Genomic DNA, 70497 nt, shown 5'->3' on the forward strand with positions numbered 1-70497 from the left:
AACTTATGTTTAGTTACTTCTCACAACTTCACAAGGATATTTCCTTGCAATAAGCGCTGCGCAGAGCACACTGCAGAAAACATCCAACAGGTACTCATTCCACAAAATCTAGAACATTACCTAAACAAAGAACATGTGTATCTATATATATATATATAACAGCATAAGTATTTTCGTGCCAATTTTTTTTAGACCACTCAAATAATCAATTTAACACAGAAAGAAAAAAAAATGACAAAAGATTTGATCAACTGCCAAAATAAAATTAAAAAATGAGCCCCGGATAAATGCAACAACAACCCCTTTCCTTTCGTAATAAAGGAAAATCCGTTAAAAAAAAATTTGTCAAAAAAAAGACAAACCCTAGAACCTCTATTCTCTTGGTAATTAGAAACCCACAGAATCCTAACAACATGCATACATTTATCTACAAGAAAGAGACCTAATTTTCATGTGCTTCATTTCGATTCATGAGACTTAATTTTTCAGCAAAACCAAAACCCTAGAAATCAACAAAAATAAAATGAAAACTAAAATAATATCTCAACGGTGGATTAGATCTACAGCATAAGAAACAGAGACAGATCTTAAGGAAATAATGGAGAGCACAAACCTCCTGATCGGCGAGCCATGGCAGAAAATTAGGGCTTTGAGTCGACGAAAATGAGAAAGATTTAACAATTAGACGAGGAGTCTGGAAGCTATCTATGTTTGTTTAAGCCCTGAAACGCCAGTTTTATAGGCAAAAGAACGTGAATCCGGTGCGCCAAGAATTTGTAAGCTCGGAAACGTGGCAGCTTTTTATTGGATAGAATTGCAGGTCTTGCTTCGTTATATGACTTTCACACCGCTAACTTGTATTGACCGGTTAGGAGATCCGGGCCGTGATAGTGAGATAAGGTCAAAAACCAAAAAAGATCGGAATTATCTAAGGAGGGACTAAAAATTTTAGGGGCATATTGGTAAGTTCATAGCAACGCATGGCATTTTTCTCTCCTGGTTCATGCTATATGCGTGTGCCGCAAGAAGAGCCAGATTTTTTTATAAAAAAATTAAATAAGAAATCAGAGAAATATGAATTAGAAACTGTCAACGTGGTTCCATGTAGGCCAGTAAAATGCCCAAACTGGTTTAAGTTTCTGGAATACGGGTCGGTCCGGTCCCAAATCACGGGCAGACTGGGCTTCAGATTTTTTAGTTCATCCCAGCCCAAGTTTGGCCTGACCTCCTTCTCGCCTCCACTCGACTCTCTGGCCAACTATTCAAATAAATTAGTCCTCTAAGAACAGTGGTAGATCCATGAATTTTTCTTTGGATGGTCACATGCAAGGGCAGATCTAGTACTAGGCTGGAGTGGGCTCCAGCCTAGAGGAAGATTTTTAAATATTAAATATAGTTAAGTTTATTCCTACTCCAATAATAGCTTTATTTAAAATAAGCTCATTCTTGAAGCATATAAGAAATAATAAACATCAATCCAAACCTATATAATTTTGATTAGAAGTAGAACTCACGCTAAGGCTCTACCAACTTGACCTATTCTAATCGTATTGATATTGGGCTACACCCACAACAAGCAAATATCAAAAAAATTCTTTTAGCCACCCAAAACGCCATATTTGAACCTTGAGAGCCTAGAGGAAATAGCTCTCTTCCTCTAAAAAATTGTACTAACATATCTTCAGTGGGTTCTTCAATCTTGGTAAGTTTTTCTCTTTTTTATATATATTTAATTTCCAATTTTAATTGTTGTTGTTAAGTTTTTATGATTTAGGGTTTGGGTGAATTTTTTTGGAAGATCGTTGATATATGTTTTATTTTTGCAACTTGAATTATTAATTAGCATATATGATTTTTGGTGTATGGTATTTCTTGTTAGGATATCATGTCACATGATGATAATAAACCAGCAAAGAAAGGAAAAACTATTTATTAATTCTTCAAAAAAAGTGGTAACGATAGTAAGGATACACCTTCTGCATCTAATGTTGATACTTCAATTCCTAAAAAACTTTCTGAACTTGCATCTAATGTTGATATCGTAATGTGACTTTGTTTGATTTATAAAATTTTATTTACATTTTTGTTTCATGAGAAAAAAAGTTTATAATATATCTACTCTCAAAAAAAAATTATTTAGCCTAGCCCTATAAAAATTCCTAGATACGCCATTGTTCACATGTAAAAGAACTCAAATTTATTTTTGACAAAACGTATCCTTAAAATTAAATGGTATTCTTATCATCTATTATTCATGGAAGAAACAACATTGTAAGCTATAATTGTCCACGAAACTTTTTATATTTTGAAAACGACACTCTGCAAAACCCTAATAACTTTTTTCATGTTATCCCAAATTAGCATAACGTCAACCCTTTTCCTTAGATCTTGCTATTGAAATGATTAAGTCTTTATATAAAATAGACATTAAGCTTCTACAAATCCTGCTTTCAAATGACATTTATACCTGCAAATTCCTTGAGTTGCTTGTAAGCACACACAAACAAAAATAGAGTTACCACAAAATAACCACATGAAACAAAAATAAAAATCTAATAGATTATTTAAACAAAAATCAAGATGTGGGCCAACTAGAAGGAAATGCATTCCCCCTAATGGACTATATCCAATTTTTCCATGGACATGTTCGTGTGTGTTGTGTGGTTTCGGGGTTTTCCTTGAGGATTTGTCTATTATAAGTTAAGTGGAAAAATAATTGTCAATGCTATAAATTTCATAATCAATATCAAAGATTTTAATCCATAACAAATGAAAGAACAAAATTTGTAAAATCAACTCGATATATCTTCGTTCGAGTATATTCTCTTAATGTGTTACTCAAATATTTACCAAAACGTAAAAATTATAAGCTTTAAATTCATATAAAGATTATCAAAATTCATTTAGAACCGAATGAGATATGAGCATTTAAAGTTATGAACAATTTAAAAAATATCTTATGATATTTTCAAGGTCTTGAGTCATCACCATGAAAATTCAAAAAAAAAATTTGTCTAAAGCATTGTTTTTGCACGTCAGACAATTAATCTTCTTATTTGTAGTGGATTCCATACAAAGCATCGTATATTCATGTTCATCTCATTAATGCTTATGTGTGCTAGTCTCATATTGATGTCAATCATGTTTATGCTACTAATTTGGTTGGTGATACCCAAAGGGATTCGAAATGTAGCTCTTTTTTCCATCCCCTCATTGGTTGAAGATTTGGTTTTGTATGATTCTAGCGATCTTTGCCGTCCATGTTATTCAAGTGGCAATTTGGTGTGTGAAAAAAGTTTAAGGGCTGCAAGACCAAGTACCTACACCACGAGAACATCAATGTAGGTAAGCCTAGTCAATAGGGAAGGGATGGGCTAGTCCGACCCAAATTTAATGGGCCTGTGTCAAGCTAGGTTGGGCTTCAAGGATGAGAGAGAAAATAACTAGTTGGGTCGGGCTAGACTTTTTCAGAAAATTCAAAGCCAGACCAAGACCATGGGTTGAGCCTAAGAAAGCCTATCGAGTCAAGGCGGGCCAAAATGGGCCTACTTTATTTTATCTTTTTTTTTTTTTTTATTATGAGTTTCTTTTGTCAATTCTTTTTCTTTCTTTCTATGTTTTGATTGTGTTTCTATGTTTCCCTTTTTTGCGTAGTTCTTTTTTTACATTTGTCTTATATGTTTATAACTTCCAATAGTTTTCTTTGTTTATAACTTCATAGTTTTTTTCCCAATAAATATGAAGATATAATTATACAACCGCCATATTAACAAAATCATGTTTTATCCCCTACATTTTTTTATAGTTCTTAACAATGATAATAGATAATGATTTTCTTCCATCTTTTCATTTAACTTGGATTATTTATTTATTTATTTATTTATATGTTTATGGGCTCGCGGGCCGAGTTTTTATGGTCAAGGTCAGGCCAAGCTTTCTTGGGCTCAAATGGGCTAGGCTTATGGGTTGAGTCGGGTTTTAGATACCCAAGCAAAGCTCAGCCTACTTAACAATAGGTCGGGCCATGCATTTTCTCGATGGGCCAAGCGGGCCCTTTTCAACCCATAGGCTCGCGAGCCTAATGAATGACCCCTGAATATAGGTGCCAATGAAGATGGCAATGAAGGTGCCAATGAAAGATGGCCAATGAAGGTGCCAATGAAAGTGGCCATGAAGGTGCTAATGGCACCCAATGAAAGTGCCAATGAAGGTGGCTCAAAGGAGAATCAACCTTTGGATGTATAAGAGGAAAATATAACTAGTTTCTGATGATGGTTACTCCTTTGACTTGTAATTCATGTAGTGCAGAATTTGATATATAATTCACCGAGTGACTAATTCACTACAAAATTAAAGTTCTCTGTTCTATTTCCTATTGTTTCATGTTCGGAGAAAGTAAACTTAATGCATATTGCAACTTAATTATAATCACATGCATAATCCTTTCATGCTTCTATGCATCTATTTATCAAACAACAATTAAGCGAGATGATTGATACATTTAGTAAAGATGTTTTGTCTTATGTTGACTGTAGCCATCTCTGAGATTTTGAGGGCCCTGTGCTAAACTTAAATTGTAGCATCACATAATCTAATACAAAAATACTTATAGCCAAAAGTCATCATCAATAAACATGTAATGACAAAAACATACCTTACTATCCAAAAATCATTCACATTGTATTTGATTATCTTTATTTGAAGAATTAAAATTATTACAGGAGTTTTTCCCTAAAAGAAAAGAAAAAACATAACCAATATTGTAGAATGACTTCAATAATCCTCCACACATACTTTTCTAATAATATGAAGCACGCTAAAGTATATATACCATTTCTATAATATTAATATATATAATATAAAGATTTTTTTTCCAGGGGCCTTGTGCGGTGGCACCACTTGCACTACCTCAGGGCGGCCCTTAGTTAATTGTTAAAGGATAAATAACCTCCACCAAAGTTAAACTCCACACTATTTGTAGCAACAACCCGACCGGACAGCGAATTTGGGGAGAAATCGCGGTTGATTACCATATAGTGACAGAGAGAAACTTACCAGAGAGAGAAAAGTGGTGGTTGCGGTGGAATGGCTACTGTGCATTTTGCTGCAAAGAGTGTGAGAGACGGAGAGATACAGAGTGAGAGAGAGTGTGGGAAAGAGGAGATATGAGAGAAAAGGTCGAAGGAGGAGAGAGAGGAAAGGAAAAAAATAAAAAGAAAAAAGGAAAAAAGGGTTGTGTGTTAGGGTTATGGGCCCTGTTTTATTTTCTATTTTTATTATGACGTAAATGTTAACAATAGTCTAAAATATAGATAATATCGAGAGATATCGAGAATATTATCGTTTTTTCGGGTCATGGATATTTTGAAACGTTATCCATATGCATATATTGTATAAATATCGAGAATATTGATGATAATATTGAAAAATATCGATGTCAATAATTTTGCTCACACTTTAGTAATATTTTATCAAAATATCGTTATAATATTGCTATAACATCGAAAATATCGAAAATATCGATGTAATATAAAAAAGGAAAAAAAACACAAAGACGAAAAGGGGATTCGAACCCCTTTTTATCTCATTCCTCTTTGGGATGGAATCGAGCGGGCTCATGGAAAGAATCCGAGACCCAATCTTCAAATGATTTTGCTTATGGACAACATCAACCAATCTCGGATCCATATGAGTTGCATGTTAACAATTACATGCAAAACTATTTTGGGAATTTATCATTTAATGACTACCCTTCACAATACACTTACTCTACACATAGAGATGATGAAGATAGTGAAAAATTTGAACCTCATTGGAACTCTATGTGGTACTAAATCACTCATATATCTTACCATGCAATGTATAAAGTGTAAAATATTGTAGTAAGTCATTATATATAAATGATTATGGTGTGTTTAATCTTCTTTCATTAATTACTACATATTTTCTACACTCACACAATGTTTGTCAGCTCGCTATATTTTAGACCTTGATGTTAACTAAGGTTAACAATAAGACATTTGTCATCCTTTAAGGATGGTTGTGAGCATACATCCTTTGATTAATGTGGTGAAGTAAAAATGCTCTAAAGTAGAGCTTAATTAAAATTAAGGAGCCATAATCAAGTTAAATCATTCATGATATTGATTTTGGTCAGGTCATTTAGTGTTTCTACCCCTAAATTCTCTAAACTCACACTTGTTTAATTTATCGATAATCATTAATTATGGAAGGCAATTAGTTAGTATAGCTTTGTAATGTGAAAATTGATTCATTATTGTAAAATAAAGAAGTTTGAAAATCATATTCATACTTAATTAAAGAAACTCATTATGATATATCTAGCTTTCATAATTGATATTTTAAATATGCAAGTCACATTGTATATATTGTGTTAGTATTAGTTTTCGCAATGTAAGAATTTCATAAGGCAACAATCATAAGAATAACAAGATACAGCCACTACACCAAAAATACCAGTCTACGTAAAATATCCACAAAATCAGGTCAAGATAGTCTATGTCCACTCAAGTACAAAAGATTGAAAGGTAACTCGACCATGAAACTTGAAATTGCTTCCTATGCAATTTTGCACGAAGCATCTTGTGTATAAATGGATCAAATTCATCTCTGAGTATAAAATAAAGGTAGTTAGAATCCTCCATGTAAAGCGGAATTAGAAAAATGAAAGGTAGGGATGGGAAAAGTCTGATTTGGTCCACTTTACTGCAAAACTTAAAAATCAAATTGTGAGAACCTGTTTTAAAAAAAAACTATATAAATTATTATTTTAAAGAAATATTCATATTACATATTAATTATTTATTTATACGAAGTTTTCTTATTTAATATTTATTGTGAAGACTTATATGTTATTAAATCTTAAGCTTAGTATGAGATTATTCCTTTAGTTGAAAGATGACACCATTCTTGTTTTCCACGTGTCGAGACTTGGAATTGGTTTTAATCAAATCATCATTGGCCATGTCATCTTGCATGCTAGTTAACAAGTGGTGTTGTGATATCATTGGCCAAAGGGGGATGAGTCACATTATTCCCTTAGTTTTCTATCTATCTTTTGGTAGGTTTAAAATATTATATATATAAATATTATTTGGTTGCATCCATAGCCTCTCCTATAAGTATCATCCTTCCTTACTTCAATCATTCATTCCAATTCCTTAAAAGAAAAATTAGGTATTAGAACATAATTATCTTTACTAATTAGTATTTGAGACAAACAATATTTCTGTTTTGGTTTTAATACCTAGGAATTGAATTTTGTTTTGGATTTGGCCAAAGTGGAGGCCCAAATTCGTTGACCCACCTTACATTAATCACTAAAGGGACAATTATACCCTTCTTATTTAAAAGCCTGACCTAAATTCGTTGCTCTCTCTTTCTCTCTCTCTCTCTCTCTCCGCAGCAACGACGACCACATCGCCATGATCTACGATCATTGATCCAAGATCAAGAGATCGATATGCAATGGAATTCTCAAGTTGCTTGACTCGCGACTCATCCCTTTGGTATTCACCAACGACTCCAAGGTCTTCTAGCTCAAGATGAAGGGCATTGTGATTGCTATCTTGCTGAGTTCAAGATCGATTGACTTGCGACTCATCCCTTCGAATAACCAAAGATTAGAACATCCAAGGTTCCAATCTCCAATTTTCGTGTAATGTTTTTTTGTTAATTGCTCAGATCTTGTGATATTATTTTCATATCATACTTCACATCAATGTCAAGCCCTGATAATCTTATGACTTGTGTTTTTCTCTCTCTTTGTGAAACTTATGAAATTTGTTATTTTAAGAAATATTGAACTGATATGGATTCACATTTAACTACTAATGTTACTTTTGTATAATTTTTTATTTCTACATAATTTCAGTCTTGTTTATGGTTGGTGTTTTCTATCCCTTCCACATGTTCACCTCACACCTTTTAATGAGATTATCCTTTTCTTTGGCCAGTAATGGCTAGTCATTGCTCTGATAAGTAGGGCTCTTAAAGTGTATCTTTGGGTACAGTTATATAAGTCTGCTTTAATCTTTGTTATATTTTGATAATCCTTTTATTCAGGATAAGGACAACTTTTGTTATCTGGGCTAACTATGGTTCCATTTTATTTGGATGATCAACTATACTTATAATTTTCCTCCTGTAATGGATGACCTTTTGAGGGTTTACAAGCGGATTATTGATGGTTTGGATGGTGATTCTTCTCATGCTCCACCGAGGCATGGGTGGCAAAGTCTCCACAAGGCTTGCTGGTGGCAGCTTTATAGACAGGAAGACCTTGATTGGAAAACAAGGAGGAACTGTTAAATCTATTCAAGAATCATCTAACTGCATAGTTAGAGTTCTTGGAGCATAGGTCATCTTCACTGTATTTTGAATCTCTTATATTTTCCAGTTTTCCAAAATGCTTGTAGACATACAGATAAAAGAGCATCTTATTGTGAGTTTTGCAGAAGTCATCATTAGAGTACATAATTGCCTATCTTGTTAGATATGGTTTCCAATATTATAACATGCAAGGTTTTGTGTCTCTTCAGTGTAATCAAATAAACGTGGTTATGGATATGAGATTAGATATTTAGTAGCTGTATTTAAGTTTTGGAGCACCAATATTAGCTATTGAGCATTTGCATGGCAACATTCATTGTGGTATTTATGGGATACTACCTATTGCATGATACATGGTTTACATACAGTAAAAGTTGAAGTGTTTTCTTTTTGGTAAAATGTTTACCTTCTTTTAGTCTTGCATTCCTATCTTTGGCTGGACATATTGTTTTGTGCATGTTTAGTTACCTCGATTTGATTGCCTGACCGTTTGTTGAAATGATTGACTGCAGAAGACCTACCGATTTTTGCTCTTCAAGATGACTGAGTTGTTGAAGTAGTGGGTGACGCAGTTGGTGTACACAAGGCAATTGAACTGATTGCATCTCATCTTAGGAAGTTTCTAGTTGACCGCAGTATAATTCCAATATTTGAAATGCATGTAAGTCTGCCTTTTTCTCTTAAAGCAAATTTGTTAGAACTGCAGGTGTGGGAGCATATATTTCGTCTCCAATCAAGGCACGCCACGTGGAAAAGAAGATTATCTCTTAAATTAATTAATTGAACCAGTTTATCTGGCCAATTAATTAATTGGGATAAATATCTTAATTAATGGAATATTATCTTTATTTAATAAGATAATACCATTATCTAATAAAGAGAAAATAATATCATTAATTCAGATATTATCTTCATAAAAAGAGATAATATCATTTAATTCAGATATTATCTTCAATAAAGAGAAGATAATATCATTAAATCATATATTATCTAAGTTCGACTCGATCCCTTGAATTTTGGTAGAGAATAAACTCAGCATATTCTCTACAAAGCCCTAGCCCCGAGGCTCCTATAAATAGACGACCTCATTCATCATTCAAGGTACATCTAAACCTACTCCTAAACTCGAGAAAAATTCTCTCTCCTTCTCCACTCTCCATATTTTCTCCACACGGCTCTTGCCACCCGGTTCACACCATGCATAAACTCCGTACCGTTTGCTTAGCTATTGTTTTCCTAAAAACACTCGAACTAACTTAGGCATCGGAGGGCCTTTGGCCAACATGTGGTCTATTTACTCCAGACAGGAATCGAGGAAGAGAGAGAAGGAAGATCGAAGGTTAAAGGATCTAGGAGCGAATATTATCCCGCGAGATTATTTGCACAAACAGCAGGTACAAGTTTGTATTTCATGTTGTTTCTTTAGCATAGTGATTTATCTTGATTTAGAATGTAGGCAATGTTTGTATTCCAGACTAATTTCTCATAATTCACAATTCAAGCTATTTCCAATTACAAAAATACCAAAATTTGAAATCTATCCACAATTATCAAAACATAATTTGCTATCTTTTACCTTTCTCTTTTGAGCTTGACCATTTGTTTTTTTTATTATTTATAATCTTGTCAAATACCAAGTGTTACTGATTGTAATGTAATAAGAAACAAAAACTAAAAGATTTTAGTTTCTAAAGAGGCTACCCAGATGAGGATATAGTTTTGCACAAACTGCATTGCAGTTTTGGAAACTACATTTCAGTTTTCATTTAATTACAATTTGATTTTTGCTCTTTCCTTGGCCTTCAACCTGACCAATTTGAAGAGTAGAGGCTACCCATATGAAGGAATGGGGTGGGCAAGAAAAGAGTAGAACTACCCAAGAGTAAGGGAACTCAAAATTTGACTTTTGGAAAATGGAAACAACATTGCAGTTTTCATTTAATTACAATTTGATTTTTGTTCATTCCTTGGCCTTCAACCTCACCAATTTGAAGAGTAGAGGCTACCCACATGAGGAATGAGGGTAGGCAAGAAAATAGTAGAACTACCCAAGAGCAAGGGAACTCAAAATTGGACTTTTGGAAACTGGAAAATGCATTGCATTTGTAGTTTTCATTTCAATTACAATTTGATTTTTGTTCTTTTCCTTGGCCTTCAACCTCACCAATTTGAAGAGTAGAGGCTACCCAGATGAGGAATTGGGTGGGCAAGAGAATAGTAGAACTACCCAAGAGCAAGGGAACTCAAAATTGGTCTTTTGGAAACTGGAAACTACATTGTAGTTTTAGAAACATTGCAATTTTCATTTAGTTACAATTTGATTTTTGTTCTTTCCCTTAGCCTTCAACCTCATCAATTTGAAGAGTAGAGGCTACCTAGATGAGGAATTGGGGTGGGTAAGAGAAGAGTAGAACTACCCAAGAGCAAGGGAAACTCAAAATTGGACTTTTGGAAACTGGAAACTGCATTGTAGTTTTCATTTAATTACAATTGTTGTTTTTAGTTTTTTTGTTTTATTTTTGTTTTTAACATAATTGATATCTACATTGTATTTTTGTTTCTGTTTCTGTTTATGTTTTTATTTGCAGTTTTTGTGTGAATAAGTGTTGAAATTATTTTATTTATTTTTTATTTTAAAAAAAAACCGTTGATTGTTTATATACAATACTGTATAACTGAATAAATATTACAAAATAAGTTTGGTGTAGTGGTTTGTGAGTGAGCCTTCCTCCTTTGAGGGTCAAGGTTTGAGTCCATTCAATGACACAAAATCTTTTTTTTTAAAGGTGAATAAAGGGCAACAAAGTTGGTCCCCATGAGCGGTGGTGGCGGTGGTGGCGATGGTGGCCGGCGATGGTGGCCGGTGGCGGGATGGCGGTTGTGGTTGGCTAGATATGGACATATGTGGCATAGTATGCTTATCTTAGAAGGAGTGGCATTGTGTGTAATTTTGATATTTTTTAATGATATTTTTATAAAATTAAGGTACTACATTTGGTCTTTGGCCTTATGCTAATAATAGATGAAATTGCATTATTATCTTCCAAATTAGTAAACTATATTGTGTTTTAAAATAGCTCCCTTCTTTATTTCTACCATGAAATAGTGTTTAAGAGAGAGAGAGAGAGAGAGAGAGAGAGAGAGAGAGAGAGAGAAACAAAATGAAGAACTTGTATGTGTGTCTTGCAATATTTCATACTTATCATGGTGAGTTGGTTATGCAATATGTTCTAAACGTTCTTATTTTATGATAAAAGTGAAAATCATGGATTTATTCTATTTACAAATATTTCTTTATTTTCAAGTCAAATATGTCTAATTTGTACAATATTTCACACAATATATATCATTTGGAGTTTTTGTGAAGTACGTATTATTCATAGAACATGAAGAACCCTTAGTGACGGGGTATCCGAAGGATAAATGTACTAGATGGGGGACATAAGGGTAGTGAGGCCGATAGGGGTCATATGCTAGGGTATAATTTGTGAAGGATAACCAAGAATATGAAGTAATGATGTGATATGATTTGGATTGTGCATCTTTTTATTATATTTTCTAGTGTGTGTAAAATGACATTGCTTGATAGGCATATTACATAATCTACTCACTAAGTAGTGATTTGCTCATCCTTCACCTATTATGTTTTTAGATCAATTAGTGGGCAAGACAAAAATGAAACTAGAGAAGTTGGATTAGTTTAGAGTGATAAAGTTTTATTTATATATTGTACACTTGTAAGGTTATTATTATCATTATTATAAAAGGAAAATGTATTTTATCCAAATTTTCAGCCTTTTATTTTATTTTATTCAATTCACACATCCCTGATTCGGGAATATTCTTTATTGTCGGATCGGATCGTGACATGAACCGAATAAAGTAACTGGTCTGGTTTACGGAACCAACTTTTTTTTGTTGGTCTTTTTCCATCATCGAGCTTAAGCCTGCTCTGATCGGTTCTATGTGGGGCATGCCACCACCAAGCCTCGAATTTGGTTTAATGTGAATAGATGGATGTGTTGCGCTTCTAACTTCTGACCAAACCGGCCAAGCAAGGAACCTCATGGCCTATTTTTCACTTTCTCGGGTTCGAGAATGGTTAGGTTTCTTACGGATTTCCTAAATGCGCGTATAAACGTAAAGACAAGAATTGAAATGCGATAAAATAAATCAAAGCCTAAAATCCAATTCCCATTATATAAATATCCATTTAACGGAACTCAAGAGAGAACAACAAAAGGGACAATGATGTTGAAGAGCATTGAAATGCTGGCAATTGGATAGAGTAGTTGTTGATTGACCATGAGGGGAGATATTAAATCTCTTGATTTCTTTCCTTGTGAATGTGCACATAATCTTTCAAAAATCTGATTAAGAATGTGATGCCATCCATATAATATAAGATTTCATATTATTCAATATATATATACAAATATATATATTTTTTAATATATTCATATAACTTATAAGATAAGTTGGGCAAAACCTAGCCTGCGTGCATGCCATTCACTTAGCTATATATATACTTGCATTTATATGAAAGAGCCCACTTATCTATATGATCAAAAACAACTTGCCCATTTTGCCAGGGGAGACCAGCAAAAAGACCCAGCCACAGCTTTTATTCATCCAAGTACATATATATATATATAAAATAAAACAAAGACTTTTCAGGCAATTAAATATCCCAGCCGCATCTGCTCATCGGCCGCATATTCTACAATTCATTTATATATATATATATATAATATATAAAAGCAAAGGAACCTAAATGAACTTCAGCCGTATTTTTACAAGAGAACCCAAAGATTCTTGCCCAAGAAATCCTGAACCAACATTCAAATATATGCCCCAGATGTTTCGGTCGGACCTGGCCAGCTTCTCAACCGGATTTTGGGCAACAAGGCTCCAACAATTTCGGCCGCTAATAAAAGGCCCGGCCGTAGACCCTTCCGCCAAGTTCATAAGGCCGAGATTAAAACAATCCCGAGCATATAAGCTCTGCAATTCCAGCCGCCACTCCAGCTACCTTCGAATTGCCCAGCTACATCTCGCAAGACCCAGTTTTTTCCCGGCCGTGCCCAACCGTTTTGCAAGCCTAGCTCCGCCAACGAACCCCGGCCGCACCTCTGTCGGATGTGGCAGATAATTCCATTAACGAACTCAAAGAGAACAACAAAAGGACAATGGTTGAAGGCGTTCATTTTGCAAGACCATTTAGTGTGATGGACCTTTTTTATTGCAAGGGAGATGAGGAAAGCTAAGAGATATGTGGAATCTAGATGGGCATAAGAAAAAATGAGTTATATATATATATTAATTATATGGTAACATTTTTTAGCACTAAACTCACACACTACACGGATGTTAGGACTCGAAGGAGGACACTTGTGAAGCATTTGCTCCAAACCAACTATACTAAGTAGATCCTTTGCAGTTGGCTAGATTTTAAGTAGTCAAAACTGATAACCAAATCGGTTCAAGTTCAAATTGTTTTTGTTTTCCAGTTTTTTTCCAGAACGGTTCGGATATGGTTTAGAGCATTCCATAATGAACTTCCTAAACCACCTCCTTAGACAAATTTTAGGGAAGGGATTGGAAAAGTACAACTTCCAACCATGCTCCCTATCTACCTCCTAAAATAGGGAGACTTCTAGAAACTCCTAAATATGAGGAGAGAGAAAGAACTTCTAGTGGCTCCCTATAATTTTAGTGTTGCTTTCTTTTGTGAGTATTTTAAACATTTAATTAATGCTAACTTTTATATATTATTTTTTTAATAGAGATGGACCAATTAAAAAAGAGTTATAACATTTATGACTCCCTAAATTACTAGAGTATGATTGGAGGGATCCTGCGCCTCTACATTTACATATGTGCATTTACCCACATTTCACAACATCTAGGCCATTCCAATAATCTAACGACTTAAGATTTGATACTTCATTTTTAAAAAATTTACACTTTTCCATTTAATTAACTTTAACTTACCAGTGTTAAGTATAAATATAATTTAAAAAATTTAAAAAGAAAAAAAATTGTTGCCCTAGCCACTCACTCACAGCAACATCATCCCTCCTCACAACTAGCTTCCTCCTTCCCCCACCCCGAGCTCCCGTTTGTTAAAAAAGTACTCTTCAAACCAAACAAATTTGAGTGTTTCATTTGGCAAATATATAAATTTATTTATAAAAAAAAAGGATTCTTCAAGCTTGCATATTGCAATGAATCTCAGTTTTAATAAATTCACCGAGACAATACCACCAGCACTTAGAAATCATTGCCGTTCAAAACAATTACGAGGCATCTCCACCCATTTAGGATTAGGTTGCCGTCTTTATATTCTTGCTAAAATGGCACATTCATGGAAGAGGGAGAGAGTTTTTTTTAGACCTTTCCTATTGAGAGGAGCGTTATAGCATACTAAACTCACACACACAACACGGATGATAGGATTCGAACTCAGGACCTTGCCTTGAGGGAGAGAGTTATCAAAGAGGTGGGATGGCTACTAGGTTTTATTTTTTAAAATTTTATTCAAACTTAACACTGTTAAATTGAATTGAATTAAATGGATGAGTGTAAAACGTTTAAAAGTGAAGTGTCAAATCTTAAATTGTTAAATTATTGGAATAGCTTAGATGTTGCGAGAATACGGATAAATGCACTATTTGTAAATGTAAAGGGTTGGATCCCATGATTGGAGTTAAAATTTTATAAAGAGCTTTTAATATAGCTTTTATATAATTTTAATTAAATTTTAACTAAAAAATAAAGAGCATAATACTAGATACTCTTACCCATTCAAATGACCACTCCTCTATATGAATGAAGGCCTTTTTTTAATTTTTAATTTTTTTTCGAAAGGAATGCGTTGGTTGGAAATGAAAAATGTCTTTGTTTAACCAGCCATTTAGGGGTCATTTTCTCAAGGAAAGACCCCAAATGCAGTGCGATCGAAATTATGATTATTGGAAAAATTAAATAAATTCTCCTTCTCTCGTTACCTCTAGACTCTCTTTCAAGGAAAAGACTATACAGTTCAAAACTTAAGGCTCGTCCAGTCACATGAAAATCAAATCAAACTCTCTGTCTCTCTGTCTCTAAGAAATTTCCAAAACCCTAGAGCTTCACCTTCCAGTTCTCTGCAAGATCCAATCCAACCATGGCTGACGAGCCCTCAGTGGCACCACCCCAACACGGTTCTTCTTCTCCTTCACCCTCAGCTTCGCCCCTCGGCAACTCCGTGATCCCGATAGTGAACAAGCTGCAAGACATCTTCGCCCAGCTCGGTTCCCAATCCACCATCGAACTCCCTCAGGTCGCCGTCGTCGGCAGCCAGAGTAGCGGCAAATCGAGCGTTCTCGAGGCCTTAGTCGGCCGTGACTTCTTGCCGCGTGGTTCCGAAATTTGCACGCGCCGACCACTCGTGCTCCAGCTCTTGCAGACTAAGCGCAATCCCGACGGCACTGACGAGGAGTATGGCGAGTTCCTGCACGTTCCTGGGAGGCGCTTCCACGATTTCTCCGAGATTCGGAGGGAAATTCAGGTATTGTCCTTTTTTATGTTTGGTTCTTGGGAAAGTGCGGGAAGTTATGCATTATGATCTGAATTTGGATATTGTAAGAAATGACTTCATTTGGTTAAATGTATTAGCTTCTTAGGGACAGTAGACAAATTTAAATACTTGAGACATGGAAAGAGAAGCTTTTTTCCGTATAATATAGAGTTAGTATGCAGATGTTATTCAGATGAGATTCATTTGGTTGCAAAGTAAGTGCGTTCTGAACATAATCTGTTCAGTAAATGTTCGCGGTGAGGAGTTTAAGCTATTACTATTCAGTAGTTCACACAATTGGAAATTTAAAATTGAAGTCTTTATCAGAACCTTTGCTTCCTTTTCTGACTCCCACCCTTACTTTCATTTTGCCTTCTGCCATCAAAATTCTATGTCAAATATTTTATACTTTATTGTAAAATTCAGTTCAAGGTTTGAACTCTCTCTCATTTGCTTCTAGACAACCAAGTGTGGTGATAAAATTGAATTTATGCGTTCATTTCTCTTATTTAATTTTCCTTATGTTCTCTCGTCAAAATCAGAGTACAATAAATTGGAGAGTATGCCAATGTTTTCATGTATACATTCATTCCTCTGCTTCTTAATAAATTCCAATTGATATAGCTGGAGACAGAGAGAGAAGCAGGGGGGAATAAAGGCGTCACAGACAAGCAGATACGTTTGAAGATTTTTTCACCTAATGTTCTTGATATCACTCTGGTAGATTTACCTGGTATAACCAAGGTTCCTGTTGGTGACCAACCCTCTGATATAGAAGCACGAATCAGGACTATGATCATGTCTTACATCAAAGTTCCGAGCTGCTTAATTCTCGCTGTTACAGCAGCAAATTCTGACTTAGCAAACTCAGATGCTCTTCAGATTGCAGGAAATGCTGATCCTGATGGTAGATTTTCACTTCTGCTGTTAGTGTTCCTGGTTAAATTTGTAATTTATATTTATCTCACTAGCGCGAGCCAATTTCCTATTGACAGGTCTGCGAACCATTGGAGTAATCACAAAGGTGTGAATTTTTTTGGACCTGGATTTCTCTTAAGGTTTTAATTCATTGAGAAGTGTGCAAGATGTGTATTTTATGCTGATAGCCTTTTGGCCTGTGTTTTAATGACCTCAGTTGGATATAATGGATAGAGGTACTGATGCTCGTAATCTTTTGCTTGGAAAAGTGATTCCCTTGCGACTTGGTTATATAGGTGTTGTGAATCGTAGTCAGGAGGTAATCTATCTCAAACTCTTTGGAAGATTTTTTATCCTCTGCTGTATGTGAGATGATGGTCATAAGCTTAAATTGTACTTTACTGCTGTGGAAGATAAATATAATTTTGTTGAAGATTTACACTTCTTTGACTGCTCTGCTACTTTTGTTCCTTTCAAAATCACGCATAATAATTATTTTAATTTTCTGTTGCCTTTTCTTACCAAATATGCATTGTTAATGCCAATCAGCTAATAATGGAAAGATGTTTTTATTTCGTTTTCATTGTCTTGAATTTTATACAAGTCTGCTTTTTAATGTTTCTTGGTCCAATAAAAGTATGTGCCTGTTTTTGTCACGAGTCAAACCCCCATCCAATTCACATTATTTGCATGCATATCTAATAGTGTTTTGTTTGGTGGATGTTGCATAGAATTGTATCTTTTTGAAAGTTTTCTGATAAGGCTGTTTATTGTTATTCTTGGAACAGGATATTACGATGAACCGGAGTATTAAGGATGCACTTGTGGCCGAGGAAAAGTTTTTCCGCAGCCGGCCAGTATATTTACTTTTCCTTGAATTACTATACATCACTTGGCATGGATTAACAACTCTTTAGGTATAAATTTTCTTATGATTTTGTATAGGTATATAATGGTCTAGCTGATCGCTGTGGCATCCCTCAGTTGGCAAAGAAGTTGAACCAGGTATAACATTTGATGAAATAAGTCCCAAATGCTGTGAACTCTTACAAAATTGGCTCATGTTTGCAACTGTTACACTATTGCATACACACAGTTGCCTCTCATCTCAGTGGCCCTAAATGCTGTTCTTTTTACACAAACACACACATACATATTCATTTGAATTCCGCTTAGAGTATTGTGATTGGCATTTTCTTGGTAATTTGGGCTCATCAGTGTGAAAGTGGTTAAATTAATCCAGATAACCAATGAAGTTAACCCCTATAATTCATTTACAGATTCTGGTGCAACATATTAAGGCAGTACTTCCGGGGCTCAAATCACGCATAAGCTCTGCACTAGTTTCTGTTGCCAAGGAGCACGCCAGTTATGGAGAAATCACAGAATCAAAGGTTTGCTTATGTGCAGTGAAAACTGTCGTGATCTATATGGATGATCTTATTGGACAGTCATGCAACATTTAAATTCTGTCATGCAATCTTCTATGCTATATATTGATGTGATAATATGCAATGTGAATGAACTTACACAACTGGTGTTGCTTTAATCCATGCCTTCACAAGAGTTGGAAACTTTTTTTTTTTTTAACTCTTGAATGCAAACAATGACCAATTTAAGTTCTGGTTGTCATTTTCCCTGGATTTGTTTATGTTTATCTAAATATTTATCTTAATATTTGTTGCCAATAGGCGGGCCAGGGGGCTCTTCTCCTCAACATTCTTTCAAAGTACTCTGAAGGTGAATATGGGTTTACCTGCTTTCTGTCCTCTTTGGCTGTCCTGATGAATGTTATAACTCATTGCGTTTACCTTGTATGTCTCTGTATCATACTATCATGTACATGTTTAAGCTGATTTATTGTATCCGAAATTTCTTTTGAAAACAGCATTTTCTACAATGGTTGAGGGGAAAAATGAAGAAATGTCAACATCTGAGCTTTCTGGTGGAGCGCGAATTCACTATATTTTTCAGAATATCTTTGTGAAAAGTTTAGAGGTTTGAATTCTGTGATACCTATTGCACTTTATCTGGCTGAGAGTTTATATGGTCGAATTTCTGTGACATTTTCTCATATGTGGAATAGTATACAAAATAACATCTATGCCTTACTTTTGCTTATTATCGAATAAATTTGAATTGTATTGTTCTATCTTAAGCATGATTTTTATGCCTTCATTTTCTCTGAAAGATTACAGTATAATATATTGTAATTTCAGTCATCTCACTTACAAAATAGCTGTTCTACCCTTTAATTTATGTGCCATTATAGTTTAATGGCTCATTTGACGGTTGAGAACACTGCAGATTGCAATATAAAAATCTTACTACTACTCTTTCTCACTTTTTTTCTTCTTTTTTTTCTCTACGTAGACACAGGTGTGACTGTTGCATGTTACATTGATATATGGGTGCTTTAGAGTTCAGAATAATACAAATTTATTCTTTTTGTTTTTTGTTTTTGTTTTTTTTTTTGTTTTTGTTTTTTTGTTTCTAGCAATTTAAGTGGTTCTGCATGCATAAAGGGTAGATCAATTGTTAAACCGTTTCAGTATAAGCTCCTTTATGACCTTTGTACTTTATTACACGTGTCAGACATCAGTCCTGTTTGTAGAGAGTATCTAATGATGAGGTGTAGAAGCTAAATGACTGGGTTATTCTGTCTTCTGTGTCCCTCAGCCTATGGTGTTTTGTGGTTTGATTTGTAGAAACTATATACGTTTAGTAGTCCTTTGTCATCATTAAATGATATAATTTGATTTGATGTAGGAGGTGGATCCGTGCGAGGACCTTACAGATGATGACATTCGAACTGCCATTCAAAATGCCACTGGTCCTAAATCTGCGTTGTTTGTACCAGAAGTAGGCCTTATTACACTTACGGCTTTCTTTTGTTATATTCTTTTACTTCTGATTTAGTTTCAGATTGTTTTCTTTTACATTAACATGCCATTTCTTTTCATAATTTTTTCAATCAAGAGGTTAGTCATCTGGATTTTGTCCTTTACTGGAGAGAATATGATTTTAACTTTCATGCATATAGGTGCCTTTTGAAAATCTTGTCAGAAGACAAATAGCTCGTTTGTTAGATCCAAGCCTTCAGTGTGCCAGGTTCATATATGACGAGTTGATGAAGGTAGGAAAATTCGCACTTGTATTTTTCTTTGTTTTCGTGTTATCTCATATTCCTAATTCATTTTCCAAACAATATTGTCCGCTGTGCAGATTAGCCATCGCTGCCTAGTAAATGAATTGCAGCGATTCCCTGTTCTGAGAAAGCGGATGGATGAAGTCATAGGGAACTTCTTGCGAGAAGGCCTTGAACCCTCTGAGACAATGATTGGACACATTATTGAGATGGAGGTATGATGGTTATGATACTTATATTGCTGGTGCATTATGTGAACGAAAAGATAAATAATTTCATAAACCTACATATTCTACGAACTATGAAAATCAGTGGAATCTTTCCAATGGCTTTTATTGTTGGTGTCACTGGGTCTACTCTTTATTCTATTCTGAAAGCTCTAGTTGAGAATTCTACTTTTTTTGGCCTCTCTGAGCCTTTCTTTATTTCCTTATTAAATTTTTCTAAGACGCATCTTTGATCTTATTTGTTATCATCCATTGAAGAATTTATGTTCTACTATTCGGCCTGAGTTGGGAATGATGTTGGCCACTGCCTATATTTTGTCTTGTGCATTGGGCCAGCTTTGGTATGTGGCTTCCTTATGTTTTCAGTTGTAACTGGCCTTGCCTGCTGTATTATTGTCACTGGGTGTGTGTACAGTCATGCAATTGGTTGGCATTGGTGTTTATAATTTGATTTTAGTAATAATATTCATTTGGGTCTAAATTAGAATGTGAGCAACCCTGTCGCATAATATTTCAGTGATGCTATTTTCATATTTGCTAGAAGAAGATTGTTTATATCGTATGTTTGATGAACTCCGCTGCTTTAATATGGCTATGAACTGTAGTCACTCTATGAACATGTATATTTGTGTCTTATTATAATTAAATTTTGCAGATGGACTACATAAATACTTCACACGCAAATTTTATTGGTGGAAGTAAGGCTGTTGAGAATGCATTGCAACAGGTGAAGTCCTCTCGGATACCCCTGCCTCTTTCCAGGCAAAAGGTATTTGGATTCAGTGGTATTAAAGGTCATTATTAAGTGATGTATGAATTGTTCATCGCAATTGGCCAGTCAAATTAATTTCTTACGTCTTTTTTGTTGTTTTTTTTATAAATTTGTATTTTTGGGAGTTTTACTAAAACACCCAAAATGGAGGTTGAAATTATAAAAAAACCCAACACCCAAAACACTTTATAAACACACCCAAAACTCATCATTACACACACTCAAAACTCATTTATAAACACACCCAAAAAGTTGACTTTGGAGTTGATTTTGGGTGTGTTTCTATGCTTAAATAGTGCTTGGGTTTTTTTATAAATACATGTCTAGGATTGGGTTTATTTATAAATTTGTATTTTTTTAAATCAATTAGGACGGTGTAGATTCTGATAAAGCACCACCATCTGAAAGAAGTTTGAAATCTAGAGCAATTCTTGCCAGACAAGTAAATGGAATTGTGCCTCCTGACCAGGTAACGGAAAATTCTCTCTCCTGTGGTTCATTATATTTCCCAAGAAACTCAGAGAAAATGCTACAATTTGTTATTATTAATCACTATCGGTGTTCTCAAAGATGTTAGCCAGGCTCGCCTTAAGGCTCTATTCAAGGCAGGGCACAATCAACATGCCTCTGAAAAGTGCAACTCCTGAAATTTCTAAGCCTTTTTAGCGAAGCTAACACATCTTTCCTTTAGGTTTACCCATAACAAACAAGGTTTTTGCAGTGCTGGGCTTTTAAACAGATACAAGAAAAGTTTTAAAACCCAATTATGTCTCTCTCCCTGAGATTGAACTCTAAACTGAAAAACAGCAGTTCACATCTCTAACTCATAAAACACCACTATGTTGTTCTGGCCTTTTTCACTTTAGTATACCTTTACCATAAGGTTACGCAACATATGCTCTGGAGTTAGAACATATTTTCAATAAAACTTATCTTGAGTTTGACCAAAAAAATAAAACAAATATCAAGTCCACTAAATAAAGAAATACCACTGATATTGATAGATTTATTTTGTTATGTAAGCCTCCAAATCTTAAAATTCTTACTACAAAACTAGAGTTCTCACAACTTTTTCCCTTGGCTGTAATTGACAATACGTTTGGGAATGTCATAAAATTACATTGGGGGGGGTTGATTTTCCACTATTGATTAATATTTACACGTTTATATTTTATATTTTATGTGTGAATTATTATAATTCCAAGTCCTAAAAGGATAATGCCTTGACATCTTGAGGATTCCACCTTGCCTTGCAAGAGCCAAATGCCTCACATTATGCCTTCTCCATTGAAAACGCTGGTCACTATTTAAGCTAGTCTAATTGTATCAATGCATTTGTTTGGTTGATTGACAGGGTGTCCGACCTGTGGTAGACAGTGAAAAAGTTGCATCTTCTGGGAGTATATTAGGTAAAAAGAGCTTTCATTTTTAAAATTTTCTTATGTATACCGACATATTGACACTAAAAAATTGAGTTCAACAGTATCAATATGGTTTTATTTTTTCCTGGTGGGATGGTAGGGTCTTGTGCATGTGCATTTTGTATGTATAAATGCATGATTTCATGTAGAAACTTGCAAGGAATGTTGGAATTTAATGTATTTTACTTTGTCACCTTTTGCAATTGATTAGGAGGCGCAACTGGTTCAAGTTGGGGGATTTCATCAATTTTTGGTGGGAGTGATAACCGCACACCTGCTAAAGAGAATTTAATAAACAAGTCATATAACGAACCTATTCACAACGTCGAACAAGCTGTCTCCATGATCCATTTAAGAGAGGTATTTTCTAGTTTTCATTATTGACTTTTCGGCCATGGGATTTTATCTGATAATTCTACTTTCTTTGATTATTTTTCTCTCTCTGGTTTCACCCTGACTTGTGTATGATTTCCTTTTAGCCCCCAACTATCTTGCGGCCCACAGAGAACCACTCAGAGCAGGAGACAATTGAAATTGCAGTCACAAAACTCCTATTAAGATCATACTATGACATTGTTAGGAAGAATATAGAGGATTCTGTTCCAAAAGCAATAATGCACTTCTTGGTAATATTGACCTTCCTGGATGCACCCAGTTATTTCTGTTTACTTTCGCACTTTGCTTCCTTTCTTGTCCTTGTTACTTTTCTTCCAGTGTGTTCTTTGTCATATTTTTAGGACGTTATGATTCCAAAGTATTGTGTTAAACTAGGACCTCTGAGGTTCAAGTGGCAGAAATGGTTTTCTATTTAGGGTGGAATACTAAATTTGTACAATGATGAAACTTCAACTATTCTCTCAACCTCTTAAATCTGAAAGCTTCCTCCATCACCACCACAAAGTTCATATGGAGCCTTGTAAAAATAAGAAAATTAGAGCATCATTAGTTGTCACGTGGTCCTTGCATATTCTTCTATCATTCTTATTGTATGGAAGTATATTTAGTTTATGCTTTCTTTTAGGTAACAGTTTTATGTAATATCTTCCCAATGTTGATATTGTTATACTCATTATTATGTTGTGGGATAGATATGTTGCTAAAATGAGCTCTAAGCATTTCATAGTCTTTAGTAACTATTTGTTTGTCATCAACATGTACTCAGGTAAATCATACAAAGCGCGAGCTGCACAACGTCTTCATTAAAAAGCTTTACCGGTAACAAAAAATTGTCTTGTCAGTTGTCAATTTTACACATTGCTGTGTACATTTGATCTTGTTTACTAGTTTTCCTGTATTGACTGTTGATTGTGCTATTGTTTGGTTTTTATGATCCCAAACAGAGAGAACCTGTTTGAAGAGATGCTGCAGGAACCTGATGAAGTGGCAATGAAAAGAAAGCGCACCCGGGAAACCCTCCGAGTTCTGCAACAGGCTTTCCGGGTAGGTTTTTTTTCTTCTAAATTCTTAGGGTTCAGAGTTTTAAGGGCTTGCGTAGTTTATACACAGGTAATTGGCATGCACAGATTATCCCAATTCATGTGGCAAATGAAAGTTAAATATGGTCAAAACAGTATTTGATTCTAGATTTATACTTCTGCAGTGTTATAATCGATAAGCAGCTGAGTATATTTGACACTTGTAATTCAAAACAAAATATGTATGAAAATGTGTGGTCGCTGTATCTGTAGGCTCTAAACTTACACTATTTGCAATTACTGCTTTTTCTGCTGTTTTACTCAATTGGAAGGTTGTGGTTTGATAGATGGCTAGTCAGTTTGGCTTGTGTTGTGGCTGGAGTTTGATATGTTTCATTTCTGGTTTTTAGATCTGGGATTGTACAATTTTGAACTCTTTGTCTCTTCTTTTTAAAAGAAAAAGAATACTGCTTTCATTATGCAGTGGGAAATCCTCAGTTTAATACTTGTGATTACCGTTTTCTTTGTTGGTAGACATTGGATGAACTGCCTTTGGAAGCAGAAACAGTGGAAAAGGGTTACAGTTTGGGTGCTGATCCAACGGGGTTGCCAAAGATCCATGGATTACCAACGTCGTCGATGTATAATACAAGCAGTTCAAATGATTCCTACTCAGCTTCACCTAAGAATCCAAAGCCCAGAAAGTCATCTCACTCTGGGGAGCTTCACTCACCATTTTACGCTAATGCAGATTCTAATGGAAGCGGACGCATGTACATGCCTGGTCTCTATCCATCGGTTGATTAATAAACCATTCGAGTAGCTGCGAGTCTTTTAAAATAGTGTCAAAGCATTATATTCATTTGATTCCGCTGTCCCAACTCTGGAGGTGATTGGAAGTCCACCATCTGTAGTCTGATTGTTGGGGAGTTAGTATTTTGTTCCAACTGATTTGTGCAAATCGGGTATCCGGCATTGCTTTTTTGTCTGCGCATTTATCGTCTCCTTTTATACAGAGTATAGGCTGATAATTGTATTTTTTTCTACTAGGCCCCAAGAATAACAGGGAGCCTCCGCTTATACCTTTCTTACCTAATTTTTGTCAGAATCAGATGGTTTCTAAGATATGCATATATATCTCCATTTTTTTTTTCTTTTTTCATTTGAGATTGTTTTGACCTTAGTAATGAAATTATGTGGGTTGCCATTTGGTAATGAAATTATGTGGCTTAACAAGGGCATGTTTTGGTCTTTCCGAAGCGCTTGTTTTTTCATTAGATTGGTAAGTGACTTTTTTTGTTTTTCCTATACAAGCAATATTCTGGGAGGGGGAATTGATCCTAGGACCTCGGGTGGAGTAAATAACAACTTGAGCTTTTAATGGTTAAGAGACTCGATAACATTAGAAAAAAAGAATTGAGAGGATTTGGCTAACGTTTTAAACCTGTAAAATTTCCAATTATAAATCTTTTAAATAGAACTTTTATTTCTGAACTTCAAATTTATTGAGAGACAATTCAGGCTGAAAAAAAGGTTTGTACCATAGATTTAGAGTCTAATTTTCATGTTACCAAATACCCGTGCCCACCCTGTTTTTCCTCCTTAGTTTTGTGACGTGTTGAGCACCACTTAACAACAATTTTTAACTTTGTTAACACTCTTCAGCCCATTTATTTTTATAAAAATAATTAAAAAAAATATTAAAATACACGATTTACACACACATTCTTGCTTCTTCATCTTCTACCTTGCGTATCATCAGACCCAACTCCTACGTCTTTGCTTCATATATATATTTTAATGAAGAGGATGGGTAGAAGATGAAGAGGCAAGAACGCGTTTGTGTCAAACTTGTATTTTAATATTTTTTAAAATTATTTTAATAAAAACAAATGGGCTTAAGAGAGTTCAGTGTTAAAATGTTATTTATTTATTTATTATTTTTTATAGAGGAGTTTAAATGTTATTAAGTGATGTGCCACGTGTCACTACATCAAGGAGGAAAAAGGGTGGGCACAAGGGATTTGATAACATGAAAATTGGACTCACATTGAAGAATTTTCCCATTATAGTCTAGGCACAGCTAATATATTAAAGCATAATTTTTTACACAATGTAAAAATACAATTCTCTCTGCAAATAATTTTCTTTCGGGTTCTTTGCTAATCACTTTCTTCGACAATTCCTTTGGTTTTCGATTATGTAGCATTCTTGTACCGCCCATTATGCAAGTCTTGACTTCCAATTAGTCTTCTTAATCACCTATGAGAGTTAAATAATTTGTTAAGCTACCTAATGCCTTGGTTTGAAAGAGCCGAGTTAAGAGCTGTTTGGCCCGCATATTGTTTTTCCCCTTGATTTCGGTTTTCTAATTGAAGAGATTCTTTTTTCATTTGCCGATATTGATACAAAAGGAAAGCTTTTTTTCATTTACAAGGGCCGATTCGCTACTACGTAAATGGCAGGCAATCACATTTTCTGGCACAATCCTACTACAGTTATTCACAAAGGGCAAAGGGGTAGAAAGTTGAGAGAGCAAAACCAGAAACTTATTCACATTATATAACTGAGCTCCAAAATGATCTAGCTAGTTGTTACATACACATGGGATTTCTGTGTAAGGTTTGTGTTAAAAAACATTAACCAGGGCATGAAAATCCAAAGTTAGTCGGAGGGCCACCAGCATTGCACCTTCATTCTGGCCAACAAGAAACCATGCGCACTAGCGTCCCGTAGTCAGTATGTATATGTCAAGTTCCTGGCCAGTGAGTCTCGATGTTGCAATCATAAAAATCAACCACCTGTAGGATTGTATTCATAAAACTTGTAGCACAGCATTTAAGGTTAAACCCATCTGAAGCATAGGGCTAGTCAGCCATATGTGATGTCAAGCTGCTAAAGATCGATACCTGCTCATCAAAGTTTGCAGGAATCTCAAATTCTGTCCCCGAGGCATTGCAAAATTCATCCAGATTCTCCTGCAGGTCGTGATGTGTAAATAAGACAAATTGAGTCCAAGTAGGATAATTACAACTCTACATTACATTCTGATGTACGTTAAGTAGTAATTACTAGTTAAAACACATTTTAAGCTTTGATTTACATCAGCCAAGATTATTTATGAACAAAAGAAAATACAGGAGACCTCTTGATAAAATGAGACTTACTTTAGGAAGATGTAACTACTACCTACATTTAAACATGCTGGCTTACCCAACTATATGTACTGTACAATTACATGCTTCGTCAGATCCAATTTATTTTTAGTGCGGTTCAGCATTGAGTAATAAATTACTAGTCTATTTGTGCAAATACTTACCCATTAAATAAACACCACTACCTACATATAATGTGTCAAATATCTTGGAACAGAACATTACCATAGCATGTAATGTTGACAGGAGTGATTCAGAGGTTGTCAACACATAAGGCATGAAACGAAAACTTCCCAAAACTATGGAACGGAATCTTAGCTCAAGAATACAGGGCCAAGTTCCAACTACTTGGTTTAGGTGAACCTTGAAATAGTACCTGCTCATCAAAGTTGACAGTTGAATTCTCCATTTGGATGGATATGTGATTAGTAGCAGCTTCAGCTGTTTCCAGCATATCCTGCACATCAGATGACTGAAACTGATTACAATTTAATTTGGAATAACTTGGAAAGAACTATTGTTTATGATTTCATGGGATATCACACAAAAGGACCCACTCTTCAAAACTAAGCAATAAAACTCCATTGGTCCACATACAGATATCAAAATATTGTAGTTATCAATCTTAAAGAACTCTTCTTCTCGTTCATTTATTTAAAGATGAGCAATGGAAACATTGGAAACCAAATAGATATCAGTGTCAAATATTAATTATTATAATCGATGTAAAATTAGTTTAGTTATATGGAAAGAAGTGCTACCTCGTCACCCAGCCTCAGAAGAGGGTTTTCAGTATCCAATGCAATAGGCTTACTCTCCTCTGGGCTTCCCTGACCAGACAAAAATACTAAGTATTGTCAAGTTCTGCGACAACACAACATATCATTGTTCAGAAGGATCTAGAATATGCAGCAAGTATGTTCCATGTGGAACCAATCGCATAAGTTTCCACCAAACACAAAGAGAAAGTAGAATCCATTTACTCAAACAAGAAATAAACCCTCACGTTATGTACAATGATTAAGCTAAATTGGCCCCAGTGAAAAGCAAATAAAATTATATTTTCACATTCGGACAAGTAGAAGCAATGTACTTAAAAGAAAAATAAAAAACACAAACAAACTACAAAGAATAAGCTAAATTGCACATGCCGATAAACAAATAAACTAAATTTGCACATTCTCGCAGGTACAAGAATTCTCAATTCTGTCGCCTTTTGATGAGAAGACCTCTAGAAGATTCTTCAAGAGCACAACAATAGGCAAAGAAACTATGCAAAATGTTGAAATCAATACGCACATTTGGCATCTCAAATATCAGAAAACTTACAATTGACTAATTAGTTCTAATTAACATTCATAATAACCATGCTAAGAAATCATACCTCTTCATCCGGGTCTAGCTGCGCATTTTCTGGTTTTAACATCAAAGGTTTAAAGTCAGCTGCAGTTTCCTTAAGATCACATGGACACCATCAGAATCGATACTCCAAATTAGATTATGTCAGAAGAAAGTATTAAAATGTGACTTTACAAGAATAAGAAGGGTACAAAGAATTGGCATGTACAAGAGTAGAGGCAAAAAGTGACCATCAGTGAAATCAGATTTATGATTACTACATTGACTAATCTTCCAAGATAGTACATGACCCTAAATTAGTATTGCTCCCAATTAGAAATACAGATGATTGTTATTTGCTCAAAGTCTGTCACATGGACTTGGGAATGGGTGTGGGCAGTGTTTGAAACGCGAGGCTGAGGCATGAGTGGAGGTGAGGCTGCTATGAAACACCTCAGGTATCCCTGTGTTTAGCAGCAGGTCAGGAAAGCCTAAGCCTCGTTGAAGAAGGGCAGAAGCCTTATGCCCTAGATGTGCTTTATATGCACTATATCTGATAAGGCACATCCCTCTTAACACCTTAGTTCTTGTTTTTTAATTTTTTTTAATTTTTAAAATCTGTGAGATAAAACCGCGCCGTTTTGTCTGTTAAGTTCACAACTTTAAGAACCCAAGTCGGGGCACCGTTTTCCTGGGAGCTTTTAAGTGATATTCCACCCGATAGAACTCCAAAATAGGAAAGCAAAGACAAAGAAAACCTAAACCATGCCTCTCTTTGGACAGCTCTAACACTCACAACCAGTGCCTCTGACACAAGACTCTCTTCAGTCAAGTTAAAGAAGGTAACAGCCCCAGTTGAATGTTATATCTTTTCGGATTGATTACCAAGCTTGAATAACGATTAATACCCTTCTTAACTCTTTTTATATTTTTTTAATCATAATAACTCGAGTTCCGAAAGGCTTACGCCCCAATGCCTCCCTCAAGCCTCAAGCCTCAAGCCGCACCTTACAAGGCATAAATGTCTCATGTGTCCAGGTGTCAGAAACACCTGCTTCCATGGACTTTCCATTATCTTAATTGTCTGGTAGCCAAACCAATGCACATGCATATAATTTCAACATAATTTTCTAATTGGACCAGCTGTAGAGGCAACATACCAGCTCATTTTGGTCAAAATGGATGGGCCTCCCTGCTTTTGTAAGATCTCTCAAAGTTCCCTTCAGATCAACAGAATGATGAGAAGAGGGTAAGAAAATCAAAGAACAAATAAAGTTGTCAAATTGCTTATGTCAGACAAGAACTTAGAGAGCAAAGTTTGAACTCGATCATGCTATATCACTGCCAATGCATCATTGTTTTAACAAGTTTGAGCACCAACTGAAGGCATGCATACATGCATTTTATCATAGATGGTTACTAACCAAAACAGGCACCACCTACCTTGTTAGCCCACATGAGACCACAAGCATTACAAAGAGATCTTGGACCAGCTGGCCCCCGACGCATTGCTGGGGTAGACTTTTCACTAATTCCACAATGCTGACAGCTACGTAAACTTAAAAATTTCAGAAGACCAGAAATGGAAGAAGCAGCATGTCAGCATCAACATGTGTACTATTAAAAACCAGCAATAAAACAGCAATGATCCTTACAACAAAGTGGGAAAGGAAAGAAAGAATAAATAAATAATAATCCTACTGAAAGTTCATAATGTCTATACTGAAGAACAGCTAACTTTCAAACTCACACAGATTCTGGACAAGAAGTGCCATCACTTGAATCGCAGTTTCCAGAAGCAATTTTAGAATTGTCCTTCAATGACGCAAACTGTCCATTCTTGCGATACATCCTACAAAACAAGTAAAAGTATTGAGAGAAAAATTAGTAAATAGTACTGAATTCAAGGATAACTTCATCTTTTTGTTTCCATTATACATTGCATAAATCAATGTTTGTTATTAAATGTTGAAAAGTTAAAAATTCGTGGAATGCACACAAAACAAACACATACATATGTGAATTATGGTAGAAAAACAATTGTATAATCATAAAGTAGGGCAAAATCCAAGAATTTCACAATCCTGTTTGTCTGGGGTATGTGTGAGTGAGAGGAACGGAGAAAGAACCACAACCACATCCAGTTATTGCATTATTCTGATTACCATTATGGAACGGCAATTCAAGTAGCTTTCCAACTTCTATTTTGACAATAATTACCTCATTGAAACTTCAAAGGAAATACTATAAAAGGTTAAAAGGCGTTTAAATAATTTTAAGTTGCATAAAATTTCACACCCCCAAAACCACCTTACAGGTTGACAGCAATTTATAAACTACTTCCATCCTTTTGTGTAAGTCTAACTTCCTTTTTACTAACTATCTACCCATTTGCTTAGTTTATACAAGTCGATGCACACACACCTTGGTCATCAATCAGTGTTAACCAAGCTGCAAATATCACTGGATGTGGCACTAATAAATGGATTATATTTATTGATAAAAGACCAAATACAACCTTAATATGGCAATGAAGGTAGTGGTAACACTCCTATAACGATTTGTTAATACAAAAATAGTTTTACATCTGCGGGTGTGTGTTTGTGTGGAGGTAGTGGTAACACTCTGATTTCGAAGGTCAATATTTTCTGCTGGAAGGAGTAGTCATTATTATGTTTCATGGGATAGACTCTCTTGCAAAAACATAATGATTCTGATACATTTACAATGTTGCTACTGAAAGAGCTACAATGTTGCTTCAAAGTGAACCTTTTCACTACCAAGCTGCCAGAGCACATATAAGTTGTTGGGTACTATTATCTCATGATCAAGTGCATCTTCAAATTAGAAACTATAAAGTTCAGAAATTTGAACTGGAAGAACCAAGCTAGGCCACCAAAAGAGCTAAGCCCACATCCTAAACAGGTAATGCACCGACACAATGGCAATCACCAAATTCTGTTAACTTCAAAAGTGCAGGTTACTAAACTAAAGCTAAATCACCTCCACAACAAACAAGAACAACCAAATAGCTCCACATGCAGAAAATCCATATAATTTCTTCTTCTTTTTTCCTCAGACATAATATCATTTATTTCTCAACCAAACAAGTTGTAGACATGACCAGTAGGAGGAAAGGCCTGTATTTTATGATCCAATCATTCACCCAGAACTCTAAGAGGCCTTATCACTCAGGGGAAGAAAATCACTGATTGTTGTGTAATGCATGAAAAGAGAAAAGACTACTTCCTAAACCCATTTTTTGTCATGAAATACTAGAACATGGGTTCACAGCCGTATTGTTCCAACCATAGTTTTGGAGAACCATTTCTGAGTAACCACCAGAATCTTTCAACAAGGAGCTGCATGCAATCACTATAACATCCAGAGAAATAATCAACACCATGCAATATGACGAAAGTTATCAAGACAGGTTTCATACCTCTGAGCAACCTCTTTTCGACAAGTGTATCGAATTTTCTTTTCAAAGCATCTCTCTTTCCGTTTTTCACGGAACCTAACAAGAGATGCAGTTCTTCGTGAAAGTTTTGAATTTCGTGAGATGTCGCCTATACCCTAGAGTGTAATTTTGAAAAGGCATCAACAATTAGAGAAATATTAACCCCAGTGTGGGGGAAAACAAGAGCAAGTTGATTTATACAGGAATACCCCGCTATTGCTTTCTAGCAGAGACTCAGAACTGGGGAAAATGCTGGACATATCACGCCCTCCCAATAGCAAAAGCACTGCTTGCACCTGTAATTAATATTCCAGAAAATAAGGCATTATTACCCCAAAAGAAACCAAGCAGCAGATTTATACAGGGTGAAGTATAGGCACTAAAGCTTGCACCATGTTTAAACCATTCATCTGTGCAACTCACATATGAATAGCCAAAAAGCAGAGAAGTCAATCACTATGCAACTTTCCCATTTTTGTGAGAAAGAAAAATGCAAGTCAACAGCAAATGTATTTTTACAGATCCAATTAACAGGTTGCCTTTGGAAAGAACTTATCTTCTTTTACCAATTATTAGAGTAATTCGGATATGTATGCTATAGTGATTAGAAGACAGAAACACCATTTTCGACCTTTTTTTAGGTCCCCTAAAGATGGTATCTTGCTCAGGGATTAATCCATCAAAATGGCCACGTCAAAGACTACAGTCCCAAACATAATTAAATAGTACAGTAATTTTTTATTATATATCTTTTGGTTAGGCCTCTAATATTCTCTATCATTACTTAACCATTGACCTTCTGGCATAATAACAATTTTAAACTCATTCCTTTAGCCAGCTGTTTGGCCAGGATAGTATCACCCAGGTCCTAAACTTGGGAATGAATTCTCAAGTTTTCCGATTGAAAAAAATAAACAAGAACCATATCATCACATCTAAATGATTAAATGGAGCACCTTATTGCGCAATGTAACTTGCACAGAAGAAACAGCCTTTTGGTAATGCTTCCAAGTTCCAACAGGTACATATGAAAACAAGAAAGAAAGGAATTGCTGATAATTTCCAGAACTATAACGTGGACTGATCTAGCTGAAAGGGCTTAAATCTACTCATTTATTTCCCATAACTGATGGGCAACTAATTTCTATGATACTGGGACACTAGTATTAAACTACAATTTGAGAATGAACTCAAAAGAGACCAAAATTATTGAATCATCAACGGATTTCAAACTTGTCTAACCTGCTATGGAAAATTATGTTGCTATCCAAGACTAAGTTTTGCACCAGAAGGGAAGTCCTCACGAGTCTGCCTCTAATTAGCTATTGTTGCTAGCTAGTATGTTATTTATTCGACAAAAGAGTTCTACAAGCAAATATATACATTCAAGAAAAGAGAGAGAGATTCCTTTTGTTTTTCAATTTATAATCCTTGATTTTCCTCATGTTTCCCGGGAACCAAACAGAGAGAAACGAACCAAACGGACTCAAAATGAAATTAGCAGAAAGACGGAAAGCCAACCTTATCGGGAGTAACCGCGGGAAAAACGTGGACCTCGCCCTCGAAGGCGATGGTGAGCTCACTGGTCCGAGAAGGCAGAGCCGAATTGCAGCGACTCATAGTTACTCCAGAACTCCTCCGAGCTTGGTCCCCTCCATTCATGGCCGCTTTAGCACCACCTCCTTCGTCATAGTCCCCTTCCAACTCTGCCGGTATATGCACCAGTTGATCTTCCCCCTCGTAAGCCCTCGCTTGCAGTAGCTGAGCGTTCACCATCTCCATTTCTAAAGCATCACTCTTCTTCGCTCAGTTCTTTTTTCTGCAAAGTTTCTTGCTTTGCCAAAGAGAAATAGATTGAACGCTTTTGACCAAGATTTGACTCCGAATTTAAACGTTAAGACCCTAGATAAACGTGTTTAGAAAGTCATATTCACCATGACGCAAAAATGGTAAAAAGAAGAAAAACATTTACTTTCCAACTCTATAGATCCGACTCAATTTAGCAGTAGGAGTAGACACGGTCTAGATTGTATCGGTTTTTACTCTAAAATTGTCCTCTGAATTAATTTCAATAAAACTGTTTAGTTTGGGTTCGTTCCGCCAATTTGGGCGATCCGTAAACCCTTTGGACATAAGCCCAATTCTTTTTTCTTTTACATTATCTCCTCTTTGTTAGTCCATTTGCAACACAAATTTTCATTTTCTAGCGTATCATACTATTCTAAAATTCAAAATGCTATAAAACTTCAAAGTTCAATAACTAATAGAAGTACACTTCAAATTCAACATCCTTATTTAGTTATTATCCAATGAAAGGACTACAAAATAAAATGAATTAAAAACAAAAATACAAGTAGACGGTCTAGTTCGGTTTAGGCAATTTTGCAAAAGTTCCAAACCAAACCATTATAATTAGGTTCAATTGTAAAACTATTTAAATTTTTCCTTGGTCAAAACCAAACTAAACCGACCAATATGATTTGAATTGACTGGGAGAACTTCGAAAAAAAAAAAAAAAACATTCATCACTTTCTTCGCATAGAACTTGCTCTTGCAGTAGCAATATGGACAACGTGGCTTCACGAAGTATTTGCAATAGGTATCCTACATTTCTCCTTGCTAAGCATAAGATGAGCTTTTGATGAAAGATAATCAATCCCCACCAAACTGGTAGCTAGTAACATAAGAGTACCTTATTATTTTTTTATTTTTTTGGGTATTAGTTTTACGGGAATAACACTATAGAGTGTTCTATTTGATGGAATATCTACAAAAGATGGATGAGTTATCACAACTGGCCATCAAGGATTTTGATATATGCATGTGTATGCATATGTATCTATACATACGTATTCTCGTATAGAAAGCCTTAACATTAGCACTGTACGAGAGAGAGACCCCAATCTTCTTAAGTACAAAATAGTCCCATTGTTACACATTCCTCTCATCATGGACAAAATAGAGCCTTAGCATTAGCCCTGTACCTCTTCAAGGATATTTTAGAATCCACAATTGTCTCAATCTAGCCATCACAAGCATGAGATTTCACGTATGAAATAATTTATGCATATTCTCTTGCCTGATTTTCATCCTAAGCTTTTCGTCCCATCAAGAATATAAGGAAAAGCATGCCAAAGCTATAGACATCATTCTTTTCTTAAATGTAAACAGAAACCTTGTATGAAGGATCAAGGTATCTTCTATTTTCGATGTCTTGTTGATTTCTTTGACTGTACTGTTGGAGTTTATTTAATGAAGTTTATCTTTGATAAAATTAAAAAAAAAAAAAAATCAAGGTACCCAAATGTTCCTTTCACAAGTCTTCATCGCCATGCGATTGCATAGGACGAATGGTTTTGGAGAGTGAGAAGTTGCAGAGTTTGGGAATAAAGTCATGGTCCAAGATATACATCTGGGTGTGAGATCCCTATTAATGATGAGCTTGGGAAAGGCAGTATGGAGATATGTAAGTGCATTTGCAAGCTGCTTTGCAGTACGGACTTTTGTTTTCCATGGTAGCGATTCATTAGCACTGAAACCTTATGATGGTTGACAACTCCGTTTATTGCATATTTATGCACCAGAGGTTGCCCAAGAATTTCAAAACATTCTTATGGTTGCTCATTTGCATTGATACGATAATGTCACAATTCGACAGGGACCTAGCTTCATCTCCTGTACCCGCAAAACGATAATCCATCAGTCATCTAGAACACCCTTGTACATATTGTAACCTAATTCAACTGAAAAATGTTGTATGATGCAAGAAGGGTCGAAGTTGGTGGTTACCCTCATGAGCTCTATAGAAGAGTAACTACGAATAGGTTCTGATTTTCCATAACAAGAAGCAATGAGATCCTTTAATAAGATACTCCCGTTATTCAAGAATGATCTATCTCTTTCCTCCCTTCTCAAACAAGTAAGGATTGTGAACCTTGTTGACACCACGTTCTTCCTCATCACAGAAGGTGATGGGGGCCCAGACTAATTTTTGCGTCTTAGGTAGGCGTCCGTATTCAGTGCTGAAGACCTGGTTCACATAGGAAGAATGGAGATGAAGTTCCAGCCATGGTAGGACCACCACTGATGGTGGAGATCATGTTGATCTGCCTTTGGTGAGGGTTAGGTGGGGGTGGGAGGTTGTGCACATATTTATCCAGCTTCTCTTCACGAATAAGTCATTCAATGATGTTGCGCAAGGCAACACAAGATTTGGTATCATGGCCACTGAATTGATGAAAGTGACAAAAGACACCTGTGTTTGGCATAGGCTTGTTGGACGGTCTCCGGGGGGGAGGCTTCACCACCAAACCTAGGCTTGGGTGTGAAAAGGAGTGGGGCACGATCACTTGTCTTGGGAGGGTTGTTTCCTGGACTGGTGATGGTGGTTGCCATACTGCTTGAAGATAGTCTAGTATAGCTATCCTTCTTTTTGAGGTGCTTTGGGCACCACGGGTACTTGGTGTTTGGGCGAATGTTGAGGTGGGTACAGGCGGTGGAGGATCACCAAAGGTGCTGCATGCAGAGGTGGTTGAGCCATGCTTGGAATTGAAGTACTCACTATCACATCCGGCGCTGGGCCCCTTCTCTGCCCTCACTTTGTTTATAGGAGCTCACGAGCAATTTCCACCAATCCTGGGATTGCTCTAGCCCAACTCGCTTAACTAATTTTATAACTAGTAAACTCCCAAAAGCCTCGTACTAGATGGAGATGGGCATGTACATATAAGGCACATCACCCTCTCCTTTGGTCAATGTGGGATGTTACACCTTGGCGTGAACTTATTAGCTCAAGATATATGTTCTCTTATGGACCATCGGAAGTTGGACTCGCAAAGGCCACTCTTGAAAGCACCAAGGCAATGCGATCTTTAATCTCGGGCAACGAGTATTTGTGGCTGAAGCGGGTTGCATACTCCTTATGGGGTTCATCATCACCGCCAAGCATGTACAAGTCGTCTGCCGAGTGATGATCACTGGATCATGAAATAGTCTAGGAAGGTCTACTTCACTATCAAATGAGTTAATGGTGCGGGGTTCAGCCTGTAGAACCAATTCAAGACCGCAATGCTGAGGGTGGAAGGGAAGAGGAGGCACATGCCTTTGTCACTAAGGCCTTGGCATCCGAGGGTAAACTGGAAGGAGTGGATATGGGTGAAAGGATCCTCCGTGCCAGTGTAGAAGGCGATACAGAGTGGCTTAATGTCCTTCTCCTTGTGGTAATTGAGGATACGTTCGATAAGGGCCCAAGTCATGGCTTCGCCTAGAAGGGCGATGGTTGCGGTCTTGCTCACTTTCCAGACGCCAAACCTTCTCAAAGAGAAGCCTCATGGCGGGTCGGTATGATGGAGGGTCTCGAATGCAAGGCCTGGGTGTGGATTGGCAGAGGCTGAGTAAGGTTCCCAATCTTCTAACGCTTTGGTGTGATAATTTTCCCAGTCTTATGAATGATCATTTTCCCAGTTATCCGAGTCCCCGCACCTTCTCCAGTGTATGTGGGTAGGCTTTGGTGGGGGGCATGGGTGTGTCACCCTTGGGTCTTGGAGATTAACAAGGGGATAGGAATAGGGTCGTGATGACGATCCAAGAAACGGTCTCTGCAATCTTTGTAGACCTTCACCGGTTCATGGGGTCGATCCTTCTGGGAGATGTAAAGGAGCCGCGACTTGGTCGTTTCTAGATGGAGAGGGCTTTACCTTTGCTGAGCCTAGGCTGGACTAGGGCACTATAGCGGGAGTGCACCGGCTGGTTTACTGGGTATATGCTCAGATCCTAGGTGAAGTCACGTTAGGAGCCCTAGGCCCGAGTCCTCTCCCAGTTACGCTTCAGCGTAGTCATGCTCCAGCTCGGCATTTTTCGGTATAGAGATGTTGTATTTCTTGGACATCTTGGCTACGCGGAGGAGCTCTATCTCTGCTCAAGATTGACATATGCCGGAGGTTTTCTTGAGAGGTACCTGGGAGTATGGTGTTGAGTATCGTGGCTGTCTCGGTCGGCATAGCAGAGTGTGGGGTGTAGAAGAGGCGACGGGCTTGATGGGAGAAGGAGCCAACTGGACTGGTAGAGAAAAATGGGATTAGTCGCTTCCCACATACGGCACCAAACTGTTGATGCTCTTTTTGGGAGGTCAATTTAGAGAAAAGGGGTTGTCTTTAGCAGTGGAGAATATGAGGACCTTCGATAAAGGAAAAGCTTGCATAAGACAAAGGTAGGAGAAGCAATCGTTAAGCTTCGAACACCGGTGTAGTGTCGGCCGATCAGGCTCTCCGATGCTTAAGTCTAAGGGTGGTAAATTGGCAGAGTAACAGTAAAAGTGATAGAAAAGTTACCCTTTTTACTTGGGTACTATTCCCTATTTATAGGGAAGTGAAAGTGGGAGGTTTGTACAAAGTTTCGATGTGGGACTTTGTGCAAGTCGCCGTGGTGGTGACACGTGTCTTGGAGATTAGGTTCGGCAGTTTGGGATCTTCGGCAATCGGGAGCTTCGGCAGGTGTCGGCACCTCGGAAGAGTATCTTCCTTCGGCATGGGAGAAAGCGTGTTTGCCTTTGTGCTAGTCATTTTGATGCTGGATATGCTCGGTTGATTATGGTGTAAACAAACCTGATCATAAAAATATATCGGTACGCATAAACAAACACATGAAATTCAATGAGATATAATTTAATCTTTTATTTTTGTCACAAACTAGATATTAGGGTGAGTTTTCTTTTTCTTGTTATGTGGTGGTAATGGAAGAATCCTTGTCCTAACACTCTCGCCTCCATTCACGGATTTCTTTCCTTAGAAATGAATTTGTTGGCTTCAGCCACATAAAATTTTACATAACGTTGAGCGACAATGACACAGTAATTTGATAAGCTTGCTTGCTTTATACACTATCAAGTTTCAGCACACTAAGAAAGCTATAGCAAATTAACAATTAAAACCACAACTCACCAGACTTTAGATGACATTGCTTCTACTTTTTTTCTTTTCTTTTCTGTATAGCATCCAGATCCCTAAGAATTGGATTCAGCTAGCAAGAAATTCTTTAGGGCTTTATCTCCCCACTTTCTGTTTAAGACACTGTGCTAAAAGAAAAAGAAAATCAAACTAAACTGTATATGCAGCATTTCAACAAAGAAATAGAATCGAAATCATCGTTCGTACCTCTCCAAGGCTGCTTGCCCTGCAGTCAAGGTGTATAAACCTTTTGCTTTGATGGAGCCAAGTAATTAGTTGGAAATTTAATTAGCAAGCAGAAGTTTACATTGGTTTCATTTCTATTGCAGACGACTTGCATTTGAGAAGGAGAAGTGTGTGAAGTTTATTGGTATCCCTTGAAAGGTCAAATAAATGAGATCAGAAGGGCCCTCATATATTGCCTTAAGATAGCACCACTAACTATATATTATGGCAACTTGTATCTCAAGAAATTACTAATTGATCATTTTTCATATGCTGATGAGAAAAATCGGTGACATCAGACTATTTATATCAAATTTTTGTTTACTTGGGAAACTTCGGAAGAGAATTGAAATTGTTACTTCCTTCTTTTGTTTGCTACCCACATCGATTAAGGTTACAAACCCACGTTACTAGGCTCAGCACTGTTACTTCTTTAATTGGTCATTCTCTGTTTTCTCATCTTATTTTCCACTGAACCCCAATTACCTAGAGGGTACAAGCACTTTTTTTTTTTTTTTTTAAATGCAAGTTTTGATTCATAGCTATAGAAGAATGTGGATGAATCTGACGCACAACAAACCACGTCTGTTGACCTTGACAAACAAATTATGCAGCTGATGATTCACTGGCCAAACTTGGTCACTCAATTTTGAATTTTCCACCTGGTATGTCGTAAGGCTCGCTTTGATATTTAAAAAGCGCCCAAGTAACACGTTCTGTAGTTGAAAAGTCACCAATTATCAAGCTGCAAATTTACCATGGCTTGGCCATGCCTCTGAAAATAGGCTTTAATCCCCGCTTTTCTGGTCTGGTGGTACGAATTTCACAAAATCAGGTTGCATTTATCACCATAACCTTTCTTGATTATATTGTAGACACGGAAAGAACTGGCAATAGTATTGCAGCCATATTCAACATGGATGATAGAATGCAAATGCTACAACGACATGAGGTTCTAAATTTGGTCCTCGGACTACAATCACATTAAATAATAGGGTTTCAAATCTATTAGTTTATAGCTCCAAGTCCCTAAAGCATATGTACACTCGATAACGTACTTGAATCTATTTGACATCCCTTTGTAATACAGCAAATGGCAAACAACCAGGCTGCAAGGGACTTCATAAATTCCTGTCCACAGTCATGGCTGAGTTGTCACCATTAGAGGAAGGGGCGATGTTGGCTCCCATAGGTTATAGCAACTGAGTCTTTAGCTTCGCCATCACCCTGTGGTAAAAACCCATGAGGAAAATGCCAGATATAAGAAAGATCACAATATTTTTATTTTATTTTTTCAGGGTGCTTGAGGTGGTTTACCTGTTCAATTCCCTTTGCAGAAGGATCCTGCATACCTATATTTGAAACCTTAGGACCACCTGTTAGAACTCCCTGCAAAAAGTTGAGCATACATTAAGAGATGACTGAGAATCACCAGCAATCACTTCCTACTAATTGATCATTTTTCATAGGTTGTTGCCCTGGGCGATGCATCCACCACCAACAAAGCTAACTCCAATATATATAGTACTTTTCTTTTGCTAGATATCTAACCTGGTTTATTGCTAAAATGTCAATAAGGGCCACGCATTCAGACGTAATTTCATCTAATTAACAACCCTTATTCACCGTCTAGCAACACAGCATGCTAGTTTGCCTGAACAGATATATATATTCTCTAATAAAGTTCTTCTTAAGTACTGTTTTCTCAGATACAAACAACTCAGATGCAAAGTGGATCGGATGGTCTTAGACCATGATTGAGAAAAATATGCTGATTCAAAAACCTTGTCAGACATATTCTATATAAAAAGTTTCTCTAGTCACACATCGCCCAGGGCAACAACCTGGTAATTATATCGATCTGTGACACACAACCAGTTTAGGGGCATGTTGAAAACATCTACCATGCTCTAAACATCTACCATGCTCTAAACCAGGGCAACAACCTGGTAATTATATCGATCTGTAAGGCTTATGTTGAGAATTCAAATTCGGCATTGGCACTATAAGCCTTACATCTCAGTACGTGTTGGCTCAATCTGGCCAAGCGTTAGGGGCATGTTGAAAACATAAAGTCCCACATCAATCATTCTAAGCCTTCCATCTCAATATATACAATTCTCTGTCTCTGCAATTGGTTTTGGGCTGGATGCTCCAACTTTAACTAGTTAAATACTCTAATAAAACATCTACCATGCTCTAAACCAGGGAGTGAAAATTCAAGATAAAAATAACAATGACAATGACAGAGTAGGTAAAAAATTGTGTGTATCCTACTGAACGTTTGGATTTTCATCCAACAGTTAAACCATGAATGTTGTATTCATGTGTGCCAGGACTTCCTATATACATATGTGTGTGTGTGTGTGTGTGTGTGTGTGTGTGTGTGTATTATATGTGTATTCATACATCCACAACAAGGAGTAAGCAAAGAAAAATAAAAATAAAAATGTCGCACTTGAAGTGTTCTAGTCATAACTGTGGAAGAAGATCTATAGGATAAGAATTGGTTACTTAGTTCAATTAAGAACTTTTAGACAAAAGAGTTATTCTCTGTTAAGGTCCTCAACAAGGCAGGTGGTAGATTAGATATAAATGACTGAAATACATTACAATGCACTGATCCATTGTACATTTAAAAGTGAAATATTAGGTTGAGGAGAAATTGAAAAGCTTACTATTAAATCCTCAAAACACTTGTTATATGGAAGGAAAGTAAAATAAAAGAATGCAGAAACGGAGATCATGGAAATATATATATGTATGTATTATATGAGATACATACATGTGCATACACAGACAGTTATGAAAATGCAAACAATTCTTTTAGATATCCATCAATACCCAAAAGGGAGTGAAAGCATAAATTAAATTACTTATAATCTCTCAAACCTTGTTAGCCCACTTGAGCCCACATGCATTGCATAGAGTCCTTGGACCTGCTGGCCCACGACGCATCATTGGAGTTGATTTTGAGCTTATCCCACAGTGCATGCACCTGAAAACACATTATGCATAAATTTTCAGAATGCAGATAATATAAGTATTTCTCTTGAAATAACAAATGCACAATTAGAGTACAAAACCTGTATAAAAACAGCTCAATGTCAATGCAACATGATTGTAGAGTGCAACATAAAGCATAATCACTTTAAAGAATCAATCTAATGTCCTATGTCCTATCAAAAATCTAATGGTCCTAAATATAAGTAACGATACATGAAGATGGACTCACGAAGTTTCCTGCATGCTCTCATCTTGTCCAGAGCCCTGTGTTGCACCAGATGAAGCAGGGCCCCCATCATCAGAACTAGCCTTGGATGATGTAAACTGACCCTTCTTACGCTGCATTCTGAAATACGTACGCACAATATATTAAAAGATGGCTAGAAGGAAAAGGATTATGAAATAACAAAAAAGTCAAGGCAGGAAGAAAAAGAGGAAGAAAAAGAAAAGGCTGAGGAGTTAAAGTGATCTTCCATTACCTTCCGTTTGGATGAAGGAATTAAAAATTACATAGAATTCTAAAATGACAGAATTTAGATTTCCATCATTTCAATTTCTGGCAATTGAAGATTTCAGTGTTTGGATTTAAGTATGTCAAATTTTGTAAATGGCACTATGGAAATTGTTAAATGACGCCTATTTTGGTGGAAATTAAACTTGGGAATTTGATGCTCCAATTTCCACGATATTTTCCACGCGTCATATTTAATAAAATCCGCGCTTAAGTTGCCAAACAAGGGAATTGTCAATTTCTCCTCTTAAATTCCCGACTTTAGCTAAATTCCGAGTTATTTTCCCTCATCCAATCGGAGGGTTATTGTTATAAAAAAAAACTATGTCTTTCAGGAGTTTCAGTGTGCTGAGAAAGACTTTTCTAGATAATATACCTTTACATTTCATTCTAAGAACAGGTCTGTTATCATATCCTACTATGAGTAGGGTTGTACTCCGTTTAGGCCCTATCTAGAGTGACGATTTAGCATCTCTTTCCCCATTATTCTCAATATGGTATCACAGCATTTATTCTGAGACCTAGCTCCTTAAAGAAAAACTATTCCTTATTTGGTCTATTGTACTTCACTTTGGGCTTCGGTTTCTTCTGAATTCTGGGAATCAGCATCTTTCATTATCTTTGCAAATATCACGGCTTGTACATAATGAAGTTTTTCAGAATGATTTTTTTTATCTTTAGTTGATAGCAATTTCCAGTTTTGGTTGTATTAACATGTACAACATTTATTCAAATGAATTTAATAGGAGGCATGCATACATCAATATGTGCTGCAAATATTCTGCTATGGAAAATAGCTTACTATCTTTATAATAATATGTAATGCTTAATGGTGGGGATACCAATATCATGATTAAACTAAGATTAATCATCTGATTTACAGATTATATCAATTCACATTCTCCAATATACTTTGTCTCAGAAACAAAAAAACAACAGCCTTATCAGAAACTGTATACTTGAATAAGGAATCATGAAAAGGATGCTAAACAACATTATAAATCAGGACATGCATTTACAAAAGTGGCATAGAGTCTTTGTCAGAGAATGATAGAGAACTTTCAACTGAAAGGCCAAGGAAAATGAATAAACAAGTAGATAATCTTGTAGTACCTGAGTGCAACTTCTTTTCGCACAGTGTATCGGATTTTCTTATCAAAACAACGTTCTTTTCTTTTCTCACGAAACCGACTTAAAGATGCAGCTCTTTGCGGTTGAATTGGTTTTACAGGTAAGTCATTCATACCCTGTAAGAGATGTCATTATCGCAACAAAGTTAAAAAATAACACCAACTGAAAGACTACATTCCAATAAACTTTTGCATGATTTATACATAAATATATATATATATATATATATATATATAAGTACACACTTGCTGGTTAAGAGGAACCGGCCCCATCGAAGGAATGCCAGAAGGGATTTCATATCCGCCCAAAAGTAGTAGTACGGCCTGCACCTGTGAAAAACAACCACAGATGCTCAAGTCTCTCAGACAACCCCTCTCATTAACACCTAAAGACTTTAATTCATAACACAGATTGCCCATATGCATAAACAATAAATAAAAAACCCAATTATGATGTTCAGCAAACATTGAACCACTCAAAGAACTTACTTTAACTGCATGATTCCCACAAACTAATCAAAACCCATTTTCTCAAAGAAAAGCAAGTAATTTAAGGTCTAGCCAAACCCATCAGACTAAACACCACTATAACAAAGAAAACAAAGCAGAAATCACCAGTACAGAATGAACCAAAAGTCCAAAAACAGTTACACTCAAATTGAGCACCACCCAGAAGCGAAAGAACTTTACCTTATCAGGAGAAACTTCGTCGAAGACGTAAACCTCGCCCTGAAACGACAGCGTAAGCTGATCAGAGCCGCCGTTCGTGGCCGCCGGCGGAGGGTATTCTGAGCTGGTAAGGTACAGTGGATTGGGAGGAATGGCGCTACTATCTTCGAAGCGTATGTGAGGGTTGTCTATGGACTCTTCAACGTCGTCTTCTTGTTCCTCAACTTGATTACTCTGCGGGGCTCCTCCTCCTGAGCCATACATTGAGTTCTGGTGATTGGATTCTGACATTTCTAATAGTACATTTACAGCTCAAAGCCACCAAAACTTTCACGAACAATGAAAAGCCCCACAACCAAATAGAAAAAGGGAATTTTTAGTTGAAATTGAAAAACTAAAACCTAGAATTGAAACAAAAAGGAATACCCACAACCCCACCCCCAATTCAAAAGGGTATCATCAGAGACCAAAAAAAAAACATTGAAAAAACGGGCATTTAATTGGGAATTACAAACCCTAATTTTGGATGTAGAGAAAGATAAAGTTGTCTGAGAGCAAAGAGTGAGGACCTTGAATTTGGGAATTCAATCTGCCTTGGGAGGCAAAGAAAAGGTGGTGCGAGAGGAGTTAGAGGTTGAGGATGACTGGGTTGGGAAAACGACCCTACAAGATTTTCATATTTACAGGATATGCCACTGAATTACTGTGTTGCCCACTTGCCATGGTAAAGGATAAGGGGAGACAAAACGTTGTTACTATTTACGTAAACAGTATCTGTCCCTGTAAAAAGTAAGTTGGGTTCCACTCATTGCCATGGTAAAGGGTAATTACTGTTTACTTTAAATTAATTTTATTTTTTATACTTAAATGATTAATTTGGGTAAGATTTTTGATTGTCACGTGTCAATATTTTTTATAAAATTCACAAATCATATTTCGGATAAAATTTTCAAATAAGATTTTCAGTTATTACGTGTCCATATTTATTATACAATTCACATATCATATTTTAAATAAGATTTTTGGTTGTCATGTGTCCATATTTAATATAAAACTAGCCCATTGACATGGTTTTTTTTTTCCTTTTTCCTTTTATTTTTAGTATTAAGAAAATATAACATGGGTAGTTATATTCCATAAAAGTATGACTTATTATTTAATTTTGTTTTTAATTTTAATTTTTTTAATATGAAAAATGTGAATTTACCATATTATTCTCATTTAATTAATAATTTCAATTTTTAATGTTTGAATTAACTAAGGGCATTCTTTGGTATTTTGAATGTTTCATCATTCTCTACCTTTTGCTTTATATATATATATATATATATATATTCACATCTCGGATTTCAGATAAGATTTTCAATTGCTACAATTGCATCACGTGTCATCTCTATCTTCTAATTCCTATATAAAACTACAGCTTCAACTCACAGCAATCATTCACATCCTTTATATCCTTTCATTTATCAAATTTTACAAAACACATTCTACTTTCAATGTCTTACACAAGAAGGTTGTTGGAGAGGGCCGAGTGGGAAAATGAAGAAAGAATATGCAAACTTGCTGAAGAAGCAGAGGATGATCAAGTTGCCATAGCAGTGGGAATTATGCTTTGTTTTGATATATGCAATGTTTTAAATAAATAGCTATATTATTCAATAAAAGACAAGCAATACAACTAATTAAGAAATGGTAACTCTATCAATACAACCTAATGGTTTTCATCATTTAACGAATCTGTGTTGCTAGGTCCACCGTCACAGAAAAGCCTTCTTTTTAACATCTCACCGTTCTTGCTTCCAAAATGACTTTGTTTTAAGGGACATATGGCTCGTATCCATGGCCATAGTTTCCCAATATTTATTGTCCATGTCTTGTTTTTATGCATACTCCTTTTCTCATGCAAATGCTTTATCTCTTGCCTTGTCAGCCTCATCTCTTTTCATGTTTCTCTCAATTCTCAATGTGTCATTGATAGCAATTTGCTTCAAAAAAATTGCACAATCATTGTTCAAAGTGCTCCCTCTCTTGGCATTTGCCGCCTTTCTTCCAATAGGCCTGACTCCCTTTGAATTGGCGAGTCTCAATTCATCAGGGAGTCCAACGACCAAACCGATGCTGGTGAATCGTGGAGCGGCATCTCATTCAACATAACGGTCGGACTCGTGGGAATAATTTTGAATCTTGAACAATTCTTCATAACCTCCCAACATTGGTGATTGTTGAAAGATTTTATACCCTGGCCAATGACACCGAACCACATTTGTGCTTGCATAATCTATAATAAAAATAAATAAATAGAAAATGCAAGAAAATATAAATTAAAAAATATAACATTAAATTTGATAAAACAGCAATTACAAAAAAATTACTTCGTTGCCAAGATTTTTGCCGCTTCGAAAGTTGTCCATCGCTTTGGCCAATTCATCTCTTCATTTGCCTAACTCCTTATACAAAAAAGTTCACCTACTAGCCAAGGCCATTTCCGTACGAGCTAAACCCAATCTTTCACAAAATTCTCCATGAATTTTTCTCCACATATGAGAGAACTTCATCTCATTTCCCATGATCGGGCAATGACCAACTTGGACCCAACACTCACAACAACAACAACAAAAATCATCTTTCATGGTTGTCCACGAGCCTTGCACTTTGATGGAAGAGGCCATTTGTATTTTTACGCAAATAAAATTTAGCATTAGAAAATTTGGTGTGGATAGTGAATAATATTGGAAGGAAAAGAATTTGTATGAAGATCTGGTGTGAAAAGTGAATAATATTGGTAGGTATTTATAGAAAAAAATTCAAAATTTTTTGGTATTTTATTCACATTTTTTCGAATTTATTTTCAATTTTTATTATAGAAAAATTGGCATCCGTTGGATTGGAGCACAAAGAATGGATCAGACACCCCGAAAAAGCGCTTTGTGGCTTCTATCTGTTGGGGGAAACCAAGGCTAACACAAAAATTCAAATTTTTTTACCATTCCCGTGCGTGACACGTGCAGTTCCCCATGTGTACGCATGCGCGGTCCCCATGTGTACGTCATGCGCTAAGGCAGGAGAACGGGCTGGTTTTGCCTTGGGCCTTGCCTTGGTTGGTGGAGCCCACGTCTTGCCCAAGTTGGGGTTGTGCATTGGAAATGTTCTTAGAGCACTTCTACCTCATTGTGTCATGACAAAGGGCAAGTAAGGGCAAATAATATTCACATGAATAGTGACTGCCCTAGCAAAATTTTTTATGCATTCCCACCCATTGTCATGACAACCGAAAGGCAACCACTATTTACATGAGATATATGGAGAGACATTTGTATGGATTTTGGTGTGGGAAGTTAAGAATATGACTAGGTATTTATAAAATAAAAAAAAATTATTATTATTATTATTTTGTATTTAAATTGGTCGTTGATGTCAAGATGATGTCACGCTTGCCCATGCAGCAAGGCAAGCAAGTCTTGCCTTCGGGCTTGCCCAGTTTAGTTGGCCCACTTCTTGTCATGGCAACTTTTCTTGGGTGTGGGCTGTTTTGGAGCATAGGCGCCTTTTTGGCAAAAAGGATGGGTGGAAATGCTCTTACTGGGTGTGCAAGTTGGATCGGTAAATCCGATTCCGATACGAAAATTTGTAATTTTGGCAAGTCCAAATCAATTACGACATTCGAAAGTTCCAAATCCGAAAATTCTGAAAAAGTTGAATTGAAATTGGAATGTATCTTGAGATTCCAAAAAATTCCGAATTCCAAAATATTGAGGTTTCAAATGTAGACTACATAAAATTACTAAATTTAGGGTTCGTCAAAGGGCCAGGTCGGCCCTAAATTTTGTAGCTTGAAAAGGATCAACTAGAGCCCGTTCATTGGGTCGATCTGGGCCGCCCATTGCCTTTTTTTATTTTTATTTTTATTTTTTGTCTTATTTGCCTTGCCTTGTTCCATTCCAAACATTTAAGTAAATGTTTTGTCTTTTTACTTTGATTTATTTTTATATTACTCCATTGTCTTTTTACTTTGTGGAAAAAAATGGTAAACTGGACATTGATGTGCTGGGAAAATAATCGTTGTCGATTTGCTGTGAGAAAAATCAGCTGTGAAAGATAAGAGTTTAGCGTTTGGTAAATTTTTTGTTAAAAATGATATTGGTATAATAATGTGTTTTGTAAATTTTTGTGTGAAAGTGTTGTTAGCTATGTATAATGACTAAAAAGGGCACTATGTTGAAATGACTTTTCTATTCAAGTGTTTGATAAAATAAAAATAAATAAAATTAATAAAAAGGGGAAATAGTGCTTAATGCCACTACTTTCCAAATTTTATCTGCAAATACCATCTTTCCCCACACATTTTGCAAATATAACCTATAAATACATATGTATTGTCCACTTATTGCACACATAACATTTTTTCTCAAATTTAGTTTTCTCTCTCTTCGCTCTATCGCACAGCTCTCACTCTTTCTTTGCTTTGTCTCTCTGTCACTCAACTCTCACTCTATCTTGCGCAACTCACTCTCTCTCTATCTCTTTCGTACTCTCTCTCTCTCTCTCTCTCTCTAACGCAGTGCTTTTCCTCTCCCAACGGTGTCTGTCAGGTGGCTTCGACTTCTTCTTAAATTAGCATTTGATTCATCTTCACTTGAAGAGCTATATCCACTATACTGTGATCCACATATCCATCAACCACTTGTCATCATTTTTCAAGAGGGCCTCCTCTATTTCAGATTGTTCATATTCGCTATCTACAAAATATGGATCATTAGTTTCATCATCCTTGCTTTCCTCATCCTCACTTACCACTTCCTCATCCCCATTATAAACTTCCTCATCCCCATTATAAACTTACTCATCCAAATTTTGCACTTGCTTATCCTCATGCACATTTTGCACTTGCTCATCCTCATGCACATTTTACACTTGCTCATCCTTATCCCCAATATATATATCACAATCACTGTCAGTAGGCTCTTAGGAAATCCATTCATATAGTATAATAAATTTTCATCTGTTTTGATTTCAATAAGTTTCCCAGTCCCAACCTCTTCACCATAAAAAGCCACACCATCCTCATAACCAATATCTTTATTCATAGCCCACAACTCTAACATGGACATATACTCAGCCTTTATGTAGTCAAACCAACTTACTGAACCACCCAAGTAAGACCATGCTCTCTCACCTGAGCCTTTTTTAAGTAAATGTCATAAGGTCACCAATTTTTTCATCTGCCACATGCCAAGCCTAAATTAATACAGTGCCTTAGCTACCTTAGTCAATGGAATACTAACAAAGCTACACACTAAATAAAGACCAAAATAAAAGTCATTCATATTTACACAAACATAGCAAACAATTGAAGGACCAAAGATAAAGAAAAAATAAGGGCCACTGATGACAGAAGGACCACCAAAGAGTTAAAAGGAAAAAGCTACAGTAATATAATAACAAACATCCAAAAGCACAATGCAGAAATTTGACAAAGTAGTGAAGATTGGGTCCATTTACACACGGGTTGAACGACTCCAACTTCTCTAAGCACAGTCATGGTCGCACCAACTCAATCTGCAGCCTTAAAGTCCAACACGAAGCAATATTCAATGATTGCCCCCAATCTCAAGTAAAAGTATACCCAAATTATTTTTCTAGATTCAACTTAACCAATATTCAAACACAAAAGGCTTACCTTTTCTACCCTATTCAAAGATTCACGCTCCAATTTTGAGTATTTTAAAACTGTAGATGAGATTCCCAAATTCGTAGGCTTCAACATTTGAGCATTAAGCCTCAATCTGATGAGGGGTCCCACAAAATGCCACGACGCCTACCACATCTTAACCTATACATGTCCACGTGGATGAAATTACTAAAAAACCCATGCCACCTAAGCAAACTTAACGCCTCTCATTCTGAAATTGATGGATGAGGGTAATGTGGGACACGAAAGGTGAGCACAGAGGGTATAGTGACCCTATTTGAACTGCAATGGGTAAAGTGGGATTTTCGGTAAAGCATAAGGGCATATTGATAATTAAGCTTTTTCTCAAAAAGAGAATACTAGGCGACCGTTTAATTTTGTCGCTGGAAGCGTTAAGGGACGACATGTCGTTTGGTTGATTTTCTTCGTAAATCCGTTTGTTATCCAGGAGCAAGAGCAAGAGTGCAAGGCTGCAGGCAGACCACCTACACCACCAGCGAATGGCCATGGCTGTTCAAGTGGCAGGCCTCTGGCTGCCCACCTCTTCCACAGCCCACATTCACTTTCTTCATTGCAGAAGCAATCTAAAACCACCATCTTCTACGGCTCTCTCTGCTACAGCTTCTCTCTCATCCCCACCTCCCACTATCCAGGCAATAATCACACCTATCTTTTGTAGTTTCCATTTTCATTCAAAATTAAGTTTGACCCACAAAAGGGTTATGTTGTTTTGAGGATTTTGGTAATTCTTGTCGCATAATTTGTTCTGGGTATTACTTACTTTGAATTGAATGAGTTGATATGTTAAGAAACGTTTCGCAGATTGTTGGTGGTGGGAGAAGTCCCAGTTGGTACGAAAATGGAAATGGAAATCTCGATGGTTTCCAAGGAGAGGATGATGATTGGTGTGATTTGGATACTGAACTTTATCACTGGACCAAGCAACTGCGTCCTGTTCAGGTACCCATAATTCAATTATTCAGAAAAATTTCGCAAAGTTGTAGTTTTTCTAATGCAATATGCTTATATGGTTTCTGCTAAATTGGATAGTGGTACCCTGGTCATATTGCTAAAACGGAAAAGGAACTCAAAAACCAACTCAAGTTGATGGATGTAGTGATAGAGGTTCGAGATGCAAGAATTCCTATGTCAACTAGTCATCCACAGGTCAGAGCTCTTTCATGAAGTTATGGTTGGGGCTCTTTCATTTCCTGGGTTGATAAATATTATGCTTATAACCATGAGCTGTGATTGAAAACGATGCACTTTTCACTCCAGGATGAGGAAGTGAAAATGGACGCTATTTGTGTTAACTTTTATCTGGTTTTCTTATGAACAGATGGATTTATGGCTTGGTAATAGGAAAAGAGTTTTGGTGTTGAATAGAGAAGACATGATATCCACAACAGACCGGAATGCTTGGGCCACTTATTTTGCAAGGGAGGGAACGAAGGTTGTCTTTTCCAATGGCAAACTTGGAATGGTACCCACCTGTATAAGAGATCCTCTTTCAGCTTTCCCTAACTTAAAACGTCATAGCAGAATATGATTACTTTAACGTGGCAAGTACAGGGTGCCATGAAGCTAGGCCGGTTAGCTAGAGCATTAGCAGCAGATGTGAATGTCAAACGCAAAGCCAAAGGACTTCTCCCACGTGCGGTCGGTTCCTTATCCGTTCTTTCTAGATTTAGTTTTGGCATTTCAATTTTACAAACTTACAACCATTAGGAACTAAGGTAATGTTCTGTCTTGCTTAGTGTTGCAAACTGTAAATGAGGACTATATATTCATATATGATTTTATCTTATAAATGATCTTGATTGAAAATCTCATGACTTTAGTTGTCACAGTGTGAGGTATGAGTATTTATTTTAGGAATTTATCGAATTTTATGGATTTTTTCTGTAGCATGTTGTAGAGGTTTTAGGTGTACTTTGGAAGCCAAACTATGCCCTAGATGAATAATTCTTTGTTATATAAATGAAGTAAATGGAGAACTATAATGTTAATTTAATCCAAAGAATATAATGCAGCTATCAATTGATGCTTCATTTGAGAGTTATGATGTTCGATAAAAATTCCTTTATACAAACAGGTACGAGCTGGTATAGTTGGATATCCAAATGTTGGGAAATCATCTTTGATTAACCGTTTGCTGAAGCGACGAATGTGTGCAGCAGCTCCAAGACCTGGAGTTACAAGAGAATTGAAGTATAAATTTCTTCTCCCTTTACTTCGATATTCATTTAAGATGTAATTGGGACTGGGGATAAATGACTTTTGCTGGAAGTTAAAATCCTCTAATTTTCATTAGATTTTGAAATTTGTTAGAAGAGAATTGTTGAAATTTGTTGTAAATTTGAATTGTAATCGCTTTTCAAGTGCCTTAGAAATATGATAGATTGAGGAAATTTTGAAGTTTGCCATATATTGATGCAAACAATACTATGTCTCCTTGTTATATGCGACGTCAATGTAATTTTTCCTTGTATGTATCTTCTTGTGCCTGTGGAAGGTGGGTTCATTTTGGGAAAGATCTTGAATTGCTAGACTCTCCTGGTATTCTCCCAATGCGGATTAGTGATCAGACAGCAGCAATAAAGCTTGCTATTTGTGATGACATTGGAGAGAGATCCTATGGTGTTGCTGATATTGCTGCAGTTCTTGTCCAGATGCTAACGAGGCTTCCATCAGTGGGTATGTATCACATTTCTTTGTTAACTCAATCTACTATCTGAATGCCTAACTGTACTTGTCAATGTTGTCATTACCTTGGAAATTCCTGTTAAATGATCACACCCTGCACAATGCAGTATTACTCGGTCTACATTCCATTCCTTTTACCACTTTTGTTAGGATCACAAAAATCTGTTAGTTTATGGGGACTTTTGACAACCTCTAATCTCTCTCTTTTTCTTTCTCTAATCATTCTCAATTTCTCAGGTGTAAAGGCTCTTAACTGCCGATACAAGATGGATGTGGATGGTCACTGTGGTAAAACGTATGGATCATCTTGGTGCCAATTGAGTTTCTATTCTGAATCTATGGTTTCATTTGGCTTAAGAATATTTTCCTCTCATGATTCTGGCAACCAAGTATATATATATATAAGTGATCCTATATAATACCACCAAAGAGTGCAATCTGGGGCTAAGGAATATTTTTGAAGCATAAAAAGTAGTCCTTTTGAATTGTTCTAATCTCTGCTAATTCTGTAAATTGTAGATTTGTTCAGAAGCTTGCGGTTCACATGTTTAATGGGGATAGTCATCAAGCAGCATTTCGAGTGCTGTCGGATTTTCGGAAAGGGAAATTTGGTTGGATTGCACTGGAGAGGCCTCCCAGATAGTACTATTGGAACTTGGTGGTAGGCCAGGAGCAGTCAAGCTTTCTGTCAGCTTCTTTAAATACAAAAAGAATTCCAATTGCCGACCGATACACAAATTTAGAGTCTTCATGGAGTATCAAAATCTTGGCAAGAGAAGGTGTCAGTGTCCTGAAGGAAATTAATGAAGCTTCACGATGGAGTAATAACGTTGATTGTGGAGAGGATCATATGGGCAATGTTGGATTGCTTTATTAAGGTGTAACATATGTCTTTTTAATGCTAGGATTCACAGAGTATGAAGTTTTTGTAAATTAGATCTTAACAAGAGTTCTCTATGTGTATATCATCTCTGGTGTCTGTCCAAAGAGCCCTCACTTTGATGACGTCGACATCCATGTGTATTTTCCTGGAAAACAGTTCCATACGTGCACTGATTCCTGCGAAAATCGAGTTTTTAAAAGTGATAATTTTGTCAAAGAGTTTGATTTCTATGCTGATATTCTAGTTTAGGTTGTATGTTTCTTTGCCTTTTCATTCCTGATCTATTTTTGCTCATTGGGTACCCAATAAAGCGCATTGGAATGCCATAAAGCGCAACGTTGTAAACTAAGAATGAGTAGTTGTTTGCAAATTTACCAAAATGTGGAAAACTCTGCGCGCGCGCGCACGCACTCTTACCCAATACTCCTGTTGCAGATTCCTTTAGACCCAAAAAGAGGTAAATATCTGAGCCTACATTTTCATTGTCAAGTGCCAAAGTTCCCATATTCAAGCTGCAAAGTAAAACATTGATTAACAAAAATAAACTAGTGAGCTAGCATGCCTCTGCATTTTGTAATCCTAATCCAGTACATGATAGATGCTCTAAAATTTCAGGTATGACAGAACTTTCACTTAACAGTACAATAATGTGGTAATCCTAAGTATTTTCCTTTTCCCCTCGGAACCCTTTTTGGTTTACGGAACAGATTTGCCATGTCATTTCCCAAGGGATGAGAAAGTAACCAAAAAATACCACTTTATTTCCTTTCACATGTTTGGTTTGTGTACGAATGTAAAACAAAGTTTGTTTAATTTTCCAGTTATACTCATATAAAATAAAATAAAAGAAATAGTGCATTTAATGCTATATTGTAATTATAAATTGTTAATGGGGACAATATGGTCATGAAAAATATGTATTAATGTTGGCTCATTTTCCAAACTTTCTCATGATGAGGAAAACAAAACCAAGGGGGAAGAAAGGCTTCACTTTCCGCCCTACTTTCCCATGTGCAAGGCAACGATTTCCCATGCCCAGACTTACCAAATATGGGAAAACAATTGAATTTTCATCCCTAAGCCTCCTTTCCCATGAACCAAACGAGACCTTAGAAGCATCAACCTTGATGTCTATGGCGTTAAGACCCCTAGGAAGATCATGATTGGAGTAGATGATCCACTTCCAATTCCTGTACTTTGCGCGAAAGGTCGTCATTCAAAGAAATCAACTCTCGCAAAGCCTCATTTATTAGGTGTTCGAGTATAGGTAGGGCAAGTAGGTCTCATCGTTATTAGAATTGTGATACAATAATGTGATCTTTTAAGCACTTTCTTTGTGAAAATAAAACACACATTGTTCAACACAGAGAGGAAAAGGTGTTGAGCTAGGCATGTAAAACAATGTTCTAACCTTTCCTCTTTTTTCTGAATTGGGTCCTTGATCATGTGGGCTGGCTTTCAGGACTTAGTCAAGAAGCCCTTTGTTGAGGCCCAAAAATTCAAGGGGCCAAGCCCAAGTTAATTATTGGCCCAACACAAATAATTGAACTCAAAAGAGGTTCAATCGGTACAAAGGAGAATTTGTAGGACGCACTAGTACAAGCTACGGGCTACACATCATGCCAAGCAAGCACATGCAAGATGGCCAAGAACGTGCCAACTTTACAAAAAATCACGCTCACATGCTCATTAGGTGTCACTTGGCCCAATTATAGCTTATCACGAAATAATAAAATTTAAGCACAAGCATAGGCGCCATGCAAGAAGAACCATTATTCTAGCACCAAGCTATACCACAAGCTTAAGTGGGCCCAAGCCACGAAATTACCCGGGGCTTACTGAGAAGGTTGTGGTATGAATGGGTACGATCAATCACAGAGCCCATTGAGGGTTCGAGGAGTGAAGGTTTTAGGCTACTTGGGAGCATTAAAACTCGAGCTCAATCCTCTGACCCAAATACATGGGTTAGCATGAAAAAGAGGTAAAAATGGTCCAAAACTTTAGGAAGTCACCTAGTAACCTAGTAGCCCATATCAATAGAATGCTTAAAAGAACAAAGCCATTTCCAGCAATCTGACAAAACCTATCCCGCGTTGGAAATAATAGACCTATAACCCAACACCATGCGTACAAGTCCAAAAGAACTTGCAAAAGTCCGCACTAAGTCCCACTCTGTTAGAGCTCCAAAAAATGGTCACGAGGGAGCCATAGCAGGACTAGAGGAAATCCACGAGGGTGAGAGGAATGCCCATCGGATAAAAGGCTTCACCCATCTTCCTTTCCTCTGCAAGCTTCATCTTAAAAACCCATAAGAAAAAAAGCAAGTGGTGCCTCACCCTTACGGGAGGTCCAACTGCAAATCCCTGGGAACCACAAAGGGTTCCTTACCCATACACCTTGGGTAGGAGAATTTCACCAAAATAGGAATAAATGGGGAACAACCAAAGGAAAAGGAAGAAAAAGACCAGATGACATTAGGGTTCTTCGCACCTATAAAAGGGGGCCTCTCCTACCCAACGAAATCATCATCCAGAGGCTGACCAAGCTTTGTCAAGCAACTTGGAATTTACTCAAGCCCCAATCCTCTTCCTCCGTTGTTTTCTTCTTTTTCTAAGATAAAAATCTTCCTAATTTTCCTCCGTCCCAGTTTAAATTTCTGTCCTCTGTAAGAAACTCCTGCTTTTCTCTCTCTCAAATTGCTAAACTTGTGAAAGCTTAGCTCCCATGCTGCAAGCTCCTCAAGCTAAGTCATTTATCGATTTGTTGTGTCTTTTGGCTATTAGTGAAGATGACCTAAAAGAGCTTTTCTAAAGTTTCATTAGACTCTTCAAAAACTCTTTTGGGAGCTTGGTTTTCGAACCTAGGCACTTGAGAATTTTTGTTCGTTTCCTTCTTACGTAGTCCAGGCCCATTCGTCACTGGAACAAAAATACCCCTACACCCTTATCCGATTTAGTATGTTGTTTGCATAGGTGTGCCACTACTGGAGCTTGGCTTAGCCCAAAAGAAAGAGATTTGTTGGTTGTGAAGATGGATTCTTTGAGTGTTTGCGCTTTAATCTGACTTCTAATCAAGCAATTGTGATATGAATAAGGAACTGGCTCAGATTAGTTCTTTTCTATGTCTTGTAATAGTTAAGGACTTTATAATTCTATCTTGTGCACCAGTCTAATATTAAATCATGAAATCAAACCCAAATCGGGCTAGAATTACCCTTGTCGGACTAGTCAGTTCTCAAATCGGGCTGAAGTTACTTGTCATTTGCTGGCTTGTTCTAAGTCCTATAAAGGTAGGAATGTGTATACAGAAAGATAAATGAAGGCAGGAAATGAAAATTAATTGGGAAACATGACTTTGGGTTGAAGATTTCTATATTCAACTTATTGTCAATGTTTATCTCACGAAAAATAACTGTTTAAGACTGAAGAATTCTCTATTCAACCTATTGCAATCATGATTTTAAATAAGGGAGTTTCACTAAAACACCCAAAATGGGGGTTGAAATTATAAAAAAACCCAAGCACTATTTAAACATATAAACACACCCAAAACCCATCATTACATACACTCAAAACCCATTTATAAACACACCCAAAAAGTTGACTTTGGGGTTGATTTTGGGTGTGTTTCTATGTTTAAATAGTGCTTGGGTTTTTTTTATAAATACATGTCTAGAATTGGGTTTATTTCTAAATTTGTATTTAAATAACTTAAATAGCAAGAAACAATCTTAAACTGAAGATTTCTCCATTCAGTTTATTGCAGTTATAACTTAAAAGTAAATGATAGTATGTGAAAAGATAATTTAAAGTACTGGTGCAGATAAATAAGCAAGGCCTAGCAACTAGGAATCGATACCAAGTGTTGGTAGTGCAATAAACTAAAAATATAACAATCAAGGAGTTGTCAATTGGTTATCTTGGTGCAAGAGAGTTGTTTTAAGTTCATAAGAGATCAAGTGCTAATCGAGTTTGAAGTGATTTTATGAGAAGAAAAGTTGAATTTAGTTTTTTCTTTGTTGATGACTTCTCCATCGATTTATAGAGTTTCTAATCCTTTGAGTTGGCATGTAACTAGTAAGATTTTGGAAAAGAACTGTTGGTTATTGAGCTATAAGTAGAGATATGGACTTGAGCGCTTCGATCTTTGGGTTGCTTGGGATTTGCTCAATGGTTTATACTGGCCAAGACAAGTGGTTCAAATCGCATTTAATGCGGTTGTTTCGTCGCCTGAGATTCTCCAGTTGTAGAAGTCATGACCTGGTTCTTCGTTTGAAGCTTCGTGTCTTTATCCGAGCAATAGTATGTTTAAAAGATTAATCAACGTCTCTTTCAAAAGTCAACTAAAAAAGGTCAATCAAGCCGATATTGATATTGGGCTTGAGCTTTTGTACAATTCTGACTAAGGCCCAATCTATTCAGATATTAATAATAAAAAATCCTAGATGGGCCTTTTTCCATTTTTTGGTCCAAACACACATGCAAATTAGTATTTAATCTAACTTGTTTACAAGCATCTTTAACGCGAAATTCTATAGTGAGGGTGTTAGATATATGCCCTAGAAGCCAATATAAAATGGAATACTCTATGGATATAATATAATTAATCTAAACAAAATGGGCGTGATGTTACTTTAAAATACATAATGTACACAAAGAAACAAGTCCATGGATAAAGATATAAATGGAAAGCAATGTAAAGAAGTTAGATTCAAAAGACCTTTCCATCATAGGAATATCGTATCCTAAAAGTTTCTAGTCATAGAATCATCAATTGGACAATAGTGAACTGCAAAGATTGGTACACACTATGTCTGCTCAATTGGGAGGATGACTAGTCTCAAGTCATTCGTGTAGAGACACTGAGATAGGTGTGTAGGTGCTCTATAAAGATAGAGTTCACTGAACGCGATCAACTTAAGAATTCTTGTATGGAAGCCTTACTTACAAGTGTCAAACAAAGAATTCTAAGTTATGATAATGCAAATTAGTCCTTAGACTTGAGACATTACGGTTGTCTTGTGTATGGGTTGTTTGTCTTTGAGAGCACTATACAGTAGTATCAAAAGGTTGTGACTTAAAGGTGTTCCTCAGGATACTTAGTATGTGCACAGAGGCATGTGAATGTACAATAATGAATCTCTACTCTTAGTAGGAAGAGAGAATACTCTAGAGATATGATTAGTTGAATCTTTGACCTAAGGATAACAAATATTGAAAGGTCTAATTGAACGATAATGAGAGTTGAAATTGTTATCTCAAACGTAAAGCTTAGAACCTTATAGTTTGATATACAATCTTGTGGGACATCTTAGATCACCTAAAGGATGTCAAATCTATTAAAGAAGTTAATAGATGCTTGTTGAGAAACAAGTGAAATGAGTGATAAGAAATCACAAGTGAATTATCAAACAAAGTGACAATTCAATCCTTTTTATCAACTCACCACATTTTAGAGCTCCAAGAAGTTGATCAATTGTGTGATACACCAACCATGTAGCAATGGTGAAAGTTAAAAACTAGTTTTCTTGATTATAATAGAATCATGAAGTATGAACTTCAATCAAGAAGCCAGATTATTCATAAAAGATGAATAACATCCAAGACAAATAGTATATTGAAGAAGCATTTTAGAAATGGCTATATTTCAAAAGGAAAAGTGGGAGCCCATTCAAAGTCAAAGGGAGAATCGCCCTCACCTAGTGAGAACGTCTTCAAAAGGAAATCTAAAGGAAATGAAAGGTTCATATGCTTATCAATAAGTATGGGTTCATATATAATATGACCAAGGTACTACAAAACAAGCATATATTATCTTGCTCTCTCTTGGCCGGCCACCTAGAGGAAGGAAAGGCTAGCACCCATTTTCTCCTCTTAGTTCCTTATTTTCGTATTCTCATTCTACCTTGGTGAAGACTCTTTGGGGAGGCATAACCTCATTGTGCCTATTTTGAGAACAAAGCGGAAAATCAACACCTAAGGAATCATTCCCTATACTTGAATACCATTCTTGGATTCAAGATCTGCTCCAATGGTAAGTTCACTTTCTACATTCTCTTTAATATATGATATTAGTGTCAATGGTGCATACTTTCATGAACCTATAAAGATTTGGACTTAAGATGAGACTAGCATGAATCTTTAGCTATTTCCTTGCTTCCGCTTCATTATGTTTGTATATTAAATATGCATGAGCTAAATGATTAGTTTTCTCATATCTTCATGGAATTTTAGAAAATCCCTACTCATTATTTTCCCTTCATATGCCATATATGGACCATATCTTTAACATTCGATTTACCTAAGAATTTTACCTTATCCGAAAAATAGATTAAACAATTGGATGTGAATCCTCTACTTGAATATTCCATATGTATAAAAATCATCCAAAGGCTAAAAACATGACACCGCATAATTTTTGGAGGCATGGTCTTCCTCTGGCGTGTTCTTCTCCTTTTTATTTTGATATTTTTGGACATGCGTGCGTACGTGGTTTCGCTTTGTAATTTTCCTTTTTCTCGTAAATAAAAAATGACACCCCATAATTTTGCTTTGGCGGGTCCTTTGTCATCCTATCTTCTGACTTCGCTTCACATTCTCTTTTTAGCTAAAGTTTCCTTTTTTCGAAACCCATCATAACACATAGAAGGCTCTACTTCTCGGGGAAGACATTGGAGAAGTGTAGCCATGAATGTAGAAGAAGAGGTCGAGCGTCTGAAAGAAGAAATCCAAAGGCTTGGCAAGGTCCAAGACGATGGTTCTTACAAGGTAACCTCACAGAAAAACACTCTTGCCGACTCTGTTTTGTTTATTTTGGCGATAATGTTAGACAATTTCCTTTCTTTTTCTCAGTGTTGATATGTAATGATGCTTTAGAATTCGACCCAAATTGAGAAATACAAGTATAAAGGCTTTGGTAATTACTGTGATTTTTATCTGGATCTAAAATTGGTTGGACCATGTCAATTGGGGATCTGTAATCTTTTAGTTGACTTTTGGATTTTTTTTATAGAGGAAGATCTGCCCATTTGTGTTATTGGAGTCTGTTCAGTTTTTTTCTTTTCAAGTTTCTGATTTCGTGGTGAATCTAGGCTAAGTAACTGATCATAACAACAAAGTTCATCGATCAAATCAATACTTTTGCTCATTCAGTTTTGCTTGACCTGATTGATTGAGTTTTTGGGTTTTTGATCTGATTGCCTTGTTAATACACATTGTGCATTAAGACTTTCTTTGAGATTCATCTCAAGATGTTTGGTTCTTGTGTTGGAGTTTGTAGATATACTTGATCCTTGTCGGTTGAAGATGGCAGTTTTTTTTTGTCCCTTTCCAATTGCTTTCAGTTCAGGACCATTTCCATGTAGGAGTGGTTTTACAATTTTTATTTTAATTGTTCTTGGGCTTCCTTTGTGAGGTAAAATACTAGAAACAAAGTCATTCTCGCTGAAGTGATTATTTTCTCTGGGACAAGAATGTTGGTATGTGTAACCCTGGTTACTTTGAAGACGAGGGTTCAATACAAAGAGGTTAACAATATGATAATTCTATTATAAGTTGAAAAACTGTGACAGATAAGCATATAGATTTTGTGATTAGTAGAACATCAAACGAACTGTATTAGATTGTTCTCTTTGTTTCTGCATCCTGTGTTGTACAAATTTCTTCCCATTTACCACATGAGAGGGACAGAGAGAAAAAACAACGGACCTGGTCTGGATTAAAGCAAGCAATTATAGTGTATGCATGTTTATCATACTTAAAGTTACCTCTGCACTACCAAAGGAGTTTGATATGTTGTTAAATCCTTGCGTTACGATGCAGCTCATTCAGAAGTTAATATATCTTCAGGCTTATCTGGTCTGCTGATGTGGCTTACATCTAGGAAACTTAGATAAGGGACCAGTGGAAGAAGCTGTGCATTAGAATTCTAATTTGGTTCCTCCAACATTTACTTGAGAAACTTGTAGTTATTATTTCAGTCAAGGACCCAAAAGCTTCACTTTGCCCTGCCAAGTGGTGATGTTTTTGTTCAATAGCCTCATAAAGTATAAAAGACTTGATGGCATAGTGTGGCTGCAAAAGTTCAATCAGGCATGTACGTGGTTGTGTGTGCGCAAACATACACACACTTGCACACACACACACACGCACGCGACACCAACACTCAATGTGAAACATATATCAAGGAAGTTGGAGAATATGGTTTTCTGTTTTTGATAACATAGAATGTATTATTTGGTAGTATTCTTAAGGTTAGTCTGAGAGATTTCAGCTGTGACATTATTTGGGTTTGGTTTTCTCCATGCCTCTGTCCTCGATTTTTAATTATTTTGAACAAACCTTTTCCTCTTGCAATACCTTACGCTTCAATATTTCTATATCTCATATTAGCTTTCCTACTGCTTATGAAACTTGGTTTATTTTCTGTAGGTCACATTCGGGGTGCTATTTAATGATGATAGATGCGCAAACATATTTGAAGCATTGGTTGGGACGCTAAGAGCGGCAAAGAAGCGGAAATTTCTCACATATGAAGGCGAGCTACTGCTGCAAGGAGTCCATGACAATGTGGAAATCATACTTAAACCAACCCCAGCAGCAGCAGCACCCAAGGCAACCGATGCAGTTGGGACGAGTTAGAAGATTTCTGCACTTTTTTGATTGCGTGTCCTCTTATATATCATGTTGTATTGTGTGTGAAAGAGACTGTAAAACCCTTTTGAGACCCATGCTTGGCAGTTGCTCTCGTTTACCTTTATTTACTATCAAAGTGTTGGTTTCAATAAGTTGAGATAAACTGAAACCAGAGTGAAAGGGCACCAGCAGGTAATTGTTTGTAATTACTTTCCATCTCTGACTTTTTAAGAGATTTGAATGCAACAAGATTTCCGCATGACTTTTTTTCAATTTCATAGTGTGTGATTGGTAATGCAACCAGACAAGAGACTTTGGACATCTCTTGAATTATCTTACCTTTTCTAGAGAAGTAGGAACTTGTTTGTCTAGCTTATGTAACCAACTTGATTGTACCAATTAACTGCTCATACAAAATGTTTTAGAGCCACGCACATCCATAATCCAAATCTCATGTGCTCACTCATTTGTGCTCGGATGAAGGAAATTGAAGCACACATGACTAGTGTAACACCCCGATCCTAATTAAATCCTCCATTTAAATTAATTAATTAAAGTATGAATTTACAATTTTGCCCTTAAGGGTAGGGGCATTTTGGTCACTTTTTAACCCGGAAGGATTTTGGGGAAATGAATGGTACTATTGCATAGACCATGCCGAGATGAGTCTGTGGACATATAGTGGGCTCAAATTGGAGTTGAAACGAAGAAGTTACGAGCTACGGAAGCTCAATGGCATAATCGTAAATATATTGAAGTGGGTTATTAAAAATCTGATTTTTCCCTCCTTTCTCTCTCTCTCTCTCCTCCCGACTCTCCCTCTCCATTCGCACAAAATAGCCCCCTCCCCGACACTATTCATCCGTTTAGTTTTGTCACCATCGCCGCCACCTCCGGCCATCAAACTCGATAAGGTTGGTACCAAAAGAACAGACGCGACGTCGCCTTCTCATCCCGACCCTTCGCCGCCCCATCCGCCGCCGTATATAGCCGGAATTCACGAAAATCCGGCCGGTTTTACCCATAACTTCATGGAGTTCGTTCGGACGTTTCTGGTGACCAAATTTTGCGAAGTAGGTATGTTTCTTCATCCTCTCAATGTGTTCTAGCTGCTGATTGTGGTATTTAGGAGAAAATTTTGCGTTTTGGTGGTTAAATAAGCGATGGAAGTTTTGGCCGGTTTTGGCCTCCGATTCTGGCCACTTCCGGTGACTTTTTGGGGTAAGTTTAAGAACAAAAGTTGCTCCAATCTATGTGTTGATCATGTAGGTAAAAGTCTTGACCGGCGGTTTGGAGATTTTCCGATCACCAGAATCGCTTCAGACACCCAAGCGTTGCCGGCGCGTGTGGCAGCGCGTGGGACACTTTTTGGCCGGTCATAGGGTCCTAAAATAATCCTCATGTCGTCCCGAGCACGACGGTATGCTCGGATATGAATTTGGTTATCGTTTGATCGTTGATCAGATATCACATATTACTGGTTATCCAGGTTCGATAGGTTCAGACCGTTGGATCGACTTCATTTCAATATATGTTGATCTAAACATTTCTAGGATCTTGTAGGATTTTGCGGATCATGAATCGGAGCCTCGGATGTTCCGATTCAGTAACTTAAAGTTTGCGTTAAATGACAACAGTCCGATCGCGAGTGATCCGACCTTTCGATGCGGACCAAACTTGCAGGACGTGTATTTTAAACCTTGTTGAACCTGTAGGAACTTTCGGATCGGAAATCGGAGGTCGTGGGCCCCGCGGGCTCGGTTAACCAAGATTGTGTAGTTTGACTCCTCGGTTCACCGTGAGTCTTCCGAGGTAGTTTCACCCTTTGAGAAGTATTAGAACGACCATGTAAACAAGTCTTGACTGTTATTTGAGTTCTAATTATGTTGGGATTAGGAGTTTGTTTTATAGTATCTTATGAAATTCTTGAGTATTATATTGACAATTGAAGTTATGGAATGGGCGAGCTTGGGATTTTGTTGGTGGGTTGTGAAAGTAAGCCTTGGGCTCGGCTATGATTTTTAGTAAATAAATGGATGTTTGTTTTTAAGTGTACTTCGTTCTTCTAATTTGGAATTTCTTGAATAATAAGTTTTGGATGGAAAATGGTTTTAATATGGCGAACGAGGATATGGGATCTCTTAAGGTTATTATTTATCTTTAATTAATATTATTATGATTATTATTAAAGTATATGATTTGGGTAATATCGGGTTATATACGAAAGTCTATTGTTTTAGTATTTTATAGAAGATAAGTGTAAACAATTTTGATTGCTATTTGAATTATTTTGGGCCTTTATAGAGTATAGGCTTGTGAGCTTATTTTCTATACTAGGAATAAAGATTTGGGAAAATTGGATTAAGGAAGTTGATATTATTTTTATAATATATATATATATATATATATATGAGGTTATAAAAACAGTCTATCGGTTTGGTCTCGGCCTGTTTCCTGTGACACGAGACTTCCTGTTTATATTTTGTTATTTTTAATATTATTGTTATTATTACTATTATCGTTACTATCATCATTAGTGCCATTAATATTATTTATAAAGGATTATGTTACTTTGAGATACGGTGTTTTGGATTTTGTACTTTACTTTGGTCACTAGGATCGTATCCTATTTATTAGTTTTATTAACTTGGTTTGAATTATGTCGGGGAGCCTGAAGCCCAGTTAAGGTAAGATTAAATGATTGGTTATATTTCAGTATTACCGATTTGTTATGGTTATAAGGTGTTTGTGGTCTTGTTGAGTCTAAAACCTGTTTGGATGGATGTTTGATCCTGGTATGAATCTTTAAAATTTTTCTGTTATCGCCCGTACTAGGGGATGATTGTGAGGTTGGAGGCCATCTATGTGAATTGCATGAATTTATCTTGTGCATGCTGTCGGTTGGTGATTTTAAATGTGTTTTTAATAGGTTGAGAAATTTGGAAATGTCTAATTTACAAGAGAGATTTTGCCGAAATTTTGGCCGAAAGTCTCGGTTCTTAGTAAGTGGGCCTTGCATCGGTAAGATGTCGGAAATAAGACGGGATTCGTCCCGGATTCTAAGGAATTCTGGGCGGATCCTGTCAGGGGATGAAGGAAATTGAAACACACATGACTAGGGTTGGATATTTGATCCGAAAAATCCCTGTACCGATTAATAATTACTGAACGAATCAAATGATTTACTTTGGTGTGGTTTGGTTAAATTATTATTTTTATTAAACAATTCTCTGTAACAGATTTGAATTGAACGTAATGATTAAAGGACCGAGTTCCATTCTCCCTAAATCATTGGGAACCATGTTTAAACTGAAACTTAAAATAATTATTAATATGTGTTAACATTTAATTAAAGTGATCGGGAGTCGTTAGTGGGCCACGTCACAACAGATTATCCCAATATACTCTTACCATCTTAGCTTCAATCTGAGCCACCGTCTCTGGCGAGAATTTTAGTGGCGGATGGTCTTCCTGGTCCTCCAGGCTTTTGATTTCTATATTGGCTCAGTTCTTGTATTCAGGGGTGTTTCCTCCCCTCGTTTTGCTTTGGAATAAAGTAATATTTTGACCCAAAAAAAATAAAAAAACCCAACTTTGAAGATATGCATGTTGATTACGTTAATTTCAATTTCTATATATATATTTTTTATCAAAATTTATGCTAGGCCAAAATTCTAGTGTTCTCTTGGCAATCACTTTCACTTTCTGCCTCTTACATTCTCTGCCTCCCATTTGGTTCAGTTTTGTTGATTACGTTTATTGTTGCTTGATCCTTTGGGCCTTTGGCCACCCTTCAGTTTTTCTAATCTGAACTGAATCAAGCTAGAAAGACCAGATTGAAAAGAAGAAAAAATAAGTGAAATGGGAAGAAAAAGTAAAGGATACAAGAGTAAATTCATTGAAAAATCTTAAGTTAACAAAAGCAATTCTTTATCTGGAAATAAAGTCGGCCAAAAAACTGTACCCTGAGATTTTAGACAAGGATGTGACAATGGTAGCAAGGCTCTGTTGTCAAACGTTTTCCACTTGAAGAATACATGATAAAGCAGGGAACAATGACTCTAACACACTATGAAACATATTGGTAAGCCAATAGAACAAAATTTACCTTTCCTTAGCTCGTGATTGGCAATATAGGAACCCTGAATCTTCCTACTTTAGTGTACAATATTTGACAAAAGCAAAAGCCGATGACCAAGTGACGGCCTGGGAGTCATCTCTTGCAAACGTGTCTTGAGACCAACTATTGGTCATGATGGTCCCGTAAGAATGAATGCATGTAAGAGGCTCTGTGCTGCCTGGGTTTCATCAGGTGTCCCAGATATGACAATAATCCTGTCGGTTGTTCCAGGACGAGGCTCATGCACTATGACCTTGGCACCAGAAATCTGATTTAAGGAGGAAAAAGAGGGAAAGAGGATAAGTTTAAATTGATATACAGACAACCAGACTACATAAGTTTGAAACAGGGTTCACTACAAAGAAACTGCTAACCAGACTACATAGTAACTGTGATATCCTCAAAGTTCACAGGGTTCACTACAAAGAAACTCCGCTCAAAGGCGCACAGCAACCCCGCTCTTTAACAGTCCCTTGAGAGATAACTTAATAACAACACAACTTTCCCCCAAAAAAAAAAAGAAAAGAGAGAAAAAAAGGGAGACGGAGACAAAAACATAGACAGTGACAGAGAACAAAAACAATTCTTCTCTAGAGAAGTAACTGTGTTCTTCCCAGCCACTTCAATTCGCTCCTCTGCAATTTTCTACAATTCTTTCTTGGGAATAATATACTGATCATAAATTTTAGTACACATGGGCAGCCCTCAAAGTTAATATAGCCAAAGCGGTAATGTTCAGGTTTGAAATCCAACAAGCAAGAAATTTCTCAAGGGGACGCTAGCTAAGGCACCATGCACAAAGACCACAGTTTGATTAAAATAATATCAAAGAAGCAATACTTTGGAAAAATTATGAAATATACCTGTCTTAGACGAGCCAAATTGGAACCATTCTCCCCGTACACAGAGCCAATAACATTTTCAGGAACTATGATCTCTACAGTTGTATTTGTCACAATAGCAGATTTGTTTCCACTGCCAATGCCAAAGGATGGAGTTAAAAATAAATAAAAAATGACAAATGCATCCTACTAGAAACTTTGAATACATGATTCCATACCTTTTCAGTTTCAATTTAAAACCAAATAAAGTGGGTATTTTAGTTAAGTGACAAAGTGAGGTCTGAGAAAGAATAATATGACAGTTACCTAGTCTATGGTTACCTTTTACATGACAGTCAAGGGTATTTCAATTAATTATGAAACAGAGGCTCTGCATGACAATCATCAGTTGCTATCTACTCATGCTTTAACATGGCATCCATTTTATTTTCAGACCCAATTACAGCTTAGCAGCTTAGCCAGATCTCATAATTTTCTAACCTGCCAAGTTCTGTGCCACTTTTTAGCGAAGTCAAACCCCTGCCAGTATCAGTGATGCCCCTTGAAGCTACCATCTGAAATCCCATCAATATATCAACAACAACAACAACAAAAGAGAGAGAGAGAGAGAGAGAGAGAGAGAGAGAGCCTTACCTGTGACGCCCATGGCCTTGGTGAGGAGGAAGGATGATCTAAACTATGAGAAAGTCCAAGATGATCCATACTTTGAGTTAGAGTTGTATGTCGACTGAGACCATGATTAACACCAACTGATGATGATGGCTGAAATCCAATAGGAGTAGGATCCCTTAGTCTTCCATAAGGACTGGTATCGGTTAGCATGGATGAACTGCTCCTTCTTCCAGAATTATTTACTGTGCTGGAGAAAAGGTTATCTCGTAATCTACCAGTAATATTGTACAAAGCATCTTGCACACTTGAAAAATCTCCTGAAATCTGTGGAACAAATTATAACTAAATATAAGAGAAGTTTGCAAGTTCATATCAACTTTAGGTCGCGAAATATTCCCAATTTCACTAAATGGGACTAAATGAAATAGGAATGAAACGGAATATGGAAAATCATAACAACGAATAGGAATGAAACGGCTATAGCTCCTATATGAACTACTGGGAAGATCATTGCGAAGAAGTTGAGACCTAACAAAAGAAGTAAACCTGAAGCGTCGCGAAAGACTGGAATGGGAAACAAAACGGAATGTACCGGATTTTTTGCACGTGGGACTAAATGAAATATAATTACAATGTTTTCCTTAAAGAATGTGATAAAACCCACACCTGTACAACTTCATCATTCTCTAAGGCGCACTTTGGGACCTGGTCACCGCCTATTATTCGTATACCAGTACCAGTTACCTTCCGAATCTCTGAAACTATTACACCCCCTTTTCCCAGCAAACAACCAACTTGGTTTGATGGGACTACAAGCCGTGCAGTAAGAGATGACCCTTTATTTGAGCTTGAGTCTCGCCCTTTTTCAATGCCTGCTTCTACAGACCTTGAGAAAACAAGAACAATACCCTTTTGTGCTGCCGAGTACCGTGATTCAGGACTCTATGGAAGATGAAGCCAACATTAAAAAACTTATTACTAACAAATATGCCTGTATTGACGGATATAGAAAAAAGGGGAAGAAAAAAAGGAATGACAAACCTCCGATGCAGCAACAGTAATTAATCGTTCATCACACTCAGCCACAGATGGTCCAATACTTATTGCAGCACCTGTCTCATTCTGAAGGGCCCTGACAATGGCACCCCCCTTTCCAATTACACCCCCAACCCTATCATTGGCACAAAGAATCTTGAAAGTAACTTCCTGCTGTACCATTTTTGTTTCAAGTGTGGGGATCCTTTCAGCCTCGATTGATGATGGACGAACTCCTGAAGCATAACTCATGGAGCTGCTTGGCAAAGAGTTAAGCATTGAGTTCCTCTGTGAAAGATGATCTAAATGGAGATCAGGTAAAGTCTCATAAGGAACTGCCTCCAGAGGCCTGCTTCCAGTCATCCGTGTCTTGTCAACTAGTGTACAATCTTGAAGACGGCCGGATACAGCAATAAGTGCTTTCTTTACAGAAAAAATATCCCCTTCTATCTGCCACACGATTGAATCATATTCAAGGGGAGAAATAAATAAATATTCTTTTTTTATTACTGACATACAATAAATGGAGGCAAACAGTGAATCAATAGGCCTTAATATAAACACAATACAAGGAATACTTCATGTTCTATTTTCTGTTACAACAAACCTGAAAGGCAAGTGAAGTCAGAAGTTGAAGCTACAAAAGAATAAATTTTTAAGAACCTCCTGAAAGGGAAAAGGATGACCTTGTATCAGCTACCAAGTTCTTTCCTCCTATTTGGTACCTAATTCGATCCAGTGACTTCTACAATATTCAAAAATTGATATTAATCAACAGGCTTGCGAGGCGGTGAAAATAAAGTATGCAAATGGCAACCCAACTAGCCCAACTTAGCAGAGTGCTTGGCAGGAGATCAAAGTAATTGCCGAAAACTGCCAACTTAGTATCAATATCTCACAAATATTGTTAGCCATTTCAAGTTCAGAGTTCACTAGGGCTTTTAAAGCCCTACTTTATAATTCATTTTTTGATAAGCAGTCACCAAAATCCTAATTATATGAAGACATGGTACAACCTTAGGATCTTCTAAAATTAATCACAAATGTATTCTAAAGATCCACTTCCTCATAACTAATCCTGCGCTTGTTACCTGCATTCTATATGATAAAATCAGAGAACAAAGGTGACTATTATCTCATAGGTTCCCAAATACAGATTAAAATTAATCACAAATTTATTCTAAAGATCCACTTCCTCATAACTAATCCTGCGCTTGTTACCTGCATTCTATATGATAAAATCAGAGAACAAAGGTGACTATTATCTCATAGGTTCCCAAATACAGATTATAATTCTAAATATCCACGATCCTGAAATGCCAGTGGCACCACTTAATCCAAACTGATTTTATATTTATGTGCCAAATTGTGAAAATGAATGTTTGCCCTCATGAAGATCTCCAAATGAATTTCTGACCAAAATTTTTATTTCCAGAAATTACATTACCTAAACCAAGGTCTTGCTATCACTTTGGATGAAAACAAGTATTCCACCAAATGGTCTTTCCCTTATCTCAAATAATGTTTAATAAATTATAAAATATATATGTATATATATATATATATACATATATATATCTCAATAAGATGTGAACATTCAGCTGAGCTGGTATTCAATAACAGTGATGGTTTCTTTTCAAAAGCACAAAGAATTCTACTTCATGTATTCTTCGGAAGCAAGCTGCCAGTCTGCCTGAATACAGTTCCTCGCTAGCTCTTGAA

The 70497-nt window shown here is 36.6% G+C and overlaps 7 protein-coding genes and 2 long non-coding RNA genes across 14 annotated transcripts in view; 5 read left to right on the forward strand and 4 right to left on the reverse strand.

The window, feature by feature from the left end:
• LOC103335984 (CHCH domain protein) overlaps positions 1-769 on the reverse strand; it is a 2570-nt gene extending 1801 nt beyond the window's left edge. The window contains exon 1 of the mRNA XM_008239016.2: positions 614-769. Within this exon, the coding sequence (XP_008237238.2) occupies positions 614-632 (19 nt within the window). The 5' untranslated portion in view covers positions 633-769. The remainder of the gene's footprint in view (positions 1-613) is intronic.
• A 6645-nt stretch (positions 770-7414) lies between these two features.
• On the forward strand, positions 7415-11167 carry LOC148916391 (uncharacterized). The gene is made up of 3 exons (XR_016128016.1): positions 7415-7657; positions 8865-9013; positions 11139-11167. It is a non-coding gene; the product is annotated as an uncharacterized LOC148916391 (long non-coding RNA).
• Positions 11168-15212: 4045 nt separating this feature from the next.
• DRP3A (dynamin-related protein 3A) lies at positions 15213-24976 on the forward strand. Its single transcript, XM_008239018.2, has 20 exons — positions 15213-15904; positions 16538-16820; positions 16909-16937; positions 17049-17150; positions 17620-17688; positions 17777-17836; positions 18112-18225; positions 18523-18571; positions 18720-18829; positions 19601-19693; positions 19875-19967; positions 20057-20194; positions 20862-20975; positions 21349-21447; positions 22333-22387; positions 22611-22759; positions 22879-23025; positions 23562-23614; positions 23740-23839; positions 24349-24976. Exons 1-20 carry the CDS (start codon positions 15521-15523, stop codon positions 24619-24621), a joined length of 2514 nt encoding a protein of 837 aa, XP_008237240.2. The 5' UTR covers positions 15213-15520; the 3' UTR covers positions 24622-24976.
• Positions 24977-26345: 1369 nt separating this feature from the next.
• On the reverse strand, positions 26346-33645 carry LOC103335986 (GATA transcription factor 19-like). Of its 3 annotated transcripts, none has more exons than XM_008239021.3 (11): positions 33289-33645; positions 31977-32063; positions 31750-31883; positions 30058-30159; positions 29751-29865; positions 29468-29527; positions 28354-28422; positions 27731-27799; positions 27346-27426; positions 26724-26792; positions 26346-26637 (listed from the first exon to the last, which is right to left on the reverse strand). In XM_008239021.3, exons 1-11 carry the CDS (start codon positions 33547-33549, stop codon positions 26608-26610), a joined length of 1077 nt encoding a protein of 358 aa, XP_008237243.2. In that variant the 5' UTR covers positions 33550-33645; the 3' UTR covers positions 26346-26607. The 3 variants fall into 3 exon arrangements, with proteins under 3 accessions (XP_008237243.2, XP_008237242.1, XP_008237241.2); XM_008239020.3 differs by having other exon boundaries at positions 26346-26615; positions 29751-29856; positions 33289-33643; XM_008239019.3 differs by having other exon boundaries at positions 26346-26615; positions 33289-33643.
• A 6132-nt stretch (positions 33646-39777) lies between these two features.
• Positions 39778-44885, reverse strand: LOC103335987 (GATA transcription factor 28-like). Its single transcript, XM_008239022.3, is given in 8 exon segments — positions 39778-40126; positions 40128-40163; positions 40254-40325; positions 41829-41934; positions 42172-42288; positions 43567-43700; positions 43830-43913; positions 44274-44885. Coding segments are annotated over 8 exon segments (888 nt in total). The 5' UTR covers positions 44544-44885; the 3' UTR covers positions 39778-40057.
• A 5466-nt stretch (positions 44886-50351) lies between these two features.
• Positions 50352-53761, forward strand: EMB3129 (GTP-binding family protein). Of its 3 annotated transcripts, none has more exons than XM_008239025.3 (9): positions 50352-50597; positions 50767-50904; positions 50995-51111; positions 51284-51427; positions 51517-51603; positions 52040-52155; positions 52460-52641; positions 52888-52945; positions 53180-53761. In XM_008239025.3, exons 1-9 carry the CDS (start codon positions 50445-50447, stop codon positions 53313-53315), a joined length of 1131 nt encoding a protein of 376 aa, XP_008237247.2. In that variant the 5' UTR covers positions 50352-50444; the 3' UTR covers positions 53316-53761. The 3 variants fall into 3 exon arrangements, with proteins under 3 accessions (XP_008237247.2, XP_088910314.1, XP_008237248.2); XM_008239026.2 differs by having other exon boundaries at positions 50355-50597; positions 53170-53761; XM_089054188.1 differs by lacking the exon at positions 52888-52945 and having other exon boundaries at positions 53170-53761.
• Positions 53762-60103: 6342 nt separating this feature from the next.
• On the forward strand, positions 60104-62425 carry LOC103335990 (costars family protein). Its single transcript, XM_008239027.3, has 2 exons — positions 60104-60300; positions 61963-62425. The coding sequence occupies exons 1-2, from the start codon at positions 60220-60222 to the stop codon at positions 62170-62172; spliced, it is 291 nt and encodes a 96-aa protein (XP_008237249.1). The 5' UTR covers positions 60104-60219; the 3' UTR covers positions 62173-62425.
• Positions 62426-62977: 552 nt separating this feature from the next.
• Positions 62978-65454, forward strand: LOC148916392 (uncharacterized). The gene is made up of 2 exons (XR_016127813.1): positions 62978-63243; positions 63436-65454. It is a non-coding gene; the product is annotated as an uncharacterized LOC148916392 (long non-coding RNA).
• A 587-nt stretch (positions 65455-66041) lies between these two features.
• The window catches only part of HEN4 (RNA-binding KH domain-containing protein), a 5913-nt gene continuing 1457 nt past the window's right edge, over positions 66042-70497 (reverse strand). The window contains exons 2-7 of one of the 2 annotated variants that reach the window (XM_008239028.3): positions 68782-69225; positions 68407-68682; positions 67762-68064; positions 67609-67682; positions 67150-67261; positions 66042-66554 (exon numbers count right to left, since the gene is read on the reverse strand). In XM_008239028.3, the coding sequence (XP_008237250.1) occupies positions 66417-66554; positions 67150-67261; positions 67609-67682; positions 67762-68064; positions 68407-68682; positions 68782-69225 (1347 nt within the window). In that variant the 3' untranslated portion in view covers positions 66042-66416. The other variant, XM_089054197.1, reaches the window with a different exon arrangement.

Source organism: Prunus mume, linkage group LG6 (genome assembly GCF_029339155.1).
Source record: "Prunus mume cultivar Tortuosa linkage group LG6, ASM2933915v1, whole genome shotgun sequence".
Classification (NCBI taxonomy): Eukaryota; Viridiplantae; Streptophyta; class Magnoliopsida; order Rosales; family Rosaceae; genus Prunus; species Prunus mume.

Coding starts and splice junctions, on each gene's coding strand:
- LOC103335990 (XM_008239027.3), top strand. CDS start 60,220: ATGAATGTAGAAGAAGAGGTCGAGCGTCTGAAAGAAGAAATCCAAAGG. Junction 60,301..61,962: donor AAGACGATGGTTCTTACAAG/GTAACCTCACAG, acceptor TATTTTCTGTAG/GTCACATTCGGGGTGCTATT.
- LOC103335986 (XM_008239019.3), bottom strand. CDS start 33,549: ATGGAGATGGTGAACGCTCAGCTACTGCAAGCGAGGGCTTACGAGGGG. Junction 32,064..33,288: donor CCGCGGTTACTCCCGATAAG/GTTGGCTTTCCG, acceptor TATTAATTACAG/GTGCAAGCAGTGCTTTTGCT. Junction 27,800..28,353: donor AGCTAGACCCGGATGAAGAG/GTATGATTTCTT, acceptor TTGTCTGGTCAG/GGAAGCCCAGAGGAGAGTAA.
- DRP3A (XM_008239018.2), top strand. CDS start 15,521: ATGGCTGACGAGCCCTCAGTGGCACCACCCCAACACGGTTCTTCTTCT. Junction 18,572..18,719: donor TCTTTCAAAGTACTCTGAAG/GTGAATATGGGT, acceptor TTTTGAAAACAG/CATTTTCTACAATGGTTGAG. Junction 23,026..23,561: donor AAGCAATAATGCACTTCTTG/GTAATATTGACC, acceptor ACATGTACTCAG/GTAAATCATACAAAGCGCGA.
- EMB3129 (XM_008239025.3), top strand. CDS start 50,445: ATGGCCATGGCTGTTCAAGTGGCAGGCCTCTGGCTGCCCACCTCTTCC. Junction 51,604..52,039: donor AAGGACTTCTCCCACGTGCG/GTCGGTTCCTTA, acceptor TTATACAAACAG/GTACGAGCTGGTATAGTTGG. Junction 52,946..53,179: donor GATGGTCACTGTGGTAAAAC/GTATGGATCATC, acceptor AGATTTGTTCAG/AAGCTTGCGGTTCACATGTT.